Source organism: Apodemus sylvaticus, chromosome 2 (assembly GCF_947179515.1).
Source record: "Apodemus sylvaticus chromosome 2, mApoSyl1.1, whole genome shotgun sequence".
Taxonomy (NCBI): domain Eukaryota; kingdom Metazoa; phylum Chordata; class Mammalia; order Rodentia; family Muridae; genus Apodemus; species Apodemus sylvaticus.
In genome coordinates, this window is record NC_067473.1 from 31,551,174 (window position 1) to 31,623,262 (window position 72,089).

A 72,089-nucleotide genomic window follows, 5' to 3' on the forward strand; every position below is an offset into this window, starting at 1 on the left:
ATTGCAATGAACATTTGCAAGTAAAGAAGTGTGGACAAAAGGGTATACTGTGGGACTCATCGTGACATACTACAGCTTCCACAGCAATAATTTTGTTTTGTTTTGGGGGAGGAGGTTGCAAAGGTAGAGGGTGGGGACAAAGGGATGGAGAGATGAGTTGGATTGAGGTACATGATGAGAAACCCACAAAAATCAATAAAAAAGTAATAAAAATGAAAGAGCCTTATTCTGTCAGGTGGTAGTGGTGGTGTAAACCTTTAATCCCAGCAAAACAGAGGCAGAAGCAGGCAGATTTCTGAGTTTGAGGTGAGCCTGGACTACAGAACAAGTTCAAGGATAGCTATACTTCCGTGTGTAAGGTAATAGATTATTCCATCATCTCTGCTTCCCACGTGAACCTGGGATTCTTCTCTACACGTCTTCCTCCTACTGTCATTTGTGTGTATGTGTGTGGTGTGCACAAGTGCACTCATGAATGTACATTTAATTACATGAACACGAAACTTACATGAACATAATAAGTATGAGAGTCATTTATTTGAACAAGGACGACTTACCAGTGGCTATACCACATCACCAAAGAGTTTAGTTCCCCTGTACAAGGGCTCACTTTGTATAGGCAATGTTCAAGAGTCCCTAAGGAATTCATACATAAGCTCACACCTGCCTGTACAACAGTGTCATGGTATTAGCAACTCAGCGCTGTGTCGTGATTGCTTACAGCACACTGTGGAGGGTCTGTGCTGTCGTTTATCCTAGGAGATGAACATGACATCTGTTCAAGACAGCATACAGGTCTCTTCATGCTGGTACTGTCCGTACCTTTGAGAAGTGCAAAACTTTGCTGAAAAGAGGAACGAATCAGGGTTGCCACCCTGTGGCTTTGTGTGTTATTATCATTTGTCCCCAGGAGTCCAACGCAGTCTTCTAGTGTTTTTAAAAATACTCTGACACTATGTAGGTATGGCTTTTCTTCCCACTGTATTTCAAATTCTAAAGCATTCACTGGCAGAATTTACCAGCCTGGTGGGGGCTTGAAATCAAGTTGGAATTCAGAGTACCTACCTCATTCAATATGTAAATCACAAATGTACATGTGTTCATTATCGACTGGAAAACTAACCTTGTTTAAATTAGTGGACTTGATAAATAATCTATTAACTATTCGAAAAATAAAATAATATTCACATTGAAATGTAAATTGGAATAATTTTTTCTATGATTATATTCTGTATTTCTAATTCTTTGAAATGTCTCATGGTACAGGAAGTTTCTAAACTCCTGGAATCTACGATCACCCTTTCCTGCCCTTCCCTTCCTTATCAGCTGTGGGACACTGGCCATGGAACATAATCCCTGTTGTCCATCATTTTCCTTGTCCATTAGAGGTTGGTGAACTCAACAGGACGCAGGTGCACAACGGCATTGATGGTAAGACTATAGCTTCAGGACAGTCCTTGGCATACGTGAGGATCTGTAACTGCTATGTCTTATTCTGGCGAACCACAATTATAATGCATGAGCCTAGTAGGCTCTCTTGGTAGAAACTGCCATGCTCCCATTTCTCACCTTCCAGTAATCCCTCCCCGGGGTCCGCTCTGCTCTCCTCTACCAGCATGCCTGGGCTCCTAGTGGACACTGAAAGGCAATCCTTTGCTAGGGATGGGGTTCTTCAAGCAAAGCAGCCCAGCAGGGCATCGGAGTTGCTGGGTAGGGTCCGCTGTATGTTTCCTGATCTCTCATTGTGCCAAGTGTTTGGTTGCTGCAACTGCAATTACTCTCTTGCTTCTTTATTAAAAACCAGACAGGTGAGGAGCAGGCTATCAATTTACCTACCTCTCAGCCTGACACAGATGGCCACATCAGTACCTCACCTTGAGACCCTGAAATCTTGTTTTCAAGGCATAGCAGAGCAGAATCCCCTGTATGTTACTTTTGAAGGTGAGTCTAGGTTATACATAGGAAAAAACAATTTGGCAACTAGGGGGTAGTTTGTGGAATTTGGAGGGCTTTTTCCAAAATACTTTTTATACCACACACACACACACACACACACACATACACGGGGTTGGGGGGGGGGAGGACGAACAAAAGTGACATCTGGAAGCTTTGTGTTTCTACCCATGGTTCACCATTTTCTTTCTCTCTCTTGGAGATGGTGATAGAACATCGTCCTGGATCCCAGAGTGCTTATAAAACCCTTAACAACAAGCAGAGCCAAGATGAGCACATGGTTTTAGTGAAAACTATCTCTAACTGCAGAGTGATGCACGGCCACAAAATGCTATTTTTCGGCTGTCATTAAAGAAATGATGCGCTTCCCTGGGAACCTGGAGGGATTCCCTGTTCTTCCTGTTCTTGCCCCTACAGTAGCCCAGAGGAAACTTTTCTTTAGCCTCCCAATGGTAACAATACAATAGAGAGAAAAGACCCTAGAAGCAAACAGCGCGACTATCCTGGGCTAAAGCCCTTACTAGTTAGCACAATGTTCAGCCTGACAGCTCACTTAAGCTCTGTGAACACAGGAAATACTGGTTAGCAGTCCCAGGGTAAGCTACTGCCTCCCCAAGTTAACACTTCAGACAACCCACTGTGTTCTGGGGTTTATGAATGAGGAACACAGCCAGAGCACCATCGTGTCACATCTCTGGCACCGTACCAGGGTTCCAGATCAAAGTCTGAGACTAGGAGCTGGAATCTTCCAGAGGCTCACCCACAAGCATGGGGGTAGCTGTTCATTGTTGGATGAGTGGCCACTGGAGATGCCCATTCTTACAGATGGCCAATGCCTTCCTTCCGTAATAAAAAACAGACACCAAGTCACAAAAGACTCAGCAACACTTGACTTCCACTATATTCTGCTTGCCAACATGATCATAAACATCTGGCTGCCTCAAGGGTGAGAAGGACGACTTCTTACAGAACAGCAAGGTTTGGGGGTGGTGGACCCAAAACACTGGGATGGTTACTTTTAGAAAGTAAAACCTGCTAACTGGGGCTAGAGAGATGGTTCAGTGGTTAAGAGCACTGACTGCTCTTCCAAAGGTTCTGAGTTCAAATCCCAGCAACCACATGGTGGCTCACAACCATCCATAGATACCCTCTTCTAGAGTATCTGAAGACAGCTGTAGTATACTTACATATAATAAATAAATAAATCTTTTAAAAAAATGAGCTAAGGGTAAAGTTTAAAAAAAATCTGCTAATCTTGCAGTTGAGCCTGGGAGAGTTAAGATAACAAATCACTTAGGGCAGTTGAGTGTCTGCTGGGAAGTAAAGACTTCCCTGGAGATGGACAACATGCCCACGGCTCACGTCAGTGTATCCTCAAAGTCAGATTCCGAACCATATGGACCTTCTCCAAGATTCTTCTCCAGACTAAACTAAAACATACAAAAAAAAAAAAAAACCAAACAAACGTTATTAGGGAAAGGACTGATAACGGTGGTCACAGCCAGAATGTCACAAAAATTTCTTTAAAAGGTGGCTCAGTTTGGGACTTATCCCAAAAGCTGTTGCCTGTACCCAGAATGTTCTTCTAGCTGGGTTGCCTTGTCTGGCTTCAGTGGAAGAGAATTCACCTAGCCCTGCAGAGCCTTGTGCCAGGATGGGGGCGGGGGTACCCAGAAGGGTGGAGAAGGGGAGGGAGAAGAGTTATGGGAGGGATGGCCGGGTGGGAGCAGTCAGCAGGATGTAAAGTGCATAATAAATAATAAATAAATAAATAAATAAATAAAAATATGCGTATCCAAATGGCTTTGTCTAGCTCTTTATATTACCCCTGTAATAGAAGCTTTGAAGATTTATGCTAAAGAAGATAATCCACCTACACACATACAGTGATATCTTTTCAGTGAAGGATGTACAAGGACATGCTGACACTTGTTCAAAAACTGAGGGAGGATGTGGGGATTTACCCTCATTTTTTTGTGTGTGTGTGTGTGTCTTTCTAAAATGCCAGAATTTATTAAGTATCAGTAAATTTATTAGGCGCATTCTCATTGGCAGCCATTTGCCAGACAGCCCTATTTCCCTTGATAGCCCTGGCTATAGAAAACATAGGTTCTTTCAGTGTGGTCTTAATTAAAAATTCTCAGGTCGCACATTACACACCCATTGCCAAAATTCCTTCTCTGGGGAATATGTAAACAACACCTCCTCCTCCTCCTTCTAAGGCCTAATGACAACCCAAGGTTTGATCCTACCAGAGTCCATACAGCTTATTAGGCTTAATTATAGAGCAATGGTGACAGAGCATAAGTGTCACAGCACCCACACTGAAGATCTGAATCCAGAGGCCATGATGGCTTCCCTAAGGCTGCATAGATAGAGCAGCCTTCATCCTCTCCATCCTTTCCCAGCTAGAGCCTTTAGCTCTTGTCGAAGGCCCCCAAGGCCACAAATAATTAGAGCAGAATTGCATCCAACTAGTTAGTGTTAGGTCTCAGAAACAAGGAACAGATAGCTAACTGTGGTGCTTATTAACATATCATAAGCAGGCACAGGCCAGTTTTCCCAGCATCACTCAGTAGCTGTGGCTCCTCCCAGTTCTCCTCACTCCATAAACCTGTTACTCTCAGAAGCTGGTCTTCCTGCTTCTCTTTTTTTTTTTTTTTTTAAATTTTTTTTTGTTTTTTTTTTTTATTCGATATAATTTATTTACATTTCAAATGATTTCCCCTTTTCTAGCCCCCCACTCCCTGAAAGTCCCGTAAGCCCCCTTCTCTTCCCCTGTCCTCCCACCCACCCCTTCCCACTTCCTAGAAAACTGGAATACCCAAAACATAATCCACACATCAAATGAGGTACAAGAAGAAAGGAGGAGTGGCCCCTGGTTCTGGAAAGACTCAGTGAAGCAGTATTCGGCAAAACCCTCATTTTTAAGATAAAGTATAAGAATGTTGTTATGGGATGTGGTACCTTAGAGCAGATATTTAGTCAAAGTGAAGTAAAGCTGTTGGGTGTGTAGTCACAAGGTGCTTATGGGCCTGAAATAATGCAAGATAATGAATCCCAGCTAGCAATCCTTAGTTGTAAAAGTGCTTGAAAGTGCTAGCTGCTAATTAGCAGTCCTGTATGAACAGAAAACCAAATGTGGTCAGTATGTAAGCAGTTAGGTCGCATACAAGCTGGCAACCCTACTGGCACTTTCTTCAGACCTTCCTTTAAAGCTGCAGAAGAAAAAGTTAAGTACATGATCATGTATAAGTTGAAATTCCTCACCTTTGCCACCATTTTGGACAACCTTCTGTGTGTTGTGGCCCATGAGTTGAAGGCTTAGTTCTTCAACTAGTGCATGCAATCATTGTCAAGTGACTAGATCATCAATAGATAAATCCATTGATGGATTCATAATTGAGTAGCATTAGTGAGATGGTAGAAACTTTCGAGGGTGAGACCTGGATAGGTCACTGGAGATGTTCTCAAACTCCAGCCTCTTGCTTTCCCACTGCCGTGAGGTGGAGAACTGTGTTCTACTGATTTCCTGCCTCGCCACTGGAAGGGAAATGATGTAGCTAACACTGTGAACCAGCCAATCACGAACTGTAAGCTCTCAGACTGTACCTGGAAGAACACCCTTTCTTAAGCCCTTGGCAGACAGACAAAAGGTACATAGGTTTGGTGCTGCGAAGTTGGCCTATGCATTACTATGTGTGTCAGAGTTCTGAATGAGATCTGAACACCACGAGTCTCAGTCACTAAAGTTAAAATGTGAAGCTTACCCCACGCCTTCAAAATCGGCAATGTGCTTTACGCTACACCCATCTTGCCATGTCCACTACCGTGTAAACATTCTCAAGCAAAGTTAAGGATCCCAATGCAAAGCATTTGCAATGCCACGTAGTGGGGCTGGATGAACCTCAGCAGGAAATAGGAATACAGCCAAATCCAGGTAAGTTTGAATGTTTCAACTACCTATAAATATGAGATAAACATCAGGTCACCCCAGAGTAAGGATTCATCTTCAGTTTCTCAGACACATTTATAGATTATAAGTCATGTCCTATAGCTGGCCTCAATCACTTTTCCCATCAAGCATTTCTTCACTGAGACAGGATAGCCTCAACGTGTAGCCCAGGCCGGCCTTGAAGCGCTGCAGCTTCCTCAGTGCTCAGGGCATCAAAATACTTGATGCCCGCAAGAACTCTTGCACCAAGTACTCCCTTTTCAAAACAATTTAACAGCTAAATTCACATTCCAAGTATGTCAGCATGTCCTGAAGCACTTCAATAAACATTCAAATAAGCATCTTCTGTTTGTAAGTACTATCTCCTACTTCTCCATTCTGTTTGTGAGACACCTGTAGCTTGGACAATTCCTCTGGAATACGTGTCAATATACAATGGTTCAGGGTCCACACCTGGCCTGCCACCTGCTCTTATAAATGAAGCTTTATGGAAAAAGGCTGTGTGATCTAGGTTTCATAGGGTCCAGTTTTGTATCAGTGTTAGCAGTTCCACAGAGACCCTCGAAAGCCTAACAGAGCACCTGACCCTGTATTTAAGAAGTTTGTCCCCTGCTCTACGAGACTTCAGATGGGACATTAGCACAATACAAAAAACCAAACAAGCTAGCAAAACCTTGAATGTCTGTCCTATAAAGCAGAATTGTCACCAGTCTCCACAAGGGACTCACATCCCAGTCTGCCTAGCCAGCTGTTAGGAATGTAGGCAGAACTGAGATGCAAAGATCACATGCTCTCCCCAGACATCTGGCAAAACATCCAGACAGTGGCAATACAGCAAGAGCCAATGGGTCTCTTAGCTACCTCAGATGAGGCTTCACTGGTACCCACAACCAGGAGGCATTTTAGATGTGATACTTTTATTTCTTGACATGCCTAAGTAAGACAGAGTGGCTGATGGTTGAGTTTCATTCGTTCTGATTGTTTTTCGATGTCTCTACCTTCAGAGCTGGAAGAAACATTTACTTTACACACGAGTGTAGAGAGCACCTAAGCTTTGGCAGCTGACTTGTAATGGGTCAGAGTGCGGGCAGAAGGGTCAGTGGCGTTGATCCACTTGGGCATCCAATAATGGGTCAGCCAATCAGCCCGGCCTGGGTAATGGCGTTCAAAGATCTGCCGGTAGTAATAGCCTTCTTTAGTTTTGGGAGTATTGAAGGGAAACTTTTGGGAGGCCGTGGACATCATCTCATCGTCGACCTATAAGATAAAATTAGAACATAAAACATTTTGATGTGGGCTGGAGAGGTGGCTCAGTGGATAAGAGCACTGACTGTTCTTCCAGAGGTCCTGAGTTCAATCCCCAGCAACCACATGGTGGCTCACAACCATCTGTAATGGGATCTAATGCCCTCTTCTGGTGTGTCTGAAGACAGGTACAGTGTACTCATATATATTCATTATATATATAATAAATCTTTTAAAAAAACATTTTGAAATGTATTTGGTCTGATGGAGACCAAAATAAAGTTAAGACATGCTATGAAGTAACACAACCCTTATTCAGCAAAATGCTGAAACAAGCTACAATAAACAGACTTTTTAAAAGCTCTCATGCATATTTCATACTTGGAAGCTCAGTGTTTGACCCATTTCTACCCAGCATGTACTGAGGCATGTGCAAAAGGGTCAGCGATGATTAGGAAGTCTTCCCTCTATCCCTTTTCTTTTGACCATCAATACTACTTTACAGTCTTTCATTTTCCTTAATTATTCTGTAATGCTTATAAAAGACATATTCCTTGCAGGAACCCCGACTCTTCTGTAGACCCAACTATTCAAATTAAATGCAAAGAGATAACCCAGCTCTCTATTAAACTATTATTAGTTTAATAATCCAGAACATATCTTTAAAGACAGACCTGATGTTCAACATAGTCCTGTAAAATCTTGAACCAGGAGTTCTTCACTGAGGTGATCCCATCGCTGAAGGCTTCTTTGGGTCGCCAGAGAATCTCTTTGGGTAGCAGGTTGGAGTCCTCAAAAGTCTCTCTCAGGAGATGTTTTTCTATGCCATTCTAATTGAGCACAGAAGGAGGATCAGTGAAGTCACCAGAGAAATCAATGGTATTTGGGGTTTTTACCCAAGGTTGATTTACCTACTTTTGGAATTCTCATTTCTGGAGGCAGAGATAGGTAATAGGAAGAAAACCGATGATCCAGAAATGGGACTCTGAGTTCGAGACTTGGGGAAAACAGAAGACAGTATGAATCAGAAGGCTGGCACGGCTTCCCAACAACTGCACCAGACTGAGCGATGAAGATTATACAGTCCTGTTCTGGCTGCCTAGGGGCCACGCTGCATATAGTAAAGTCTGTACTCGAAATAAAATCAGCATCTAGGGAGGGAAGCTTTCTATTTTAAACTATTTCTTTCCTCCTGTGCTAATGAAAAAAGTACGTGTTTCTATAAAAGCAGAAAAGTTAATTACAACTATGAGAGACCTGATCATGAGGGTATATGCAAACACATACATGATAAATACAAAAGTTCCAGTGACACTCATCAGGACACACAGACATGTAATAACTATGATTACAGCCAATTCGTAAACCAAATATGGTTCTGTAGAGGAATGGAAAATGTTAAAAGGCAAGTGTTTATTCTGAACAATAAGGGAATTCTAGTCTTCAACAAGCCCAGTTAAACATGGATACTGTGGGCAAGTAGAAATGGCACCAAAGAAACTTATTCTACAATCCTATCAACAAATGAATGAATGAATGAATGAATGAAGATTGCATGTCCCCTCCCAGATGCAGCCACTTAAGTTACTTCCCCTTCTTCCTTGCTGGTTTTACGTGGCTTTTTAAAGTTACCCGTGTGCAGCGGTGGTGCGGTCGGCCCGGAGGACATCAAACAGGTAGAGCTCCTTCAGTAGCCTCTCACTCTCCTCCTCGGCCTTCTCAGGAGAAGGAGCCTACGTAAGAAGCGAAGGTGAGAGACTGGCCTTGACACACACAGACGGCCTGACTTTTCCCTCTTACATATAAAATAAAAAAATGAGTCAGGCAGAAAACTTAAGAGGAGATAAAGGACGTGAGTAAATGACTTCAGAGACCAGCAAGGTCTTATAAGACAGGCCCGTCCACCCTCCAACGCGCTTACTGTGGAAACAAATTAAATGATTGCCTTGGGCAACAGACACAGTGCCTGTAATCCCAGAACTTGGGGAGCAGAGGCCAGTCTGCTCTATATAGTGAGCTTCTGGACAACCAGAGCTACATGCGACCCTGTCTTGGAAAAAAAAAAAAAGCCAATCAATTAATAAATAGACGACAGACAGACAGACAAAAACAAAAGCAATTCTCATGGGTTTTGTTTTGTTTTGGTTTGTTTCTGTTTTTCGAGACAGGGTCTCTCTGTGTAGCCCTGGCTGTCCTGGAACTCACTCTGTAGACCAGACTGGCCTCGAACTCAGAAATCCAACTACCTCTGCCTCCCAAGTGTTGAGATTAAAGGCGTGCGCCACCACCACCCAGCCAATTCTCATGTTTAATTTTAATAATGAAAAGTATCTGGTACTATTAAGCCTCCTTTCTCCCCAAAACAAACAAACAAACAAACAAATAAAAATAGAAAACAGATAGCATCTGCCCTCCAAAAATGTTACAAATCATAAGGACAGAATAGAAAAGAGTCAAGTGATTCTGACTTTTCTTAACTTAGCCTGGCCATCTTTTTGCTTCAGAGTACTTACCTTGTGGAAATATATGTAGCCCTGTGTAAGTTCATCTGACCCCTCTCCGGAGAAGATCACCACGCTGTCTGTGTTCTTCCGAATATACTTGGAAATTAAATACATGCCTTAAATGAAAGAGAGATTAAGGTTGATGTCAGTGCTGTCTTTTGGTGAGCCTCAGAAACAACTACAGGCTAAGTGTCTTGTTGGACTGAGTTACCGTAAATATTAAAGCAGCTTCCAAAAGATCACAAACTTGTAAGCCATTTACATGTAGTTGAACAATAAAATAGCCTAGAATCTACTATAATATTTTACAGTAGGCTCCAAAATTCTTCTTAGAACAAGACTTTCTGCATTAAATGTTTGCTAGATTGAACCACTCAAATACCTGAATACCATGGTGTGTGTACTAACACTAGTATAGAAGAGTAAGGTGTGGGTCTTGCAGTGTTTTGGATGCAGTTTGCTCTCCCAAGGGCTCATGTGTTGGTGGTGTGAGCCATGGTGGAGAAATGGGAGGTGAGAGGTGGAGAATGGGAGGTGAGGTTCCTTGGGGTTCCTTGGGTCCTCAAGCATCTTGCCTTAGAAGGTATTAAGGCAATTCTCAGGATAAATCAAATTATTTCTCCTGAATCAAGTTTTTAAACAGAACCCCTCTCTAGTCTTCGGCTCCCGGTATCACTATGAGATCTCTTCCTCATGGGCGGCTCCTTATGTGCCACGTTGTTGGACTTTTCTGGAGTTTCTCATCTGGGGTTATCCACTACAGTAACAGAAAGCAGACTAACAGAAGTAGCCTACTTTTAATTGTTTTGTTCTTTTCCATTTCCACTCCTCATTTCCAAACCCTGCATTTGATTAAGAAGGCTCTGTACAGTATTATACGATGTCTACTTGGCAGATATCACTCTATACTACCATCTCTCTACACTACCATCTGTCTCCTCCAATCTCATTTTTATCCTTCTTAGGAGAGATGTTCTTCCTAACTCTGCTTCCACCTCATAAAAATTTAACCACAGATGTGTTATATGTGTGAGTATTTAACTATGACGCTTCAGAAGGCCAACTCACTGTAATACTCAAGGTATTTTATTACACTCCAAAGTGAGTTTTTAAAAAGACCCACTCAGCTAGTAAAATTTTGAGGATGAATCTATCTGATTTGTGGTACATTTCTAATCTTAGAATGTGTTTGCCAGATAAAAGTAGAGTTGCTTGCATGACAATAATAGCTAGTAACTGGAAAGGAGTGTGATGGAGTATTTATAATACATCTACACAAGGACTCATTAAGGAAAATGTATTGTAGTATAGACCCATTTCCCCATTTTATTAAGAACAATGCTCCCCCGGGGCTGGAGAGATGGCTCAGTGGTTAAGAGCACCAACTGCTCTTCCCAAGGTCCTGAGTTCAAATCCCAGCAACCACATGGTGGCTCACAACCAACCGGACAAGATCTGGCACCCTTTTCTGGAGTGTCTAAAGACAGCTACAGTGCACTTACAAACAATAAATAAATAAATCTTAAAAAAAAAAAAGAACAATGTTCCTTCAGTATTCATTTAGGATTGGTTTCAGGAACCAATCAGCTACCCACATCTTCAGATTTCCCAACTCCTTATAAAATGATAGTGTTTGCACACAACCTACACACATATGCCAGCTATCTTGTTTTACTGTGCTTAGCTGTATTGTGCCTCAGAGGAAGTTCATTTCTTACAAATTAAAAGTCTGGCAATCCTGCACTAAGCAAATACACTATTATTTTCCATAGCTTAGATGATCAACAGTAATAAGACATTCTTAAATAAAAGTACTTGTTGACAACAGTACACTGTAGTCATAACTTTTAAATGCACTAGGAAGCAAAAACTCACTGCACTGAGACACTTGCTACAGAGATCTGAACCTGTAACACCTATAAGATATCCTTATACCTTAAATCGCCTCTAGACCACATACAATATCTGATACAGTGTAAATGCTTTGTAAGCAGATCCCACACTGCCTTATTTACAATAATGGCAGCAGTAAAGTCTGCCCAGGTCTAGTAATATACATTATTGTTCTCAAGTATTTCCAAGCTTTGGTTGGTGAAACTCAAGGATAATGTTATATATTGTGGCCTAACTATACCATCCAAGATATTTTACACAGAGAAAATGGGAGAAAGGGGCCAAAGTATGTATCCATTCTATGGTCATGCCATATGCCGACTGTCCAGCAGTCTTCCCGCCTCAGCTTCCTGCGTGCTGGAATCCTGGTTATGATGAGTTAGTTTTGAGGTAACAAATAATTCATATGAAGTATAGAAGACAGAACCTAGCATGAATTATAGGCTTAGCAAATGTGATCTGTTATTATTTTTATGAAGCATTCTTTAAGACTATAGGCCAAGATGACCTTGCAAATTCAATGTGATCTCATTATATTCATGAAGCACTTCCTCCAGTTGAAAAGAAAATCAGGCACTCTTAAACAGTCTTAACAATATATTATAGTATTATTAACAATTTAGGAACTTTGCTAGTATTCATATTTAGACAATACTTCTTAAGCTGAAATCATCTTAAATCTTCTGCTGTTTCAGTATTAAAACACTTTTCACTACAATAAAATCCCTTACCTACAGATGCTCGAACTGTCGTGATATCATAAGTTTCCAAGGAAAATATGACTTCGTCCAGGGCCTGAATGCCTTCTTCAGAGTTAAAAAGGACTTCATGATGCTCGCTTCCAATATAATTTGCCACCTGATTGCGAAGAGAACTCCATAAATTTGTTAAAGAACTACTTTAGAAAATCAAACAGGCTAATTTCTCTCAAGATAAACATGGTGCAGAGAAACAAAGCTGAAGACGACTCAAGGTCTCTCCAGACTGCCGTCGCCAGGGCGGTGCAAGCCCCTTCAGTAAGAGGAGATGCAGGTGCAGCCACATGCTAGCTAAAGCATGCCAGGTGCCTCTGCCTGGCCCTCGCTCCCTCTCAATCCCAAGAAGAAAATCTCCTACTGGCTCTCTCCAAATCAAAGCTATGGTCTGACAGTCCAAGGTCTCAATCAGCACACCACTCTTCTATTTTACCTAACCTGCCTCATTTCTCCCTCAGGATAGGCAAACTGTGGTCCCCTTTTGAACATCATCTATCTCCCTTGAGCTATACTGAAATGCCTGATTTTATACCCAGCATGGCATCCCTGTATAAATAGCCTTTTCCTGTCTTCCAGCATATACCTGTTTGCATTGGAATTCTCCTCTAGGCCTTTCTCAGTCATTCTAGGTCTTTACAGAGCAAGACCCCATCTTCCGCACACAGAATTGTGGGTACACTGTCTGTTCTGCCTACAGTTTGTACCGCAATGCTTCGTAAGAAGGTAGCTATTATCCTAGTACCGATTTCTATCCCAGTCTCTTCTCTATGGCTTGTCAGAAAGACCTCAACCAAAATCAACTTGAGAAGGAAAAAGTTTATTGGGTTTGCCTATCCTGAGTCACAGTCCATTGAGGAAAGAGAAAGCAGGGAACTCGAGATGGGAACCGAAGATTCTGGAGGCAGGAGGAGCAAGCCAATAAATAAGCAGTGCCCTCCAAGGTCTCTGCTTCAGTTTCTGCCTCAAGTTCCCATCTTAGGTTCCTTCAGTGGACTACGACCGGGGGATATGTACACCACATAAACCCTTTCCCCATGTTGTTGCTTCCATCATGGCCTTTATCACAGTAACAACACGCACGCTAGGACAACTTCAGCTTGATTTTCATTCTAACAGCAGGACTAAGTTCTGAGTCTATATAATGGGCGGGTGGCACTGTACCTTTCTGGCAGCCAGTAGGTCGGGGCTGTCCTCCATGCCGATAGCAAATGTCTGGAGAGGATACTGAACTTGGGCCTCCTTGAGCTGCTTCAGGAGGGAGGCAGCAACCAAGCTGGAGTCCAGGCCCCCTGCAGCATTAGAACAAACTCGATGCACACATTGGGCAAAGACAATCACACACCTGTTAAACATCTGGATTAGGGTTTGACTTTTAAGAGCTCTGAGCTTTATAAACTGAAATCAGCTTTAGTAAGATTTATATTGAAATGAAATAAAATGTGCATATATATGTATGCACATGTGTGTGTATGTGTTAATACATGCATTTTATTGGCCCCTTACAATGACAACTGTATCTGAAGTGGTTTAAACGATCAATACACAGGACTCTAAGGGATGAGTACCAACCAGCTCTAACCCTAACAAATGCAGCTTGTAAACATGGCTATAGAAAAACAAAGATGGACTCATATAGTAGGCCTTTAACATTCCAAGCTCAGACCAGCTACAAATCATTTCATTTAAACACAAGCAAGACGTACGCTTCTTTAAACTGACTTCACCTGATAAAAGGCAGCCAATCCTCCGGTCCGTCATCAAGCGTTTCTTGATAGCATTGTCAAAAAGGATCCGCAGATTGTTCTTCACGGTCTCTATCTCAAAGCCTAGCAACACAGAGAGTAAATGGACCCGCCGCAGACAAGCTGAGGCTAAGCTAACTGGGATGAGGCAAGCAATCCCCTAAGTCGTCAGGATGGCCCTCCCTCGCTCACGAAGATCCCACCACCTCCGAATCAAAGAGGAAACATCTAAGACCAGGATCATTGGTGTGAATGAACGGCCCTGTGCCATCAGGGATGGGCTGCGGTTCTGGAGTTTGGTCAAGGGCACCAGTCACCTGGGAAGAGTTTCTCCACACTGTCGTAGATGGCATGCAGGGGTTCATCCGTACAGTGATGGTATTTGACCATTTCCACAGACGCAACTTTGCCATTTGGTTTTAAATCCAAAACTTCATAGTGTCCAGGAAGGAAGGGCTCCACTTTTAAGAAGGGAGTGGTGGAGTGTTTCAAGGGAACAAGGCCTACAAACAGAGCACAGCAGGATACACAATTCAGTGCCTCTCTGTAGCCTTTGCAGCGAGCTCGTCGCCTCTAATCCACGCTTCCCTCTTTAAGTGTGAATGCATGTCCACTATACAGAAATGGTGGGAGAGGAGATAACTACCCCACCCCCTCCCATCTCTCCTGAAGAAGCAGGAATGACAGGGAGACAGAGCACAAAACCCCACGGATTTGCAACCGTTTGATGCAATAGGAATGTGATTCCTTTCAAGATAATTTCCAAACAATAGCAAGGTGAAGATTCCAAACTTCGCCTTTGAACTTGTGTGTGTCCAGCTGTCAGATAACATTCTCTGAGAAGATCCTCTCCCACCTGAGCGGCCCTGCTACCTTTATTAAAATTAAAGTCTTCATCAACTCATTCCTTTCCCTAGCTGAAATTTCTGATCATGGACACCTATTTTTTAGTTACCTATAGAAATCCTCAAAGAATAAAACTTTTTAAAGGGAAGGCCTATTTTTCTGTCAGCAAGTAAACAAGATGAGAAATAAATCTGAGAAGAAAGAGGAATGAATCAAAATGCTAACTTCATGATAACTTGCCACGGTAGCATTTTAGGAGAGACCAATGGTTCTCAAGCCTTTACCAAGCAAAGATCCACTATCAGGCACTCAAAAGCCACTACCCACCCCTTAACAGCTGTCATATAATGTGTAGGAGAAAGCCATATAATGTAACTTATATGTAATGTAATGTAGCAGGCAGTGGCTACCCTGACACCACTGTGATCTGACACAAAAGCCAATGTTGTGTAGTTAAACAGCCTATCTACACAGATATTTGTTATAATGTACTATGAGTCTTATAATCGAATTTGTGTACATGGACTTCAAAGGCCAAAGGAATCCAGTGTTCTCGCTAGCTGGCAGAGCTCAAAGACTGCTCACTCCTGTAGAGGATGCGATGCAGCCAACTGAAAGGTCTTAGACAGATCACCATGATGAGATTTGTTTTAAAGACTGGTAACAGGAAGCAGCACTCCAGTGGGGTCACTGAATTTGTGTGGCGGATTCAATAGAATGACCCCTATAGGTCATATCCACTTGGTTTCCAGTGAATAGAACTGTTTGGGAAGGATTAGGAAGTGTGGCCTTCTTAGAGGGACATCACTAGGGATAAGCTTTGAGGTTTGAAAAGCCCACATCATTCCCAGTCATCCCTCTGCCTCATGTTTGTGGATCAAGATGTAAGCTCCCAACCACTGCCTGCTTGCTGCCATGTTCCCCATCATGATCTCATAGACTCTAGCCCTCTGAAACTCTAAGCTCCAAATAAACTCTTGCCTTGGTCATGGCTTCTTATAGTAATATAAAGGTATCTAGGCAGTCTAGAAGAGGACGGGGTTAAGGATGCAGAAAATAAACTGTAGAGAGTAAACTGTTGGTGAGAGTCCAGTTCCATAGCAAGCCATCATTAGGTCTAAAAGTCCAAAGACAGTCCACAGAAGCCGGAGTCCCTGTTGCTGTGTATTCCTTCTGCCGGGTTTCCCTGATGGGGATTTTAGGGATCTGATGCAGAATGCCCTATGCTGTCTGCTGATAGACCACGTGAAGCACCGTTTAATACCCACACTTTTAGTTAGCACGACAAGGATCCCTTACTAGATCAAGATCCCTGTTTCAAGCAAGGTTAAATCTGAGGGCTAAGTGGCAAAGGATTAAAAAAATGGCAAACATACACTACAGGAAACTTGCTATCTAGATAAGAGACAAAAGATGATTACTAAATTTACTGCCAGAATATGCTAAAGTGTTATAATAAGTATAGTAAGTTAAGCTATCTGTTGATATAATAATATACCCAACATAAAAAATGTAAAAGAAATATTATTTTAGCACAAGCATTTGAGTCACTGTGACAAAGTACATGGTCACTTGGCTCTATCTCCATCCAACATACAAAAATACTTTTGCAAGAAGAAGAAACATACTCACCTCCTAGTGGCCAGACAAATCAGGGGCTGCAGAAATACCTAGTAAATGAGGTACCAGCCAAGCACCATGCCGTGCAAACATGAGGACCTGAGTCTAAATTCCCATGACCCATGCAAAACCAGGTAGCAGTATCCTGTGTCTTTAATTCTAGGATAGGTGGGGCAGGATAAAGGAGGAAGGTGGAGCCCTGGAGCTCAGTGACTACCTAGTCTGGCTAAATCAGAAACATGAGTGAGCTCTAAGTGCTAAGAGACTGTGTCACAAATTAAAATGGAGCCAGGCATGGTGGTGCCTATCTTTAATCCCGGTACTCAGGAGGCAGAGGCAAGCGGATCTGTAAGTTCCAGACAGCCAGGGTTACATAGTGAGACTCTGTCTCAGAAAAACTAAATGAAATAAAATTAAGATGTATAATATTAAGTCCCTGGTCTCTACATGTACGTATGAATGAGCACGTGTGTGCACGCACACACACACACACACACACACACACACACAAAAGAGCAAAGGAATGGCTCAGATCTCAAATCCTCTTCATACTGAGTATTCATCTCCAGTCATTTGTAAAATTTTTGACCAACAATTATATGGGGTTTTCAATACTAGCCAGGAAGAAACACAAACTAAAAATAGTTAAACTTCAATATTACCTTTAGCTTCTGAACACACAGCCAGAAATCCATCTTCTGTCAAGGCTTTAAACAAAGGCCTGACTCCATAGGTATCTCTGCCCAGAAATACTTTCTTATTGGCAGTGTCCAGTAAGATAAATGCAAATACCCCATCCAACATACAAATGGTTTTGTCGATACCTCCTTTGTCATAGAGATGGAGGATTATCTCACCATCCACATTGGTCTGATACTCAAATTCAAAACGTTGTTGTAGCTTAAGGAAGGAGAGCAAACAAATGTTAGTATCCTTGTGTAGCCTGATTCAGTATTTGTGTTCTACAATCAGTTCATGTGCTTTGGTTATTAAAAATAATTATGGCATTACCGAAATCTACCTTGTCTCAACTCCACAATTCTGAAAAAATTTTCCCCATAAAAGCTAAAACCTTGGTGATAAAGATTGATCTCGGATAAACAGGATACAATCGTCAGGTGTCAGAGCAGTGATACATGAAGAAATTCAAGTATATATTGCACACCATGGTCTACACTATGTACTTATATACATGAACATTTACATGGGCAATCATCCTTTGTTTCAGAACCCCAGCCTCAAGACAATACTACAGGTAACGTAGTGCTTTTTTTTGAAATGGAATATTATTCACATATATACACATCCTCCTGTCTACTTAAATACTTTCTAGTTTAGAATACTTTATACAATGTTTTAGATGGGATTGTTATGCAATATTGTACAGGGTATAAAGACAATGGTCATGTTCAACATAGACACAATTTTCTCACAAACATTTCCCAACCGTGTTTGCTCTGATCTTTCAAGGTAGAATCTAAGAATATAGATAAGGACATTCCAGCACACTAGGAGAATGGCTTGCTTAGTTACCATGAAGCTAAAAATGTATTGTCAGCACCTGTTGACTTTTGGTTTGGCATGCAGAATCAGCTGAGAGGCTCTTCCAGCTCATTTTCAAAGACCTCCCTTGTAAATATACAGCAAAAGGAAAATCTATTGGCCACTCCTTGCTGACAAATACAAATGAATCCACTACAATGGCAGAGTCTAGACTCAAGCTGCTGATACCCAGAAAAAGGCAACATTCAGACCTTCCTGAACAGTGGAACATCACAGCTACTTCTCGGGGACAAACAAAATGATGCTGGGCTTTATCATCAGTTCATATGCCCCACAGGAACAACCATGAGCCCTCCACTGTCTCTGCCAGCAAAGTAAAAAGGCTCGAGTTGGGCCCAAATTCTGATAGTTTCTACTACACTAGCACACCAGCAATGCTACAATAAAGGTCTCTGATCTCCACATCAGACTTGCAGAGTGTTTCCAATTTTCAAAAGGGAAATAGAACGCATATATAAATATGCATTGGGTCTCTCCATCCAACACGTGGTCCTCTGTGGAAAGCATTCACAGGACTGCTAAAGCATGTGCTTGGACTTCCTCTATGACACTACTGGCTGGCCATTCTTCCAAGCTGAGGACTATCAGAGTCATCCTAGCTTAAGAGGTGGGGTTGAAAATCTACTCCTCTGGACGGAAGCACCCACAGCATTTGAAAATAATGAACTTCACTTCCATTTTCTTTTTTGAGGGTAATTTACTCCGAACGGAGGCGTCCCTTCACTAACAGTTTCCAAGTACTAACTCTAACCCTTGAGAGGATGCTTTTTTACTGCACTCACGTCCTGCCACCTTCCTAAAGCCACACTGGCATCTGATTTGTTCTGGGCCCCTGGTTTATCTGTGTTCGCTCCTGTCACAGCACTGGCCGTGTTGTGTTTGGTTTTATTCCCAAAGCAGGAGATGAAGGACAAACTCTGATGCTGCATTTCTGAAAATACATATACTTAAACATGACCATTCTACTCTTAGACAAGTTTCTAGCCGTCTCATTTGGTTTGGTAGGAACAGCAGAAGGTCTTTGCACATAAAACATCTATATTTTTTTTTGTTTTTTTTTTTCCTAGACAGGGTTTCTCTGTATAGCCCTGGCTGTCCTGGAACTCACTCTGTAGACCAGGCTGGCCTCGAACTCAGAAATCCGCCTGCCTCTGCCTCCCAGAGTGCTGGGATTACAGGTGTGTGCCACCACCACCTGGCAAAACATCTAATTTTTAAAAGACATGTTTTTAAGATACTAACTTTTGAGTTCTTAACAAAATTAACAAGCAGCAACACTGTCCAAGGAAACTAAGGTATTTTCTAACCTCAAATAAGCCAGGGTATTTCCAAACCTCACTTCAGGAAGACAAGACACAGGGTAACACTGGCAGAGCTCAACCTGACACTCTCAGGTACACTGGTCTGACTTAATGAGACCCAAGCCCCTCCGACCTCACTGCTTTCCTTAACTTTCCTCTTCACGGGTTCATCTTCATCTTTGTATACAGCAAGCCTTTAATAAAGATATATTTGCTAAGTGGCTAAAGGCTTTAGATGAGAACCCTACTTTGAAAATGTTCTTATAAGCAAGCAATCTGGCAAATAAAAGCTATTGTTCAGGAATAAGATAAACCCCCTATCAATGAAAGGTAGGCGCAGAAACTCAAAATTTACCATGAAACAGCATGGCCAAATGGCTAAACCTTGACTGAAATCTTCCCTTCAGAAAAACAAAACAAAAACAAAAAAGGCCAAATACATGTGTATAAGCATGAACACACATGCACACTCATATACTCACACACACACATACAGACACACACACAGACACATACACACACATACACATACATACACATATACGCACATACATGCACACTCAAACATACATCACACTCACAAAATACACACACATACACACACACACATACACACACATATGCACACACACACAAAACAAAAAATAAAGGCAAAGCAAAACAAAAACACAGCTAAAATGTGTCTCTAGGGACATTTGGGGAAACTTAAACAAGAACTGGATATTAGATATTATAGATTTGCATTTGGTATTAATGTTACCTAGCAGAACGTTCTAATCTTAAACAACAAATGATTACATGTTTTAGAGGAAACATATTATACCATACTAAAATAATCCAGCCTAAAGGGAATGTGAGACCTGAAGATGAATACAGACAGATATTAACAATTACCAGTTTCCATGCACCTTGCTCTGAAGCACCTAGAAGCTGGGGAAAGAGTTAACAAGTTTGCAAATATAACAAGGGGTAGTATTGGTACAAGCACTCATGAATTAGAGATTTAATCTATTTCCTTATGAAAAATGAGTCAAATAATCCTGGCTTGGAAGGTTCTTATCCTATCTGGCTTCCGGGATCAACAGTTCTGTCCCCTCACCCACTCCTGTTCTCCAGACACCAGAGTAGAGCGGTCCAATTCCAATGCCGCTAAGTCTTCCAATAGGACATGGCCTCCAGCCACCTTTCTACAATTTGGCTCCCACTAAGTGTGAAACTGCAAAAGCTTCCTCAGTGGTCCCATTATATAATGCTGCAAATATCACCTCCTCTCAGCTTTGCAGGGTGGTCCCTCTGAGCCCTCAATTGCTCCTTGGAATGCTCTTAGCAGCAGGTCTTCCTAGCTCCCCCGTGGGTCCCCTAGCCAGAGTGCTATCCCTCCATGGAGAGCACTTCCCTGGCTTGCTGGGTATCAGGTCTCAGGTTAAGTCTCCCTTCCTCAGGGTCATCCCTGTTCAAGCTTCCTGCAAACAGCTCTTCCATATAGACTGCTTCTACATTTGCTTTCACAAAGTTCATTCTATAGTGATTTTCCTGTCTCCTGCTAGCACAGCCAGCATTTTGAAGTACAGACCTGACTGTCCTTTTCACTGCTGTGCCTCCGTCAGCTAACACAGAGCATAACACAGCCCTAATAAATATTAAAATGCATAACAGAAAAAAATGATTTGGCATCTCCATTTTAATCACTTTTTTAAAAATCTAATTCATTTACCTTTCTGTGTCTGTGCTCTGTACAAGACCAGAGCAAAAGAGAGGAGACCATGGAGAAGGGAATACTTTTAAAGTAACAGCGTTAAAAAAAAAAAAGAAAAGAAAAGAAAATGTAACACCAGTTCTGAAGTTTAATTATAGACAGCCATCCTGGCTGCATGCTGCTTACCGCCTTGTGGTTGTAGATTTCACCATTGTAACAGAGCCACAAATAAGGATATTTCCTCACTCTTATTGGCTGCATTCCAAACAGGGGGTCAACCACTGCCAACCGGTGAAAGCCAAAGCAACAGTTGGTGTATCCATTGACATTCTCGAAGCGAAATGCATCTGGACCCCTGTGCGCAATCTTCATCGCACTCAGACACTGCACAGAAAGGCAGTCATCGCTGCCGAAGAGGGCCCAGATGCCACACATGCTACAGGAGGGCTGCGGGCACTCTACGGAGAAAAGCACAGGGTTTCACATTCAGTATAATGTGATTCTTGAAGTTTGCACAACCCCTTCCAAAAGTTGGACACAAACCATCTTTATCTACTGCAATGTTCTATTAGGTTGGCAAGCACATGGGGAATGATTTCCTTTGCTTACAAATATTAAGAAATACAAATGACCTTTATATTCAGCCAGATACATAAGCTTTGCACTTAGCCAAAGCTCACATTTCTCCTGCCTTAGGATTTGGGAGGGGAGGGGTTACGCCCACCACCATCCAGGTCACATCTGCAACATCTGCAGCCCAGTATTGCTCCTAAGAGCAATAGCAGGAGTGGCTGGCTACACGCTAGGTGGGGATCCCAGCCCCAGCTCCTCTCGCTAAGAACCTCGAAACTCCCCCAAAGGTCTGGGAGATTCTCCATGTTAGCACAGCCTCTTCTTAAGCCTCTGCAATTAAAGGCCATCTCTTTATTTGCAGGTCAAATGCAAAGGGAATAAATAGCCGCTCGAAGGCACCCTTATGTAATATTAATACATGTGTATACACACACAATCATATAATACATCCACAGGCATGTCATGTCTGCTAGCTTAACCTCTAAGTGACTTACCTAAATATCACAGAAGAATAACAAAACAATATCTGATATCAGATAGCCTAACAAGCATTTTGAGTTGACTAAGGATGTGAACTATTTGTCATGGCTAGGTACTGTGGTACATAATGCTAGTACTGAGGGGAGAAGCCGGGTAGATCAAGGGTTCAAGGCCATCCTGCGCTGTAGGAGATCTTGTTTCAACAGAAACGTTCAATATCCAGTGTCCTTAATGACAAAAACTCTAAAATATTTATCTCAAAGAAGCTGCATTGGTTAGTTAGAAACAAGCTTGGAGGAGGGAAAACTTAATTAAAGCCCCGTAAGCCAGGAAGCAAAGAATTCCTACAAATCTTTCATTTGAATATCTGAAGTTCAAAATAGTTCGATAAAGAATCTCCAACTAGCAACACTGTTCAAAATGCAAAATGCAAATCTGCAACAAATAGCCACATCATCTGGAACCAACTCCCTAAAAAGTACACATTCTAAGCAACCCTTTGAAAATATTCCCACTGTATCACAGCATTGGAGCACTTGGAGTAAAACCAGACCAAGCAATGAAAAGTGGTATCAAGGAAAGCAACCTGACAAGAAGTGCAAGTTGCCTGTAGCCCCTTCCATGACACCGTCCAAAAAAGATTGGCTTGGTCTGCACATTCAATAAGAAAAATCAAGAGACTGAGGAGGGGCGGCTATTAGTAAACAGTGTTTGATTCAATGCCAATGAAAAGTGGGTTAGCCACACGCACTGGTAAAAGATGTCTCCATCAAATCCTGACCCTCAGAGCTCAGGGAACCCTGAGCTAGAGGAGGCAGAAGGAGTTGCAAAAGTCTAGGGGACTGAGGACATCAGAACAAGGCCTTCTAAATCAACTGAGCAAAGCAGAACTCCGAGGCTGAAGCAGCCAGCACAGGATCTACGTGGGTCTCCACTGTGTCCTCTGCATGGACCACAGCGGTGGTTCTCAACCTCAGGGTCAAATGGCCCTTTCACAGGGCTGTCCAAGACCAGCAGAAAACACATGTACAATGTGACCCAAAACAGTAGCGAAATCGCCGTTATGAAGTAGCAAGGACTATAACTTTACAGTTGGGGTTCACTGCAGTGATCTGTATCACTGTGCCAGCACCAGGAAGGTTGAGAACCATCACGTTATAATTCTCAGTGTCCTTTGTTCTTTGAGTCCTTCTATGGGACTCCTGCCTGAATGTGTGAATGAGTGGCCCTCTGCTCCCCGCACCTTCTCTTGGGGATTTTTTTATTTTTCTGTTGGCTTGTTGTTGTCCAACTTCGATGTGATGTTTCCCCCTTTATCTTACCTTACTATATTTTATCCTATTTTGTTGTTTGTCTCTTAGAAGCCTGCCCTTTTCTAATGAGAGGCAGAAAGGGAGGGGATTCAGAGGGGAGAGGTGGGGAGCAACTGTAAGTAGAGAGAGGGGAAACTGAGTTCAGATTGTATTATATGAGAAAAGAATATGTCTAATAAAAGGAAAAGAAAATTGGGTTAACAAAGCGCTTTGAAAATCGATTATGATCATCAGAAAACCATTTGCCTAGGTCTTAAGGCTCTTCCGTGAACTGAACTGTCTGTTATGCAAAACATATGCCAGGCACTACATTAAGGTGTAAAGAAAAGTTTAAAATTCTTTCCGTCAGGAGTAAGGAAATCCAAACTCCTTTGTAATTGGAATCAGAGGCCCTCCTTGTACCGTATTTTCCTCACTGTTGTCTGTCCCTGCAATTTTCCTCATTTCCTGGTTAACTTCTGCAGCAGTGCTGGCCAGTGAGCCATATGTGTAATTTTAATATCCTAAGAAGGCCAGTTAAGAAGGCGAGAGAAAACATTAAAACTAATTTTAAACTTACCTTAGCACGGCACACCCCAAACATGACAATCAATACAATATCATCAAAATGAATTATAGTTTACACTATTTTTCCTAAATTATTAAAACCGGGCTGGAGGGATAGTTTAGTGGTTAAAGACTATCAAACAAACACCAAAACATCAAGTAACAATCAAAATATCAAGTGTTCGGTTTTCATACTCATCAAAATCGATGACTTTCACTCTTACCACGTCTCAGTTCAGACTAGCCAGCATTTCTAGGGGTGAGTAAGTAAAAGAGCGCATGCTCACCCCCTGGACAGCGCCACTTTTGTACACAGACCATATTACAGTACTGTCATCCATCAACGATAAGAGGTAACTGTTAAAACCAGTAGGCCCCAAGCCAAGAAAACTCAAACCTGCCCGTATATTTTAAAAGTTAGACCAATCTGAAACTAGGCCTGTGAATCGCTATACATAATTAAGAAGAAAAAAAAGCATGCTAATTCCTTTGCCTTTTTCCGTTCTTAGCCGTGGGTCTCCTTAAACAGATTTTTCCCCCGGCGTAGCTTCAAGTAAGGAACTGGAGTGGAGGAAAGGCCTGAGCTGCAAGGTGAGTTGGGGCTCGGTAATCCAGATCCAGACAGGCAGTCAACCACAGAGACACTCGCTCTAGATCTTGGGAGAGCTTCCGTCCTGCTGGAGAAGGAATATCCTGTCCCTGCACTAGCCTGGGGTGCTGGTCTTGTGCAGGCGTCCAGCTGGTCTCAGGCAAAACCCTCGGATGGCTGAAGTTTCCCAGGTTTAGACGTTATACAGTAAAAGAAAATATTTATGGTGTCTAAATGAAGGCCACCTTTGCCTTCTGTCTGGAGCGGCCCTGCTTCTGCGCTGCACTTGGCTGCGGTGAAAGCTTTCCTGGCAGCTCCGTCCTAGGTGCGCAACAATCCCCCGGCGCCCGCCCCGCCCTGCCTCCCGCTGCACCGCAGCATCTGTCCGGAGCCGGACGGAGTGCTCAGCATCCGCACGCCCCGGACACGTGCACGCGCGGACAGCACGTCCTCCAGCCTCCGAGGCGAACCGAGCGCTCCACGCTGAGCACCCAAGTCCGCGCTTACCTGCGCACTAGCGGCCAGGGCCAGAGGAGGTGGAGCGGGGGCAGCGCAGCGACAAGGACAAGACCGGCGGGAGGACCGTACGCTTCCCACCTTACAGTCGCCCGGCTTCTGTAACGCGTGCGGGAAGTTTCATCATATTGCTGGGACCCAACCCGTGCGCAGGGGCGTGTCCCGCAGTGCTGACGAGCGACGCCAGGCGGGGCTGAGGCCGAGGCAAACGTGCACCCTGGGGGCCTAGAGCCAGGATTTGTTCTGCTTCTGTTCCTTCAAGTGCAGTGACATTGCAGCCTGGCTCACTGGGTTACCTACAAGACCAGGCAATTAGAAGTCTCCGTACTTGGATGCTTCTAGGACCAGTTGAGGACAGTGCCCCATCAGTAATAGATCTCCCCCTCCTGAATTGTAGTCTTCAATACTCCCAAATAGTGTCTGATATGTTACTACTTATGTGGATACATAAGTAACAGGAATACCTGGAAGGACACACACACACACACACACACACACACATTAATAATTATTACTGGTGCTCCAGTAAGAAGGACCCCAGGTAATCTCCCTGCAAAGATTGTTTTTATAAAAAACACACTTGAACAAATAGTGTCTACAAAATCATTGTACAATAAAAAGAAATGTTTGTCCTAAGAAACTGTTGTGCCAAGGTTAATTTCTTTGCAAAGTCTACATCAAGCTGAAAACACTAAGTTCAAATAGGTCAGTGGACCTTGAACACCTAAGGACAAATCCTCTTTCAGAGAGCTGTAGGCAGCGGTGGTGCAAGCCTGCCCTGCACTGGAGAGATGAAAGCAGAAAGAACAAGAGTTCAAGGTCGTCCTCTTAAGTAGGGAGTTTGAGGACACATCACACACACACACACACCCCTAAATACAAAGATTCTTTTAAGCACCTCAAAAAAGTCCCTAGCTTGTCTACAAGATTGGTAGTATGCTATTGGTAGTCCCTTTCACAGGGAAAATACACTATGATTTAAAAGAAAAACACAATTTTACAACATTCTCTAATGAATTTGTAGTTACTACACATCAGCACCCAATAAGTTGAAAAATAATGAAACTCTACCGTGGAACATACTAAGATTAGATTTTAGCCAGTGCTTGGAAAGCCCCTGGCCTTGCGGTTCCACAAGGAAAGAATTACATTTGTTCAGCCTTGAGAATATCAAATTTTCAAATATCAAGCCTGTTGAGTTCCTTTATATACAAATTAAATCTTCTTCTTCTCAATAGTTCTTTGAGGGTGGACCCATCTTCAGACTTTTTAACTTATCTTAAATAAGCATACAATCACACAGTGATAGCTAGTCTTTGTTAACTTGAAGCTGTACAGGATTGCAAAGGGATTCTTTTGAGATTAATAGCATCTTGAAACAAAGGTGCATTGTTCTGTTTTCAACCCATTTACATTTCTAAGGTTTTCTGTAGAAGAATGGCATAGGTCGTCCAGACCCAGCCCTCTGGAATTAGTTTATCAGCTTGCCCATCTCCGCTCAAGATGTTGCAGTCCAACGTTAGAAGGACTTACCTAGGTCAGAAATTTACCTTGGATCACAGAAGTGAGACCCCTTTTCCTGTAACTCACAGCAACTATCTGCAAGCCACTAACAGTTTCTCAGAAGAACCTGGTTGCCTTCTGCATTAGCAAGCTACTAGGGCACAGCAGCTAAAGATGAACGCAAGGGTAGATAGAGCCTTTGATTCTGCCTCTTTGGCCAATAGATGTTATATCTACAAGCCCTTTCCTTTGAAACTGAAACACAATTTGAAACGGGACTTCTGGTCTTCATCTGTGCCTTTCCTGCTTCTCTTCCAGTTTCTTCAATCCCAGTTGGCAAACTACACAAAGACAAGGACACTCCCATATTCAAGGAGGTCAACTCCAGCTGTGATGCTTTGTCACTCAAGAATGTGTTGTCTGACCTTTATAAAACAAAAGCTGAAATATTAACCTAGGCAGTATAATCGTTTGTGTTTCCTGTAAGTAGGAACTGTGTATTCTTATAAGCAATTTTTTGGTTATTTGTTTTTTTTTCAAGACAGGGTTTCTCTGTGTAGCCTTGGCTGTCCTGGAACTCACTCTGTAGACCAGGCTGGCCTCGAACTCAGAAATCTGCCTGCCTCTGCCTCCCAAGTGCTGGGATTAAAGCATGTGCCACCACTGCCCAGTGCAAACTTTTTTTATTTAGTTTGAAATTAAAGAAGCACAGAGTGCCTTAGTCTGTTAGAGAGGATTGAGGAGCAAGAAAACACTGAGAAAAATTGGGGGAGGTGGGGGTTGATGTAAATGGTTAGCAATGTACAGGGAATGATCAGTAATCAGAATCAGAGTAATTGGTGCTTTAAAGAGTTAAAGGCAACAGAAAACTGGGCGTGGTTCCGAGGAGGGAGGGCTCAGAGAGCTGGTGACCTGCAGCAGAGATTCCTGTAATGCTTCCTGTCTTTTAGTGAGAGCCTCCTCTAACTACCATGCATCGTTTTTTTGTTTTTTTTGTTTGTTTGGTTGGTTTTGTGTGTGTGTGTGTGTGTGTGTTACATCAGACAGTTAATCTTCTCTTTTTGTCAGGTATGGACACAGTAAATGATCGAAGCAGAAAGATTAACACACCAAATTGATTGGCTAGCCAAGTGTTCCAGTTCCAGGATGTTGACCAGAGCTCCTGAGAAGCAGCTCATGCGGCTGACCAAGTAGAAAGAGGCTTCGAAGGAACTGGCACAGGAACCTGAAAGGGTGTCCTGCTTACAGCTGGAGCCAGTCCATAGACCAGATGAGGAAAGCCCAGGAAGAGGAAGAGATACCCTTTTAATAGAGAAACTAATAGGGAACAGTTCAGAGGGGGGCTGTAGAGAAGGGGTAGCTTGCAAGAGGAGAGGAGGGAAAACGCTACTTTTTCTCTAACACAAGAAGGAAGAAGTGATGTGGTGCAGGTAAATATGGAGGTAGAAGCAAGAAACACAGAAAAAAATCTATATAGTTGGTTTACTGAACCAATGATAATAAATACTACAGGAAAACAGAAAGAGAAGGAAAGAAGGAGAGCTTTACAAGACTTTTTTTTTTAAGGAGAATTTGAACCTAAGAAGCTGACAATGAGGACAAGACAAAGAAAGGCTTTCAAATAATAGACAAGCCAGGTGTGGTCACAACACCAGCACAATCAGGAGGCTCAGTTCAAGATTGCATGCAGCAGTGGACTCAGTTTGAGGGCAGCATGAACTATAGAAGACCTAGAAAGGAAGGAAGGAAGGAAGAAAGAAAGAAAGAAAGAAAGAAAGAAAGAAAGAAAGAAAGAAAGAAAGAAAGAAAGGAAGGAAGGAAGGAAGGAAGGAAGGAAGGAAGGAAGGAAGGAAGGAAGGAAGGAAGGAAGGAAGAAAGAAAGAAAGAAAGAAAGAAAGAAAGAAAGAAAGAAAGAAAGAAAGAAAGAAAGAAAGAAAGAAAGAAAGAAAGAAAGAAAGGAGGGAGGAAGAAGAGAGAGTCAGGCCACAGAGATGATCAGATCAGGGTTTGGAGAACCAGTTGGAAGACAGATAGTTGACCGGGGCAAGCATGCAAGTGTGCTTCCGCAAGCTGAGCACATTTGGTGGAGTCTGCATTTGCTCAAAAATATTCAAGATCCCTCCCAAGGAAAGACTATTTCTATTTATACTATTTCTAGCCTCTTGACATACCATCTGCAGTTGCCAATGATATGGACATAGAAGCAGCAGGTGTCATTATGAGCAGCCCTTGTGTCCTTCACGGTCTCCTCCCTTTCTTCTGACAGTGTTTCAGATAACAGAAGCTCCACTAACCCTGGGACCAGAGGACAGTGATGTGGAAAGAGGCTGCAGTTTCCCTCTCCCATGCAGCTTGAGTATTTGACTTGAGAGTTGTTTGTAACCGTATCGTACGCTAGCCTAACCTAAGAAATAGAATAGCATATTAGGAAGGGAGGAAGCAAAGGCGGGAGTGAGAAATTAATCGAGGCTGAGGAGTCCAGCCGTAGAATTACCACTATGGAAGGATGAAAATCGGAGAGACAGATGGCACGGATGTTTTCATGAGAGATGAATGTGTCATTTTACAGTGTCACATAAGACAAGCTATGGAAGAATACTTAGCCCAGGTCCTTGAACAGAAGAGCAAAACAGATCCTTCTCAAAGCAAAGTGCCCTAAACATTTCCAAGTTGTACCCTGTCCAGTCAAGATGTTTATAGATACTTCTACACTAGGAGGTAGCAGCCTGAAATAAAATGTCCCCAGAAAATTAAGCCCATACAGCGAGGTCTGCAGCTTGTCTTCCTCTCTTCCTCAGACCTTAGCTCTCTCCCTAGTTTACTCCATTGTAGACTTACCAGTCCAGCTCTCAGACACTGGATGGGATTTTCAGATGATCAAAGTTTCGCTTGTGACTAGAAAGCAGATCGGCACCTTTTTTTTTTCTTGTGGAAGTTAAAATTAGTGTCGTCAGGACAGAAAAGTAAGGTTTAGTTTCTTCTCTGACCTACCAAATTGTTTTTTGCATCTAGTATGCTAGAATATCCGATTGTTGTCATGCAAGAGAACACCAGAAACAAGATGTTTCATGTAGATAAGAATAAAGAGGTACTGTAGAGAAAAACAGCACAGAAGAAATAACACAATACTGACATTCCATCATAGAAAAATATCACCCAGCAAAAAAAGCTAATTGGATTTAAACAGTTGGTAAGATGCTAAGAAACATCACTCCGGGTTAGAAAATCAGAGTAGAGTATTTATTGCTGTAGCGTGACAGTCTCAGAAAATACCCCAGCAGTCATCCCCCAGGCTCAGCAGCTGTGGATACCCACCCTGGGGCAGCTCAACCAGCACTACTCTGAGCAATGGTTTGCTGGATTCCAGATCTCAGGACAACTCTACACCAGTTGAAAGATTCACCTCACTCTTAACCCAACTCTGGAGCCAGTATCGTACTTCAAAGTAAGATATGTAACACCCATCATGGAGACAAGTGTTTGAGGAGAGGAACAAATGGCCTTCACTACTGCATCTATACCCCAGAAAGCTAAGAGAAAACATTACTTACAGAGACTGCCTGTTTGGCTTAGAAGAAGGGCCTTCATGACATGGCAGCTGGTGATGACTACACTCGGGCTATCCAGAGCAACAGTGGATCAGCAGTAGCTACTGGTTATTGTGGGTATTAGGGTCACTTTTCCAAGCAATAGTTCTGCTAAGCATCTAAAACCTGCTTGGAAGCTGAGCTCCTAGGTAAGGCAGAGACAGCCTCACTCTCCAGAAACCCTTCATAATGAACATGTCCTCATCATTAGGTCCCAGGCACAGGCAAGATAATACAGCTTTCAAAATTAAAGGAGGCCTTAAGAAATGAAGACAGTCAATGCAGGTGGTTAGCTAAGATGAACGAAGCCTTCCACAGAGCAGTTGAAGGAGCTGGTTTCTAGGATCAGCAAGAGGAGGAGAGACAGCAGGGCCAGGCTACCTGATGAATCACATCAAGCAGAGTGGATGGTGTCTGCACTGGAATGCTAGGGACACAGACCCCAGGTCATCATCTGTGGACGCCATGAGGCAATGTACCACATGGTTTCATGACAAGTCTGGTGGGTGCCTCCCCACCAGGGAGAGAAGCCCTGCTGTATGTGATTCAGTCATGTGTGACCTACCTTCTCTAATAAGGTTTGATATACCCACATGTTCAAGTGCTCCTTGCTTAATTTGATAAGTTGATAAATGCTATTGTATTTATTAAATAAGTAACTTCAGTCTATATCATTATTCATGCTGAACAGATGGTGAATATTTACTTGCTCAAATAAGACAAAGATTTATTCTCTACCAGGGACACACAGCTGTCATACTAGGCTGGAATGTAATGTATCTCCTGTGACTCTGCCAGTCACAGAACCTCTTTCAATCGGGACCAGAGCTGTCATATTAGGCTGAAACCTGGTCAGAACATCCCTCACACATCATTACGGAAGCTTCCTCTTGAAATTGGTGTTAATTAACAAAGAGGGCCACAACTGGACAATGTGCAAAGAGTGACTTTGGAACATTGAGCAATAAATAAGATTTCTTTATCAAACCCTATCCCTTACGGCTAAAGATTGTAAGAGTCAGAGGTGGTAAAGTACTCCTACGAAATAGTGTCTTCCACGCACAGGAGAACTGACACATGTGAACTCCTAGATCCTTTGACAGTACACACAATACCTGCACAGATTTAAACCAGGCAAGGTCTCAGCACTGAGAAGGGGAAATGGGCACAAACTCCCACCCCTAACCAAGAGGTTGGTTGTAATTGGTAGCTGCTGAGAAAGAGAAAATCAGTTTTCTTCAGTGGAGTGACAACGGGCCTATCAGTCATTCTCCAGGACAGGCCTCATGTTCAGCAGTTGTCCGAAAAGATTCCGTGTGTGTGTGTGTGTGTGTGTGTGTGTGTGTGTGTGTGTATGTGTTTGTGTGTGTATATGTGTGTGTGTGAGTGAGTGAGAGAGAGAGAGAGAGAGAGAGAGAGAACAGAGAGTGGTATTTCTTCTTAGATTGTTTTCTTTTTCCTTTGGTTTTGATTTTGTTGCCTTTGTTTTTGAGAGAGAAGGAAGAACAAAGGGGAAACAAAATACTCACAGGAGGAAATACAGAGACAAGGTGTGAAGCAGAGACTGAAAGAAAGGCCATCCAGAGACTGCCCCACCTGGGGATCCATCCCATATACAGACACCAAACCCAAACTCTAGTGGGGATGCTGGCAGGGGCCTGATATAGCTGTCCCCTGAGAGGCTCTTTCAGAGCCTGGCAAATACAGACGGGCATGCTCTCAGCCAACCATTGGACTGAGCATGGATTCTCCAGGAGGAGTTAGAGAAAGGATTGGAGGAGCTGAAGGGGTTTGCAACCCCATAGGAGAAACATCAATGTCAATCAACCAGACCCTCCCCACCCCAGAGCTCCCAGGAACTAAACCACCAACCAAAAAGTACACCTGGAGGGTCCCGTGGCTCCAGATGCAAATGAGGCAGAAGATGGCCTTGTAGGACATCAATGGGAGGAGAGGCCATTGGTCCTATGAAGGGTCCATGCCCCAGTGTAGGGGAATGCCAGGGTGGGGAGGCAGGAGTGGGTGGTCGGGTGGGTAAGCACCCTCACAGAAGCAGGGAGAGGGAGAATGCGATAGGGGGTTTCTGGAGGGGAAACAAGGAAAGGGGATAATATTTGAAATGTAAATAAATAAAATATCCAATAAAAAATAAAAAATAATTTTGCCATTTATTTATTTATTCACTCTAGTTTTCGAATGTAGCCCCCTTCCCACCTCCCAGGCCTGCCCCCACAAATTCCTCCCCATTACCCACTCCCCTTCTCCTCAGAGAAGAGGAAGCCCCTCCTTGGGTATCCCCCTGCCTGGAGACATGAAGTCTGAGAAGGACTAAGTGCATCCTCTCCCACTGAGGCCAGACCAGGCAGTCCAGATAGCAGAAGGGGGTCTAATGACAGGCAGAGTCAGAGACAGCCCCCACTCCAACATTTCGGGGAGCCACATGAAGACCAGGATACACATCTGTTACAAATGTGTAGGGGGCCTAGGTCCAGCCAGAGCATACTCTTTGGTTGGTGGTTCAGTCTCTGTGAGGCCCTGTGGATCCAGGTTACTTGATTCTCTAAGTCTTCTTGTGCTGTCCCTGACCCCTGAAAAGATAATTTTAAAAAAGAGACATAGATGAAGTCTTCCTCAAAATTTGCACTAAAATTGAAAATCATTGCTTTATTGTATAATCGAGTCATTTAGAGAAAAATACAAACCTAAAGCTACCCTTTCATGCAATATGAAGTACATTAGCGCAGACCATCACCTAATCTCCACACCTGGCTTACCATACACAGGAGCGGAACAGCTTCTGGCTAACATTCTGCCCTCTGCCTCCTATCGCCTATTGTGTCCTGGCGGCTTTGATAGCTTGCATTCAGCTTGGCTATCATGGAAGATTAAGTCCACAAAGTCTCCCGTTGTCTTTTGGGAGGATGATAAGAGATACATAAACTGGATCTTTGGTTTTGGTAACTGACACAGTGTTTCCAAAACCCTCAATACTTCCTGACTGCCTAAAAGGTGTGTCTTTGTTCTTCCTAAATCTTTGGAATTTATGCTTATGAAGGACTGGGAAGGTGGTGTTGGCTGCCACCGGAACCAGCTTTGGGATAAGAGGTTGGAATCCTCCTTCCCTCCTCCCACTGCTCCCTGGGAGGAACCTGAACTAGTTCATCAACAAGCAACAGCAGCTAACTTGATCTATCATGTGTATCTAAAGACGCTTCCGTAACATCTACAAAGAATGGTTTTCAGAAGGCTCGTGGGCTCACGAACATACGGAGGAGCCAGAAGGTAGCACAACCAAAGGGAGAGAAACTGCCACACTTCTCCACCTCAGGCCCTAGGCGGCTTTTCCATGTGGTACTTCCTGAGATGGATCTGTTATAATAAAATGGTGATTCTAACTAAAGTGCTTTCCTGAGGTCTGTGGGCTAGTCTAGAGGGTTTCTCAACAGAAAAGACAGTCTTGAAGACCCCTTTCTATAGACAGAAATAACCCTTAAGGTTGGAATCTGAATTGAGAATGCAGTCTTGTGGGAGTAAGGCCTTGACCTGTGGGGGTCTGATGCTAATTGCAGGTTGAAAAATAATAATAATCAGAGCTCTTCCTTTCGTGCATTTGCTCTGTCCTCTTGCTCCTGCTCCCCCACCTCTCCCCATTCCCCTCCCCCCTCTCTCCAGGCGCCCATGGCCGGCCTCTACTCCTCTACCCTCTTTCTGTCTCTTTCTACTATCCTCCCAACTCCCCTCCCATGCACCGAATAAACTCTATTCTATACTAAAAGAGAAAAAAAGTCGGGATTAAATTGAACTGAATTATAAGATGCTGTCATTGGCCAAATTAGAGAATTCATTGGCTGTAAAGAAAAAACAAACAAAAAATAATCCCGTTTAACATCAGAGTTGATGTGAATATCAGCAGTTCTGACTCTTGGGACAGCCCTAGACAGATCAGAGACTGCATGATCTGGAAGCTGTGTGTTCTTGAGCAAGTCCTCAAGAACCTCTCAGTCCCTGCACTGACAAACATACCTGAAAAGAGGACTTTAGTTATCTTGGAATGTTTAGAAGGAAAAAGATTAGCAATTAGTAGAGAAGCTGGAACACACGGAAAGTTTCAAGACATGCTCCCTGCTCCGACGTCTGCATTAACAGATTCAGACCTTTGAGATTCAGGTCTCATCCTGTAGGAGGGAGGTCTAGTGGAACCCTGGGAGCCTCCTTTACCCTTCCAGACCCGAAGCAGTGTACAGAACACACCCAGTGATGCCCAGGTGTGTCTACATTTCTGTTTCAATGTCCTAAGGATGAAAATGATAAAAAAAAAAAAAACCCATAAGAAACTATTTGCTAGTTTGGAAAAAAAATATTTTCCTGGAGTGTGGTTTGATGAATTTCTTCATGTTGAACTGGAGTGTAATAAGTGATTGAAATAAGTCATCTGATAAAGTTTATCATCATAGTCCCCAGGAAAATGAACCCTCTCTTATATTGCCGATCTTATAATATTGGTACAAATGGTATGTTCATTGATTGATGTCAGTTGTAGGCACCCCAGCAGAGAGAGAAGCTCACCAAGATGTTAAGCCTTCATTTTCTGAAGGAGTAGAGGGGTACACACTGCTCAGGAAAGACAGAAACCCAGCTAGCTCACTCTAGTTACTTTACTCAAACATTATACAAGAATAATTAGGGCTGAGAAAGGTTCCAGCTACCTATGTTCTCTTGCCCTTGCTGCCCATGAGAGCAGTCAACATGCAAAAAATCCCTTTTGACCATAGCTAGTCGTAATTAAAAGGAAGAAGTCCAGGTTGGCCAAGAGTTGTTTTAGGAGGGAGGCTGGTGCAGTTGCAATTGTTCAGAATCAGGTAGCGCCAAGCGCAGACTCTCTAGAGAGACAGCATTTCTTGAAGGTTCAAATGATCTGAAAACAATTTCTCAGCATCTACTGATATATAGCAAAGACTTTGTGAAACATTTTACTTAGAGCCAGACACAAAGGCCTTCCTCCATGTATCACTACATGCTAGCTAGCAGTGCCAGCAGTTACGGGGGGAGACCTGTGAGCTTTAATACCCTGATAGGAAGACTCCTTTTTCAGCCTTATCCAAATTCCTTGTAGAAGCTAACAAAGAACCACAGCATTTTTTTCCTTATTTTGAGTTATCAAGAAAGAATTGATTGCTTTCTTGTTTTTGAGATCTTGATGTCTGAATCATGGTATTTTCCTTCCTGCACTTTGTCACCCTTACAATGTTTATTTTATAAAATTAACAGACCCTAGCTCAAAGTTCACAGGCAGAGAAGGGGTCTAGCTGAGAATATTAAAATGAAAAATTTGACATACACATAATCTACATGCAGAAGAGCTCTGAATAAGCATGTCCTTTTTCTATGACAAACTGGACAGACTCACCTAACAATAATTGTTACTTATTGCTTCTGATTTGAGAAAAATAAGTGAAATTCATTTGTAATTTGATAAATGTATTTAAAATTAAAGAATGAATACTGACTCGGTTTCCTTCAGCTTCTACGCACACCTCGGATGCACTCCTTTGCATGCATTCATAGTACTTTTCTCAGCAAAATGAAAAGACCTCTGTGATCTACGGAGGATGTAAATGCTTAAAAGAGTTTTTATTGATCTTTCTAAATTGTTCCCTGAGGTCCTATATTATCTTTAAGATATAAACCTGAATTAGAATTTTTTTTTTCTGTACTGTTTTAACTTGCTGAATTTTAGTGTAGGAACAATCTGTACATTCCAGGAATTTACAAAAGATCAAATGGAAAATTAAAGAGACCAGACCCTATTTTTCCAAACCTGAATTTCAAATACTGAAAAAGAAGCCTTCCTAAACCCTACATTGAAGATATGAACAAAGAGATGACCTTCATGTGAGTTACTGGATAACAACTAATCATGTCTGTACACTGGAGGACGTTACATTTAGACACAGGCAACTTCTTCGCTAAATGGTGCCTCTGTATACAGTGAACATATTCTCATTTTTACTTAAATATCGGGAATAAAAGAAAAAGAAACCAATCTTTAGTATGTAATATTGATATGTTTGTCAATATAACAGAATACTATTATATCAAAATTAGGGTCCAAAAAGCTCATGATGCAGCTCTGTCCTTGGGTGTCCAATAGAAGTAGGGAATCCAATTCAGTATTTTCTAACTCACTGGGCATGGATTCACAGATTAGGGCAAACGTGCTGGGCTTGTTCTTGTTATATTGTGTGTAGGGTGAATGATACTCTCTGATAAGCAACAGTTAGGTGTGTCTTTAAGTGCTGACTAAGATAAAATGTGTTTTAAGATATTTCTTAGGTCATTTTCTTATAACATAGAGCCTTCATCTCCAGAAACTATAACTGCAATTTCTGCAGACCTGAGTTGACAAACTGAAATAACAGTTATCTCCCACTAGCTTCAACATCCACCACCCCTGACCCATACCTCTTGTGACAATTCTAGAAGTCAGTATCCTAGATATACACGTTCCTAGTATTCCTTCAAAATATAAATCTTTCTGTCTAAAACATAGAAATGCATGATGATTTTGCCATATTCTTAGAGTTATTTCTCTTGAAGAAGATTCTACTAGATGTGCAAACTCAACACTACTTTAATGAATTTTCTCTATTGGTAATTTTTGTGGCCATTATCATAAGAAACAATAGATATTAGTCTTTTCTATCGAACACTTTAAGAAATGTGTGCTTAAGACAAATCACTTTACAAACCTTTTTATCCTCTTCATCTTTAGGTAAATGTTTTGCAACTGGTTTTTATGACCAGAAATGCAAACATTGGGTGGTGGTGGAGTATGCCTTTGTTCCCAAGTACTTGAGAGGCAGAAACAGAAGCAAACAGAGTTGTATGAGTTTGAGGCCAACCTGGTCTAAAGAACAAGGTCCAGGACAGTCAGGGTTATACAGAGGAACCCAGTCTTGAAAACAAACAAACAAAAACAACAAAAACCCCCAAACCAACAATAACAATGAAAACAACAACAATAACAACAAAGTAAATGTTTTAATCCTCTCCTATTCAGTATACTAGGGCTTTGCATTCCAAGAACTTAATACCCTAAAGTAGTGTCTCCTTTCTCCTTGGAACAGCATACCCCTCTTTGCTCCCTGGACACCAAGACTTTCTTTTAAAGATTATTAATCGCAAAAGACTCTGAAATGCAGACAGACAGCTGGGCAACAAGGCAGCCAAAAGATCACCAGAAGCCAGAGATCATAGGTGTTCAAACATTCCAGATTTAAATCAGACAACACCTGTGTTAATGATTGTACTAATTAGGTTCCTGGACACTGTCAGTACTTAGGAAGCAAGGGACTTTTTTCTCTTCCATACAACATTATCTGGCATTTCTCCCAAAATGCATGTGTCCTAACCCCACCCACTGTGATGATGGTTACTTAAAGATAACACAGAATTACAATAAACACATCTGCACTTTAAAAAATATCCATAGAATGTATATATACGGTGCTGGCATGTATTAAGAAAGCAGTTGTGTTGTTACACTCATCTCTGTTAAATGCAGGTTAGAACCCAATTTTATTATTGGTGACGTTGAACAATAATTCAGGTCTCCTGAAAACTGCACTTGTAATAATTAATTAAAGGTAATAAAATTGGAAAGATTACGTTAGATGAAGACAAGTAAGGTATTTAGCACTGCTCTTCCTGCTTGTAATGATATTTGCTAAGTACCATTAGTATGACTATTATGTTTGTCATTTGAATATGCTTTATTTATCTGTACTTTTCCTTATCTACGTCTGATATATACATATATCATATAACATACACACATATATATGTATACATACACACACACACACACACACACACACACATATATATATATATATATCATATGTATATCATATATATACATCATATATATATATATATATATATATATATATATGATGTATATATATGATGCATTTACAGCTTTACAGTTCTCTCCTCTACAAAATGAACAGCAGGGGTTCAGGGAACTTGCATTTGTTGTTCAGGGCTAGCAGCAGCACAGCACTTAACCAGTGTAACTGAGTGAATAAATGACATGCTCTTAGCACCATCATTATTACATTCAGGGAGTAAAGTCAGTTGTCCTGAGTGCGCAAGCAAACAGAGTTGAAAACGGACGAAATTAGAAACTCAAACAGAAGAGGAGCAGCAGCTTGCCTGGAGATCTCAGAGGACACCTTTTGGAAATTGGTCCTCACCCTTCTAACTTGTTTTTGGGTCAGAGTCTCTGTCTTGTTTTTGACACAGTGTATGCCAGGCTGACTAGCTCTAGAATCTCCTGGCAATTCTCCTGTCTCTGCCTCCTACCTCACCACATGGATTGCAGATACATAGTTTTTACAGATGCGTACAGGTCATAGATCTGGCTTTCTGTGCGGGTTCTGTGGTTGAACTAAGGTTCTTGGGCTTCAGAGGAAAGAGCTTTTACTCAGTGAGCTAGGTCTCTGACTGGAGGGAAAACTTTCTACATTCTTAATTTTACAAATGATGTTACCAAATTAAACTGACTAGTGATGTTTTAACAACAACAACAACCAAAAAAGAACACAAGCAACCTTTAACTAAATTTTGCTTCGTGGGTTAGCTGCTTCTTCTTCCTTTAAAAATGTTCAGATCCTCTATGGAGGGAAAATTTTAATATTTTTTCTTTGCTTGTTTTTATTTTGTTTTGTTTTTTGTGACAGGGCTTCTCTGTGTAGCCCTAGCTGTCCTCGAACTCACTCTGTAGACCAGGCTGGCCTTGAACTCAGAAATCTGCCTGCCTCTGCCTCCCAAGTGCTGGGATTAAAGGCATGCGCCACCACCGCCCAGCTGAGAATTTTAATTTTTTTAAGGATGTTGTATGAGAGAGCAGAGAGAGAGAGAGAGAGAGAAGAAGAAGAAGGAAGAAAGGAAGAAAAGAAGGAAAGATTCCTGTATGCGAAGGTACAATAAAATGTTGCCTTCTAATTTCTAAATGATAAACTGTATTTAACAAAAATGCAGGTTTTGATTTTACTAAATTCCACACTGAGTATTACTAACTTCGAGTTCCTAGTGCCATGGGATTGCTAAATCTGTTGGCCTGTTTTCTGCCAAATCCACTGACATTTTCCTCAACTCTTTAGCCAACCAGTGGTCAGTGACCATGAATCTATCTAGATCACTCCTGGTGTTGTGATCATAAAAAAGAGAAAGAAGTGAGAGAATATGTTCTACGGCAGTGTGGGAGAAGGGGGTGCCTCAGTGGGTCCCACCCCTAGGGACCAGACACACTCTATAGTATAGAATAGAGTTTATTCATGGCATGGGGAGGGGAGTTAAGGGGGTAGTGGCAGTAGAGGCAGAGAAAGGCAGAGAGAGGGAGAGAGTAGAGAAGCAGAGGCCGGCCATGACCATATGTAGAGAGGGGGAAGAGAAGGAGAGCCCTAGAGGGGGCAAGAGAGAGGCTAGGAGAGTGTGAGTATAAGAGATGCAAGAGATGTAAGAGAGGGAGGAGGGGCAAGAAGCTCCCTTTATAGTGGGCCAGGCCTACCTGGCTGTTGCCAGGTAACGGTGGGGAGGGGGCATACCTGACTGTTGCCAGGTAACTGCAGGGTGAAGATTAGACAGAATCCTAACACCTGGGACTTCAGAATTCTGGAAATTTCTATGGTGTTAGGAATAGCACATTATCATCACATCATTTGTTTGTCAGTCCATCCACAAGTCTAGTAACATCCCCTCTAGCAAGCTAAGCCCTAAACAGGAAAGAGGTCATATATCAAGGAGTTGCACAGACTGAGGGCAAGGAAGTTAAATATATAGAATGATAGTTTACACTAAGGTTATATAGTCAAAGAGGCTGAGAAGAGGAACTCCATGAAAGCTAAGAATTTCCCATTCAGACTCCAAGGGTAAAATACAAGGAAAATCTTCAGGAATATCAACCATATTCCAGGAGTTGACAACATAAAATAAACTTCACACAGGGTTTTTGTTTGTTTCATTTGGTATTTTTTGTTTTACTGATTTTTTTCTTTGTTTGATTTTCATTTTGTTTTGTTGTTGTTGCTTGCTTGCTTGCTTTGTTTTTCGTTTGTTTGTTTTTGAGAGACAGAACATGAGGTTGGGTGGGTAGATATGGGAGGAGTTAGGGGAGAGAAAAACCATCATCAAAATACTCAGAATTTCCTAGGATGCAGTTAAAGAAGTTGGAAGACTTTCCTGTTCAAGGAATCAAATCGCTTCCTCTGAGAAATGCGTTGAGTATGTCACAATGGAGAGACACGGGTAGAAGGTACTGGTCCACATGTTCGAGAAGGATCTGACTTGGGACAAGTTAAAGGGAGGACAGGCTGAGGTCACACAGAAGCTGGAAACCATTCCCACCTAATAGTACAATCAATAAAGAGACAAAAGCCTTGGCAGTCAGGAGCAGAAGTGAAACCGCACATGGCTGCTCAGTGCAGATTTGTTTGTTAGAGATTGAGACAAAGGGAAAGTATACAACATGAGAAAACAGATTCTATGAAAGAACTATTCATACACTGTAACTTAAGCTTGGTACTGGGGAGGCGTGTGAACCAATGTTTTGACAGAATTAGAAAATATGGAGTAGTGAGGAAAGTATATTAATAGTGATTCACAGAATCATACCCAGAACTCAAACAGTGTATAAACGCAAAGAGTGTTTTATTCTGCAGAAATCCAGCATGGTGGAGTCTCCCATTACTAGAATAAAGAGACACCCGAGTGAGCTTGCAGGCCTGATTTAAAGCACCTTAGGGAGTTCCGGGGTAGGTGACCTCTGTCTTAATCTGTCGGCTCATTAGCAGGGTGTGGGGGCTGGAAATTTGTTGGGAGGTCTGAAAACTGTTGCTGAGGAAGTAGCTGAGGAGGTCTGGAACCTGCTGCTGACCCTCTGTCCTTGCCTCAGGCCGGGAGGCAGGGCAGCTTCTGAGGCCTGGACTTCCCTGGAATTGCCCAGTTCTTGGAAACAGAGCTAGATCTAGGCCTAGTCTTCTTAACTGCCAATTTGAAGTCTGTCACGGAATCAGCCTAGCCTTCTTAGAGAATATTGGAACCGATAAGGTAGTAAGTATGTAAAAACAAAAGACTATGGTAGAAATTTCAGTAATAATATTTGGAGCATTAACAAAGTACATGCTAAGGTCTTATTTCAATGATTCAAAGAAAGCTTTTTTCCAAATTGAATTTCTGTATGGTGGGAAAGTTCTGGGCCAGGAAGTTCCCAGATCTCATTTGTCCTGTACTGAAGGACCCTGGCATGCAGACATCTGCTCATGCCTGAGGTTTGTTAAATGTTCCTATCAACACTTTGATTTTAATAATGACCCCCTTGCTAAGGGGAGCCCATGCATCCCCTCCACATCTGCCCTCTAAGAAAAGGGAGCTTACACTTCTCCCAACACAGCAGGGGTTTGGATCTGTCAATAGGAGGCAGCTTATGTGATCTCCAAAGTCACACCTACTTTCCAGGAGGCTGGAAGCATTGTTAGCTAAGGTGCCATTGCATTCTAGAAGCAGTGTCTTGGAAATCTAGTAAGTGCTGCTGGCTTTACTCAGGAGGAAATCTAACACTAATTTGTCAAATGTCAGTTTTCCTGGCTGCAGCAGAAGACCTGAAGCATCTACTTTATATAGAAGAAAGGTTTATTGAGCTCAGTTTGGGAGATTCAAGGGACTGAATGAGACTGAATAAGAGAATGCAGTTGCTTAGTTCTGGCCAAGGCCTTCCTGACAGTAGTTCATTATGGTGTGTGTGTGGGGGGGGGGGGTGGGGGTGTGTGTGTAAGAGCTTACATTGTTAAATAATAAAAAGTCAGAGAGAGAGAGAGAGAGAGAGAAACTGAGGCCCCACAGTCTCTCCTCAGATTTAGCCCCAGTGATCTAAGGACATCCCAATAGGCCTTGCCTATTAAATATTGCGCTGTCTCTAGCACTACCTGTGCTGGCTAATTTATGTTAACTAGACATAAGGAATGGTTATCTGAGAGTAGGAAATTTCAATTAAGGGAGTGACTCCATAACATCAGGCTCAAAGCAGATAAACTGGTAGGGCATTTTCTTAATTAGTGATTGATTTGGGTGATGGTGAGGAGCCCATCGTGGGTGGCGCCATCCCCTGGGCTTGTGGTCCTGGATGGTATAAGAACATAGGATGAACACAGCATGAGGAGCAAGCCAATAAGCAGCCCCCTCCATGGCCTCTGCAACAGCTCCTGCTCCAGGTTCCTGCCCTGCTTGAGTTCCTGTCCTGACTTTCTTTACTCTCCAACTCTCTTTTGGTCATGGTGTTTTGTAGGAGTAATAGTAACCCAAACTAAGACAGTACCAGATGACCAAACATTGCACCCAAAGCACCACCCAAGAACCAAGGCTTTGATCACAATGGGCCCTTAGAGAACCCAACTAAGCCATTAACCAAGAAAGCAAAGACAATCTGTGGGGAAGCCAGCACCAAGCTTGTTGTTTTCTGTGGGTCACGCAGTCAGGGCTCAGGTCTTTTGAACAAACAAAGACAGCAAGGTCAGAATTTACAAAGAATTCCGAGTGTGATCTAAGGCAGGTTCCTAGAAAGGGAGGGGTTACCTATGGTTGGGCAAGAATCACGAGGTAGAGCTAGGATTGGTGGAAACACCACAGTGAAGATTTGAGGCAAGAGATTAAAATGATCTTAGATGCAAGCAGCCTTTAGCTGCTTTCTAAACATGAGCGGTGCTACTTCCCTATGGTTGCTGTGACAGCACAGCACAAACTGTGACTTACATGCAGAAAGAAAACAAACCGATTAAACTTATTAGATCAGATATTCCTAATATTGAGGAAATCAGTAGGACTCCATTGCTTTGGAGGCCGGAGGGGAAATACCATTTCTTTGTATTCCCCAGCTTCTAGAGATGGCCTGTATCCCAGCCTCACAGCCATTATTACCTAATTCTGCTTCTGCCAACTTGTCTCCTCAAAGGCTTCTGCTTTCTGCTCACAGTGACCCTAAGAATTGCCAGGGCCCACCCATACAGTCCCGAGATAGTCTGTCCATTTCAAGATCTTTAACTTATGTATATCTAATCAAGGTTTCTTTTGCCGTAAAAGCCGTGGTGCTCACTAAGCAGAGGAAGAGTACAAAGTATGACACCCAACTGTGGCACTTTTACATGAGGTTTAGTTTGAGCTGAAGGCCACTAAAAAGAAGGGGACAGGAGGAGCTGCCCTCCCCCTCTGTGCCATATAGCAGGTTATAAATTTTTTTCCCCAGGGCACACACTTCTAATATGAGGAAAGGGATACCATGCTACCACCAAAGATATAAAAGAAGTTACTGAGGGTGAACCGTGGCAGGACAGAAAGGCCGGGAAAATCTGGAGAGAGAAAAGGAACCCTGTATTCAGGATCTGATTGAAGCCTGTCTCCCGCACCCAACACCAAGAACCCCAGCCCAGTTCTAAACAGCTTTAGGCCTTTTCTCCTTTCACAGCTGTAAACCTGAAGTTTCTAGAAAGTTTACTCCAACTCCCATTTACAGAAAAGGATAGAGACTAACCCCTCAGGTAATTCTGGTGGCTTCTGGCTTTTCCTCTATCAGACTGCAATTCCATCTGAACCATCTCTGAGCCTCCAGCTAACTTGCAGATCTCTTACAGAAAGGGAAAGAGGAGGAGGGGTGAATTCACATTGTAACTGAAGAGCCACCAAAATACTGTACCTGGTCAATGCTAAGACAATGAATTGATTACTGTTCCTTGAGGAATCCGGATTTCAGTCCTGTATTAAAACACCTTAAATAAAATGTCCAGCTCAACTTCCCTGCTACAGCGAGTCCTAAAATGACATTCACTGTTGAACCTTGAACTGTTGAAGCCCCTAAATGTCTAGGGGAACCCTTAGGGCTGATCAGGGTGGTGCTATGAGTCTGTGTGTCTGTCTTATCACTGTTGACATGTAAACCTTTGTTTTCTATGGCTTCTCCATTATCTAACCTTTCCACACGTTGTCTGTGGAAATCCACAGTGCTTTCTTCCATCTTCTCTTGCTACTTTGAGGGAGAACTCTTGGAAAAAAAAACCTGTCTGCAGAGACTGACTGACTAACTTCAGCCCTGTGGGGGTGGGAGGTGGGGATTGGAATGTTACAGGTCCAATGGCTCCTTAGTTTATCTTAGGCTAGCTTTAGTCACAGCTCCTAGCAGCCGTGCCTTGCCCACCTCTGTGTCAGAATGAACATCCTGTGACTAATGGGTGAAAACCTTGAGAATCTTTTAACGTAGTAGGGCCCCTCGCTTGCACTAACTCAAAAGAATGTCATCGGATAGCATCTGATGACTTGTAGAAAAGATGGCCTCCAGTCTTCCTGTAACTGCCTCTCTAATCTACCCCTCCGTGTATTTCGAACTTGTCTCCATGTATGATTTACTTTGTTCTGTAAATCTATAAATGTTTGTGAAACTGCTTCCACTTTGAAACAAGTAATTTGGGGTGTCTTAAATCTGCATTCCTGGCCTTGGTCACTCAAAATGGCGTCAGAGTAAACCCTCTTAGTCCATTTAAGGTGAAGACTGTAGTTGTTGCACCAACAGTTATGATGTCACAGCATTCTAACAATGATCCACTTTTCACTAGAGGAATTACTTAAATGGGAGACAGCTGTGTGTGTGGACCCACTGAGGCCAAGCTGTTTGGTGCTATTTCCTCTGGCAGATTGTTGGTGAGGCTCTAGGTCTTCCTTAGTTTGGTTGACAATCCATTTTCACAAAATTATAAATTATAAGTGTGACCCAAAGAAATTCCTGTATTCTACTGAATGCCTTGCAAGCGACTGTGCAATAAAATTACTGTCCACCAGGTGGCAGTCATGGTACAGTAGATAGCAAAGACTGGAGTTGATGGGGAGTTGCTCAAAGTTTAAACAGAGTTGCCATCTGACCCAGTAATTCCATCCTTAGATTTATACCCAGGTGAACCGAAAACACATGTCTATACAAAAACTTGTACATGAAGCTTGTGACTATTAATGGTAGTCAAAAAAAATGGAAAGTGCCCAGTGTCCAGACACTGAGAAAACCATAAGCAAAATATGATATACATATACAAAGGGCTGAACATAGCCACAAAAATAACAAAGTGCAGATCATGAACAACGAAAACATTATACTAAGCAGGAGCCAGACACAAGAGGCTCAGGTTGTGTTAGTCTATGTATACGAACTCTGTAGACACAGTAACCGAAACAGAAAGCTGGTTATTGATTGCAAAACGCTGGGCAGAGAGCATAGGAAATCATTTTCTTCTTTGGGTGATGAAAAATGTTCTAAAGTTAGTTAATTATTCCATACCTTTGGGAAAATGCTAAACCTATAACACTGTACAGTTTAAACAGTAAATGTTATGTGTGAAATATGACATAGGGAGCACAGGACTTAACAAAACAGTCATAAAGCCACTGTTGAAATGGGGGTGAGGTGGGGGGTTTCCCTTAAAATTAAGAAAATGCCACCACCAACGTGTCTCTGTAGCACACAATGTGAGGGGAATACTGGATTGAGCACTGGCAAACCACTGTACGACAGACACATAATGACTGTGCTGGCTGGTTTTGTGTCAACACAAGTCAGAGGAAATGTCTCATGCTAGCTATAAGGCATTTTCTCAAGTAGTGATCAGTGGGGGAGGGCCCCATTGTGATGGGTGTTAGCCCTGGGCTAGTGGTCCTTGATTTTATAAGAAAGCAGACTGAGCAAGTTGTGAGTAGCAGGCCAGTAAGCAGAACCTCTATGGCCTCTGCATTAGTTCCTGCCTGCAGGTTCTGCCTGACTGAGTTCCTGTCCTGACTTCCTCCAATGACAGTCCCCATGTAAGCCGAATAAACCCTTTTCATACCAACTTGCTTTTTGGTCATGGTGTCTTTGTTGCAGCAATTCAAACCCTAACTAAAACAATGACCAAAGGTTGCAAGTTACAGTTGGCTTCTGCTTCGTTTCCACAGCACAACTCAGCGAGAGATGGTCCACAAATCTTATCACACAATCACCCAGAAATTAAGAATTTACATTTTAAGGGTTGGAGAAGTGAGAGAATTGGATGAAAGTCAAATTTTAGCATCTACAAATAAAAGTTTATTGGAACACAGCTGTGCCCATTTTGTGTGAGAATGACAGGTGTTCTAGCTTGTTTCTCTGTTGCCATGGTAACATGCCAACATAGTGGGGACGTGGCTCACAGGCTACGTTCCATCTCTGAGGGAAGCCAAGGAAAGAACTCGAAGTACTGCTTACCACCTCGTTTTCTTGGCTTGCTCAGTTACCTTCCCCATGCAGCACAGACCCTGGGGTGGCATTGCCCACAGTGAGCTCAACCCTCACATATCAAGTACCAATTAAGAAAATGCTCCACAGCACGTGCCCAAGCCAGTCTGATGGAAGTAATTCCTCAGTTGAGGTTCTCTCTTTTCAGGTGTGTCAAGGTAACAACCAAGATTAGCCATCGCAGGAGAGATTGCATGTCTACATCACGGTTATTCACTCTTCGTATATCTGCTCTCCACATACTGATGCTCTGGTGGTAAGACTTCTGAAGCCACGGAAGTTTTCAGAAAGATTTCAGAGGCAAGCCTGTGATAGCTGTAGGTAGTTTTAAGTAAATGAATGCATTTCATAAAATGTGGACCTGGTTGTGGGACCCACCCCTTTCTCTCCCCACTCTTTTTCTTTGCCATAATGTAGAAGACAGACCTTGGTATACCATGTGTTCCTGACATGATGTGATATACCAGAAATCCAAAGCAAGCAGGCCAACTTAACATGAACAGAAATCTCTAAGACCCTGAGTAAGCCAAAAAACAAAAAAACCTAAACCAAAATTGACTAAAGTAAGAAAAAAGAACAAAACAAAAAATAAAACAAACAAACAAAAAAACCCTTTCATCTTTTAATTTTGGTTTTCTCCAACATATGTTACAGTCATGCAGAGCTGGTTAACACGCTGATATATAATTGGAGCACTCATATCTGTGGTATCTGGAATTAATACATAGAAACATCATGTAGAGATGACATGAACACAGACAAGTAAATTTTGGGGCAGTGGTTCACTGCCTAGCTATGCTGCAACCCTTTAATATAGTTCCTCATGTTGTGACCCCCGACTATAAAATTATTGTCATGGCTACTTCATAACTGTAATTTTGCTACTATTACGAATCATAATGTAATGTAAATATTTTTGGAGACAGGTTTGTCAAAGGGGTTGTGACCCACAGTTTGAGAACAGCCTATTGAGGGGGACAAGGGAGCCTGACAGGAATGTGAGGGGGATAAAAGGCAGAACTGCACATACGGGGGACATTTTCAATGTATATTATATACTTGTGTACAAATGTGGCTTATGTAACCCTGCACGGTAATTTTTCAAAAGAATCCTTAAAAAATACTTGTGATAGCTACCAGTGCGCCTCACTGTATTGGCATCTTTCCTGCTTCCTTTGAACACATAAGCCCAATCATCCACACTATGGTAACACTCCCCTTGCTGCTCAATTAAGATTATAATGTTTCTGTGTTTCTTACTGATTTCAATAAGCACAGAGGCCTGGGGTAGGTGTCCTTCCTGCTGCTTGCTCATATCATATCTGGTTTTTTTCTTCTTCTCCTCCTCCTCCTCTTCCTCTTCCCCCTCCTCCTCCTCTTCTTCCTCTTCTTCCTTTTCCTCTTCTTCTTCCTCCTCCTCTTCCTCCTCTTCTTCCTCTTCTCCCTCCTCTTCCTCTTCCTCCTCCTCTTCCTCCTCTTCTCCCTCCTCTTCCTATTCCTCCTCTTCTTCCTCCTTTTTCTCCTCCTCTTCCTCCTCCTTTTTCTCCTCCTCTTCCTCCCCCACCTCTTGTCTTTATTATTATTGCTTTTGTTGATGATTTTATAAAACAGGTTCTCACTATGTACTCCTGGCTGTCCCGGAACTCACTAGGTAGGCCAGGCTGCCCTCTAACTCACAGAGATCCTTCTGCCTCTGCCTCCCAAGTCCTGGCATCAAAGGTGTATTCTGATCCCAGAACTACCTACAGCTATTACAGGCTTGCCTCAGAAATCTTTCTGGAAACTTCCATGGCTTCAGAAGTCTTACCACCAGAGTCTGGTACCCCAAGCTCTACAGTTTCTCTTCAGCCTGGGTTAGCAGACAGTATTTATTCTTCTCTTTCATATCCTTCAGACCTTTAAGTATGCAAGGTCTGGCCCTGAGCTGTGACTCTTGGGACCTGAACTGCCTCAGAAGACCCTGAGGGCCTAAAGCCCTGGCTTCCCACTTGGGCTGCTTGCTCTTCATGGCCTCTTGTTTGTCCTTTCCCTGTCCTGTCTGGCTTCTCCTGTGCATGCCAGTGTTTCCTAAAATCCTCAGATATGTTGTTTCAGCTCTGTGTCTCAATTCCCATTTGGGGGAAGAGTTTAAACTAAAGTAAAACACCAAAACTCAAATCACAACCACTGTAGACATTCAAGTTTAATCAGCTTGCATGAAGGTGTTTCTAGGAACATACAAAATCCCCAGAAATGGCAGCTTTCTCAGCAAGTGTCTAGATGAACTCTTCTAGACGCTAAAAATGAATGTGTTCTCCTCCCAGCAGAAGTCAGGGAGAAACGCCTGCAATGGGATTCAGACTAAACGTCTCCGTCTATTTCCTTTACGGTAATGGTCACCTGCTAACTGAAGTTCTTACTCTATTGCCTTAGATTTAGAGCCCCTTATAAGAAGCTTACTGGCTATTGTCTGGATGTGTGTCACTCTTTAATGCTTATATAAACCTTGAATGTATAACTATTGGGTATGGTACATATATAAAACATGTTTATAGAGAATCCCACTCACTATTATCCATTTCTATTCCTTCCTCCACAAAACAATCAGTCGAAGGAAGCTGCAACCTCTTATCTTCCTTATTCTGCTATGGTCTCAATCTCTAATACATCTTCTAATCACGGGGTATCTGCAGCCATGTTGTCTCTGTCATTCTTCCGCCGCTAGTGGGGGCATCTCTGGATCGCTGTGCCTCCTGACAGCATCATTTGTCTCCTGTCTGACCCTCTGCTACTGGAAAGTCCCTGCACCACCCAGCTCGCTAAGACACAGCCAAAGTCATCCTCCAGCAGTTCCTGTCAATTGAACTCTGTCTTCTTGCTGTGAAACCTCTTCTGACTTCACTTGCCTACAGAATGAATCTCAGTCTTCTTGGTGTTAAACTCTTAAGCCCTTAACAAATGGTCTAGCTTCCTTTACAGCTAGCTATGCCTCTCACACGCGTGATTATTTTCAGATAGCTCTCCATCTGCTGTGATAAAGGAAACATAAGCTCATTTCAGTGCTTTACTACATTCAGACTGGCTTAATTGAAATATTTTCCAATTATTGGAATACATTTAAAAAGCATAGCTATTATCACGTGGACTGAAAATTCTTAGTGTTAAAAAATATTCCCATGCTGGACTGTAGTGATATATACCTTTTATCCCAGCACTTAGGAGGCAGAGGCAGGTGTATCTCTAGGAGGTCAAGGCCAGCCTGGTCTACAGAGCAAGTTCTAGGACAGTCAGGGCTACACAAAGAAACCTTGTCTTGAAAAACCACACACACACATACACACACACACACACACACACACATGCACATGCACTTGTGCGCGCATACTCATATCCTCATGTTTCATACCATAACATCATATATTTATGTGGAAAAAGCACTTAATGAGATACTGGAATCTACCTTCTTAACAGGCTTAAAGATTACAAAACAGTATTGTTATCAACAGGAGCAGCACTGTGCAGGAAGGCTCTAGAGTTTATGGATATTGTATAACTCGTTTTATAAACACTGACTTATTGTTTCTCATTGTCATTTGTCCTCAACCCTAACGACCATCACTTTGTCCTTTGCTTCTCTGAGTTTAGATATCCTGGATATCTCATGTAAGTGTGACTGTGCAGTATTTGCTCTTCAATACCTGGTCTATGTCATTTAGCATAACATCCTTATATATTTAGTAAGTTTCTTCCAATGTTAGTACTTATTCTTGCTAATTAACTTTTTAAGCACACACATTCCAAGAGCATAGGCTTTGAGAGTGATAGGAGAGAAGATAGTTTGGTTTTATATTAGAGTTAGCATATATGTCTACAGTATGACAGTATGTGGGAATAGTAGAGACTAGCCATGGCTTATATATATTAGATAAGATGTCACATTTTTCTCAATAATTCAAGTAACGCTACTCTTGTTTCTTTGGTAGGTTTCAGTAGGGAACTGAAGTCAAATCACTGGAATACTATAGAATTCAGTCATATCAACTGAAATACAATAGAATTTAGTCACATCAACTGTAATGCAATAGAATCGACAGTATATAGTTTAGATTTTCACCACATCTCAGATTAACGACCAAGGACAGAAAAAGCTGTGGACACTTGTGAAGCTTCTGGTCTTTCTGAAACATCTGTAAGATTTAGTCTTGCATTGGACAGTTTCACACTCTAGGATCAGAATGCAATGATTGAAGAGGGTGACTGGATTGGGATCAAACTTTAGAATACACTGAGGAACTGTGTGACACTGACCAAATCATTTCTCTAAGACTTAGGTTCTGTGTAATCTGAATTTATTTGCAATGTGATGACTTTGTGTGAAAATAAATTGTTCTGGCACCACTGCATTTTCTTGTTATCATTATTGTTAGAAGTAGCATGCTCCAAAAATTCCTTAGATGCTTTAAGGCCTCAAACTCTGTCCAGAAGGAACCTACAAGCTTCCTGGACAACTTCACCTATTCATAGGCATGAGACCCAAAACAATTATGCAGGTTCCCTGTCACATGATGGAATGCTCATGCATGAAATAACTGTAAATGGAAAGGGGGTTCTGAAGGTTGTTAAGAACGACCAAAGTCAGAAAAGAAGACGGCAAATACTCGAAGCCATGCCATGCATATACCTCAGGGAAGGAATTTTTCTCTGGAAACACTCAATAAATTCAGACTCAAAGGAAGAAGACAATTGATCCAAAGCTGGAGACTGGTGCATTTGCATGGAGAAATGGGAGGACAAAAAAAAAAAGAAAAGAAAGGACTCTCAAAGGAGAGTTATTGGAGTTGGACAGGTACTGGTTAGTCTTTTGTCCATATGACACAAGCCAGTGTCATCTGGGAAGAGGGAACCTCATCTGATACAAAAATGCCTCCATCAGATTGGGTTGTAGGGCATCGTCTTTATTAATGATTGATGTGGGATGTCTCTGCCCACTGTGGGTATTGCTATCCCTGGGATAGTGAGCCTGGGTTGTATAAAAAAGCAGGCCAAGTAAGCAATGGGAAACAAGCCAGTAACCAACATTCGTCCACGGCCTGTGCATCAGTTCCCACCGCTAGGTTCCTGCACTGACCTCCTTTCCTTATGGAAGATGGTGGAAGTTTAGAAATTAAATGGCTTTGAGGAAAGGATGCACTTAGGGTCGCAGTGTTTGTGGGCATTAGGGGACAGCTTTGGATGTCAGTTCTCTCCTTCGCTTGAACTCAGGACATCAGCTTGGAGGCAAGTGCCTTCACCTGCTAAGCTATTTCTTAGGGATTTTTTTTTTAAAGAACATCAAATAAAATAACAGCTTCAGTGGAACCTTTATTAACATCGAGTATCAAGAGTCAGTGATAAGTAACCAGGTAAGTGTAAGAGCCAAAGTGGACCTGTGAGCTCCACCTGCCCAAGGACAAGGTAACTTCCTGGAATACTGGGAGTTGTCGTTCTTATAAAACAAAGCACATGAGAAATATGGTGGTCCTGTGATTTTTGCCCTTAAAAAGCCCCTACAACATATGATTCATTATCACTTTCTGGGATTCCAGACCACAGTCCAGCCTGGTCAATATTTAACTAAAGCTTGCTTCAATTTTGGCTCAACAATGTAAACTTGTCTTTTTCTCTATAATCTTGGGATTAACATTTAGACTCTCCCCTCTACCCCCACCCCAGGAGATAAGAAAGACCATACCACCACAAATTCTGGAGCTAGGCTTTTCACTCTGGGACTGATGAACCACCCCTAGAGGTCTGTACGTCGGAATATTAATCCAAAGCTCTGGGGATATCCCCCAATCCGCAGTGAACAGCCATTCAAAAAAACAAACAAAAAAGATAGGAAGCATTTTTTGTGGTTTTTTTTGGTCTTTTTGTTTTGTTTTGTTTTGTTTTGTTTGTTTATTTGTTTGTTTGTTTTCGAGACAGGGTTTCTCTGTGTAGCCTTGACTGTCCTGGAACTCACTTTGTAGACCAGGCTGGCATCAAACTCAGAAATCCACCTGCCTCTGCCTCCCAAGTGCTGGGATTAAAGGCGTGCGCCACCACTGCCCAACTGATAGGAAACATTTTTAATAAGTCATAGGAGACTTTTAAATGTCGAATGGCACTTAGAAAAGTGAATTCTGGTTCCTGAGTAATATAAGGGGCAGGGATCTGACAATATCTATGCAATTCCCTACTCTCTACCTCACACACACACTACTCAGGGCAAAGGAAGATGTCACACAGGCCACTGGTTATTTCTGGGGAGGTTAGCCAGAGTCACTAGTTGTTTTGTTTTGTGCTGTGTTGTGTTGTGTTGTGTTGTTTTTCTTCTAAGAACACTCTAGTGACACCAGGGCCCAATACAGTCCAGCATAATGGAAAGGCCTAGCAGGGCTCCAATGCCTGGACTGCACAACAAAGTCGATGATGTCCCAGAACACTGGGAGCCAAACCTAAGAGTTCAGAGAGGCTCAGTGCAGAGGCATCAGGCAGTCCAGGGGTTGTGCAAGTAGGCAACTGAAACAGCTTCCTATTTCTTGACCAAGAGTACTTGATCAAACTGGTGGACCTCTGAAGCAGAGGATACAAATTGTTAAATATTCTTCTATCATGTTTTCCATTGCCATTTTGACACCGTGTCTTGTCTTGTGGCTGTACCTATCCGTATGGAGTCTGACTTGGAGCAACTGGATAAATGAATGGCAGGACTGATATACTGTTCAAAGGTCACTCCATAAATGGCAGTGCTTTGGGGGTATGAACTATGCTGTGTCTATGCACAGTGGACCCAGAATGCAATGCCTAGGGCTGAGCTTGGGGCCTGATGGGCAGCTTTTAAAACCTAAGGTCAGAGATCAGCAGCCAGCACCACTGCAGAGTTGGGTGTCTAACTCCAGATCCATGAGCTGAAGCCGCATGCTTTGGAGGCTCATGAGATAACCCAGCCACTGCTCTTACAGACCCCAGCCATGTCAGAAGGTTCCATTGCTTCTACCAACACCTGCCTCTGGAATTACAACCCTGGAAGAGGTAGGGAGAGTGCTGTATTTTATGTGTATGGCTGGGTCTGTGACTTCTGATGTGCCTGTAAGTTTTGTTGTGAGCATGGAGCTGTGCATCAGGCTCAGTTGAATGGATGTTGACCGTCAGGTTCTGACTGGTCTTGCTCGTTGTGTTATTTCTTCTCTTGCTAAGCTTTATCTCTGAGCTTTTCTGACACTGGATCGAAAGTGATAGGGATTCAAATGTCATTTGGGTGTGGAAAACATTAAAATATTGTTTTATTCTATTCTACTTTATTGAAAAGCTGGTGATGGAATTGGGATAGAATCTCTATGCCTGGGTCAGGGGCTATGGAACAGAAGGAAAGGAAGGAGGAGTGAGAGGGTGAGGAAGAGGAAGAGAGGGCAGAACAGCTAAGGATGGGGATTATAAGTTTATTAGGTATGGTTAAATATTTGTAATACTTATAACAAAAAGTTAAGTATCAACTCCATGTTAGGAGTTGATAGTTAAAAGTCTGTGCATAGGTAATATTAAAGGAACCATACAGTATTTAAAGCAACACATGGCCTGCCTGGGTAATATTAAAGGAACCGTACAGTATTTAAAGCACCACATGGCCTGCCACAACCTCAGGCAGTCACGTAGCTGGCAGCTTTCTTTGCTAAGGGTGGAGAGGAATGTTCTACCGCTTCACCTGGTATGGGCAAAGAAAGAAAACAACACAGATCTCTGAGGTACTTTGGATTGGGATGAATTTTTGTCTGATAATTCCTTTCCTGTCTTGAAAACAAGGTTTATGAAAGATAGGATTTAAAGTCAAGCTTGTTTAATGGGGTTTTAAAGCTGCACCTCCATGTGTTCATATACAACGGTATACCTTGCTAGTAGCCAAACTGTGTAACATAAGAATAACCCAGAGTGTAATGGTTTAAAAGACGTGAAAGGGTCATTGAGTCTGATGAACTCTATAAGCAAGGCTTTATGCCGCCAAGGCTAAGCCCAGAGAATGACCTTGGCTAAACCCCAGAGGAAGCCCAGATATTGAACCCTGGATTGGTTATACTGCTGAAGCTAGGTTTTGCCCTGTGCAGATTATGATTATACACTGTGTCTTCACTCTTGAAACACTATAGGTATTTTATTTTGATATTGCAGAAGCACACAGTGGCAAAATTTTAAACTTCTTTGAAAGGAAATGTTGGAGTTTTACATAAAATTTTAAATAAAAATACCTGGAAATTGTTTGAGGAACAGCTTTTAAAGATATTTAAGTTTATAAGACTGTGGGGTATTTTAAATGTGTAAGGTATTTTATTGTAACATCTTTATTAATATGTGATCTTGATAAAAAGATAAATAAAAGGCAACAATTTAGAGCCCTAGCTAGAGCACCCAGGAATGAATGCCAAAGACTGAGGTTTTCCTATCTTTTAAAGCAGCTAGACAATGACCTAAGCACCCTGACAAAAGGTGTCTCCTTACCTAAGGTCTACTTGGGCTAACAGATGCTGACTTATAAAGATACGTCTAACCCCCTTGTTTTTGCTAATGTTGTTAAACTGTAGAGATTTTAGTAAACAAAGTCATACATGAAACTGTTGTATTCTATAATGGTGCACTATGTAAGGACCAAGAAAATAAAGTTGCCAATTTCATGAAGAGAAATTTAATTCAGACATTGTTACTGTTATTTTTATTATAGATTGTTAAAGATGATTAATCATTAATATGTTCAGAACTATACTTGTAGATATGCTAAGTACTAATATAGTTCCGTGTTCCATCTTGCTGCCGGCACCACGAAATAGGAGTGCGATACTTTCTATCCTCACCATGAGTATGCGGATGGGGAGTATGTGGTAGAACGCAGCCTAAAATGAGGGTCCCAGCCTAGGTGAGTAACAGCCCAGGCTGAGGCTGAGGAAGCAGGGGTTCCCAAATTCCCTGGTGTCTAGTTGTTGGGAATCACATGGAATCAGGAATGAGACCTCCCCCTTCCCCCACACAGACCTGCAATGAGGGGAGGAGGGGGCAAACTTCCAGACATCTAGTCACCTCTGGGAAGCTCAATGAGTTGGGAACAGACTGGGACTGAGGGCCAGCAAGGAGCCTGTGGCCAAGGGGAGGGGAGACTCTGCCTTAGCTCACGGGTGATTATACATGTCCGGAGGGCCGAGGGGCCTTTTGTGGGAGACTTAGGCAACATGGCTCTGTATGACGAAGGCTTTTCCCCATAGTTGTTCTTGATGAGAGAGAAAGTCCTTGCTTATCCAATCTGTTTATTCACTGTTTATTGTGAAAAATGGATGCATACAACTTACTAAGGGCAGACCAGACATTAAATACCTTTTCCCAGGAAGGGAAGCTTAGTGGATAAACCCTCAGAGGCCAGCCCATCTAGATACCTCATTGGCATGAAGAATTATCCTATGTGACTACTACTCACGATCTTCATGTGGGGTGTCGTGGTCATGAGTTCCAGGATAGGACCCTGGTTGGAAGTAGATGAAACTCCTACTGTTCCTGAGAAGATATACCGGGGATTTCTGAATCTGCTCAACCTTCCCAGTTTTTGTCTGGTAACATGGTTCCACTTGTCCCACATACTAATGAAATTAATTACAGGAAAAAGCTTTATTTAGCCTCTTGTATGTATTTTCAAGGTATAGCCTAAAGCAACTAACAACTGCAACGACAACAAAACAAAAAACAAACAAAAAATGAGCAAGGGCTGTTTAACGCAGATATACTTACTAGATAATGGTTCTTAAACTTGTCAGATATCTGCTGAATATGGCATTTAAGATGTTTAAACTTGGGGACTAGAGAGATGGCTCAGCGATTAAGAGCACAGACTGCTCTTTCAGAGATCCCAGGTTTTGTCTGGAAACCCAGGAACCACATAGTAGTTCACAAACATCTGTATTGGAATGTGATTCCCACTTAAGACTTGCATTAAGAGAGTACACCCATATACATAAAATACATAAAAAAAAAACTTTTTTTTAAGAAAAAAGATGTTTAAGCTCACTCTGAGCTTCTAGCAGTGAACCTACCACCACCACAAGGTCTCAGAAGATGACAGGCATTTCAAGGACTCCGTCTGGATTGTGGAAACACTATCAATAGGGCAAGACTGCCCCAATGCCTCATCTGCTGCCTTGAACCACCCCCCAACTGTGGACAAACAGGATGCTGGAAAGCTGATTGCCCCACTTGGCCAAGACAAAGAAAGGTCAGCCACCTGCCCATGTTCTTCCTCCACAAAAAAAGCCTCTCTCATCTTCTGGGCCTGATAGCCAAAGACCGATATTGTCCTGATATCTCTGTCTCCAAACAAAGCCATGGAGACCACAGGAGCCTGGGATTGCCATCTAGGGAATAGATGGTAATTGTCATTGTAATTGATGCGCGGGCCATTTGGGTTATACTTCTTGCTATACTCGTCCTTCTCAAATCTCCGATGGCATTGATGGTGAGGCTAACTGTAGCTGTGTCAGCTTGGCAGCAGCAGGCAATCGACTCCTTCCTTCAAGGCTGCAGCCACCTTGTTAGTTCACATAAAGCTACTTGGACTTCTGTTAAGAAAATACAGACGGGTTTGCCTTGTTAATAGGTTTCATATTAAAGAATAAACAGGTTTCAGGTGTAACTTTTCTCTAAAGGAATATATCTTGAAATGACTGTTCTTATAATAACTACTCATGCCCCTGATAAATGATTAGGTAGAAGGAAACTATTCTAAGATACATAAAGGTCAGAAGATATGAAGACTTAAGTTCTGATGGTATAAAAATGATTTTAGATATATAGCAATGGAAAATGTTTTAGATTTCTACCTTTTCTATGCTATTCTTATACCAAGATTTAAAAGGTTTGGGTTTTATCATTGATCAGTGGAGTTCTGATAAGCTGGTAGAGCACTGACAACTTACTATTCAGTCACAAGTTAAAGATTTTAAATTTCCTTTGATTATCTAATTGTAGATTTAAAAGTGTTTCTCGTTGATTTAAAAACATGCATCTGGCTCTCTGAGGAAAAAAATGTTCCTGCTTTAAATCCAAAGCTATAGATATTGCTAGGACTCAAAGGTCTGAGTCTACTACAGTTATTTTACAATGTGGATTTCGGTACAGATTAATATTATATCTAGAATTTTTATCTTCTTTTGTTAACTAAAAATCTATGTAAGCTTCGGGGAGTCAAAGAAGTCATAAGACTTGGATCCACCTGCCAAATGGACTCCAGATAAGTACAACCTAATTTTCCCTTCCTGTTTATTCCTGAGAATGGGAGCTCTCCCCTGGTCTTGAGACTCCTCCCCGTCCCCAATTACTAGGATTATGGAGCTTAAAACTCCAAATATAAGATTTTTCTTTAAGTTATTAAACTTTAACTTCTGTCCCTAGTTAATATCTTTCTCTGCAGATTTCCACTTGGCTGATAGACACCGTCCAGGGATGACTAGCAGACTGCAAACCCCTGAGCTCTGCCGGACTTGCTGAAAGCTGGTGTAAACTAGTCCAGCCTATCTGATCGCTCCCTGTCTCTTCAGCTGGGCCAGCTAACTAGATGTTCCTGATGAACACCCCATTGCCCAAGCTTTGACTAGCCTTTCAGCCTTCCTAGGCCATGACAAGGACACCCAAGTTTCAAATGGGGTAGGTACAGAAGAGAACACATCATCCCTTGTCTCCAAACAGACTGAAATGCTATGTTAAAAGGAAAAAGGAAACTTCCTGGCACAGGGTACAAAATAGCTACATGTAATGCCAATTGGCACATCTGGAAAATGAGCCCACATTTATCAACAGGTAGAGTCATTAACTGAAATAATTCTACACTATAATAGGCCACTTGGTCTGCTTTATGCAGAATAAAATGTTATTATATGGCTTTAAAGGAAATGTATTGTTTTTACACAAGCAATATTCAAGATCATAACCTGGCTACACTAAAAGACATTACAATAAGGGGACCTGTGATGAAATAAATGGCTGGTTTCCATTTCCAGGCTCCTCCTAGATAGTAACTCTGATGTCAGCCTCCACGGGTTCTTTGGCCCTCTTGCTTCTGCTAATTATCATTGCCTCTTGCATCACTGATGATAATTCCTATCTGACTGAGTACCATGAAGCTGATGGCTATTAGATCCCAATACAAATAAGTACCCATGGCAGAGTCAAGGATTTGACTCAGGATACAGCTCAAGTAGGGAATGTAAGAACCAAAGTCATCAACATGTAAGCCCCACTTGCCCAAGGACAAAGTACCTTCCTAAAATGCTGGGAATTGTAGTTGTTGGAAAATAAGAAAGCTACTTGGGAAATATGGTGGCCCCATAGTTTTACCCTTGCACAATCCCTTTAACATGTGAGTTATTACAACTCTGGGATTCCAGAGAGTGGACCTGACCAGAGTCCATCCAGGCAAGTAATTAAAGCTTGCTTCAAATTAGGCTCAAAAGTATGGAATTGGTCTTTCTTCGATGGATCTCAGGATTAACATATGGTAGTACAAACCTGTAAACTCAGCCCCCAGGAGGCTCAGGCCACAGCATCAGTGATTTAAGTCCAGTCTGGGCTACAAAATGAGTTTCAGATAACTTGAGGACAGAGTGAGTCACTGTCTCAAAAATTCAAATAAAAAGCAATGATGAGAATCCTTTGTGCCTACCCCTCTGAGAAGTTAAGAAGTTCCTGGACATTAGCCAAAACTCACCTGTCTTAAAATGAAAGGCCCTGAAAGACATAGACACGGATGAGCCCTGATGCTTTCTGAAGATGGTAACTTCATCCATTTCTTATTCATTTCAGTGTTTCTAATACCAAACTCAGGGTGTGGCCTGGCAATCTCATAGCATTTACTGTCCCTTGTCTCTTTACAAAGTCTGGCCCACCTTGACACCAGAGGGCACCCGTATCATGGCATGTCTATTCACCAAAGCAAGTTTAGCATCACAGAAGGCCTCACTTTTTCACCTCCATGCTTTTAGGACACAAGAATCCATACACCCTGTTTATTCTTCGTGTTTTGTGAGCAGAAGCATTGACAGATCTAAGTATCTGTCAATAATGACTTTATGGGAATAGTCTTAGATGATAGTGTTTCCCTGTACCAAAGTGAGGCTTCATTTACTGATTATGATGGAAGATGCATGTTCTTTTGACTCAAGGTTCTTCTCTGTAACCTTATCTGGTTATGGCATGGGTGTCATGTCCACCTAACACTTTTCAATTGCCCTGTGGAGTTAAGGTCTCAAACTCATTGCAAAAATATACCATAGCTACTGCTATTACTACAATTAAACTCTTTCTCTCTCTGATTGAAGAGCTCATGGCTTCTGCCAACATCTATAAAACTGTCAAGCTGACTTGTTAGTTCACAAGTAGGAGGAGAATCCAAGACCCTTCAGAGTTCTTGAAAAGTGTGATTAGCAATAAAGATAGCTTTTTATATCCTTGAAGCAGATATTTTATATAATGGGTTTCCCTAATGACTTCACTCAGAGCTCTACCAACTAAGACGGACCTATAAATAGCAATAATAACCATTTATATAGTGTATGAAACTGCTTAGTGATCCATTAAAATCCCCCCGGGATGCCTTCCAGCAGCTGTGGGCATGAATCTGCCAGTGTCTGGGAGCTTTCTGATCACTGTTCAACCAGTGAGCTTCTTCAAAACATTGTTTAGGACACTGGGGAGTCCTGGAGGTTGCCTGAAGTTTACATTTCTTTAATGACTGGGTGATGTTGAGATAGAGGCGTTCTGCTCCATTCCTTAAAGGTGGGACAGATGTAGGCTTGGATTAAATTATGCTTCAGAATACCATGTGAGTCCAATCGAGGCTGAGACTCCTTCACACTGTTAACCAGGCTATAGCTTCTTTCCTTTTGATCCTGTATCTTATCAACATTTGATAACTGTTTTGTCTGGGTCTGCTTCTAGAAGAAGATAGCCTGTGATCCTCAGCCCTGGCTATAATTAGAATAAAATGGAAAACCTTAAATAAAAAAAAAAGTTATGGCAGCTTTGTACCCTCAGGCAATTAAAGGAGAATCTCATCAGTGGCTAGAATACACATGGTTTAAACTACCTGAATCTGTTTAATCCTCAGTACTGACTTGGGCCTTAGATGTGACCATTAGCTACATTCAGAGAATTCAAACAGGCCTTAGTAGAAATCTTACTATAAAATTTACTAGACCAGAAAGTCTTTAAAGTTTGGAAGATTTGTATTATATGTAATCATTTTGTACCCTGAGCCAGGGAGTTTCCTTTTAACATAGCATTTCAGTCTGTTTGGGGACAAGGGATGATGTGTTCTCTTCTGTACCTACCCCATTTGAAACTTGGGTGTCCTTGTCATGGCCTAGGAAGGCCAAAAGGCTAGTCAAAGCTGGGGCAATGGGGTGTTTATCAGGAACATCTAGTTAGCTGGCCCAGCTGAAGAGATAGGGAGCGATCAGATAGGCTGGACTAGTTTACACCAGTTTTCAGCAAGTCCGGCAGAGCTCAGGGGTTTGCACATTCTCAGAGAGATGGGGATCTTGGGTATCTGGGGATAATAGCCCGGGCCATGAAAAAAACCTGTCAGCCTTCTCTAGGGAAAGTTGAGCACAACTGTCAAGCAAAAGTCAGCTACTAGATTCTTCCTGCCTCTGTGATATGCCACCACTATTTCTGCATGCCTCCAAATGCAGCTAATATTTTTCTTTAGAATTGAATTATATATATATATATATATAATTATAAATTATATATATATATCTAAATAATACAAAATTTTATTATCCACTCACCTGTTGATGGACAACTAGGTTGGTTTCAATTCTATAGTGAATTAAGCACCAACAAAAGAAATCTAGAGCTAGTCCAGCGGAAGGGCCATCAGCAGTGGAACCAAGGCGACAGGGTCCTGGCAGGCCCTGCACCCGCTACCCCTGACCATCGCTGGCCAGCTGGGCTGCAAGCGGCGGCGGCAGCAGCGGTGGATTTACAGCACCTTTCACCACTCTGAAGCCACATCAGAACTCTGCCTCCCACCAGTCAGGTACAAGAGACTCTTCGCCATCCTGGCTCTCAGATGCTAGAGAGAACTGACAGCCCCAAGGTACGCAGATTTAGCCTGAGGCCAACATCGCAGGGGTCTAAGCCTGACAGGTGTTGGCCTGCACACAGGTCCTGGGCTGTTCGGGAGTGGGGGAGGCATCAGTGTGCCAACCTGGCCAGGAGGTTTTTTACCTGGCAGTCTGTCCCTGCATGCACTTGCCATTTTGGCTACTGGATGCCAGAGAGTTCTAGCAGGCAAAGCAGACTAACAGTCATAGCCCGAGGCTAACAGCAGAGTCTAAGACCAACAGGCATTGGATTGTACCCAGGCCCTGGGTTGTCCAGTGGGCCATCTGTGTGCCAACCCGGCCTGGAGGTTGTTAGCCGGGCAAACTCTCCCGGCACTTTCAGGGACTGCATGCACTCCGCCATCTTGTCTACCAGACAGAACCAGTTAACAGCCATAGCCCAAGGCAAACATTGCTCAGGCCTAAGCCTGCCAGGCTTTTGCCTAGACTCAGGGCCTGAGCAGCTAGGCTAGCCTTGTATGCACCAACCCAGTTGGGGGAGCAGCTGCCTGGCAGTGATCAGCACTCTGCTGATTCCTGCAGAAAAGGTCCCGGCAGCATACACCATCAGCACTCCCTGAAGGAGCAAATGGGCACCATCTGGTTCACAGACACAATCTGGGACAAGGCACACTAGGGCTCCAAGAGCACCCAAGAGGAAAGCAGCACAACAGCAATCTGTGACAGGGGAAACCCAGCCATCCAGTGTTGCAGAAATAGCCCTACAGCCTCACAGGAGGCTCAAACATCAGCCAGAGACAAAACCAACTAACTTCAAAGATAACAAGATGGCAAAGGGCAAACATAGGAACACTACTAACAGAAATCTAGGCAATATGGCAGCATCTGAACCAAACTCTCCAACATCAGCAAGTCCTGGATACACCAACACTCCAGAAAAACAAGATTTGGATTTAAAATCACTGGTCATGGTGCTGCTAGAAGAACACAAAAAGGGCCTAAATGAATCTCTTGAAGAAATACAGGGGAACATGAATAAGCTAGAAACTCGTATAATGGAAACACAAAAATCACTTAAAGAAATACAGGAGAATAAGGCTCAAGAGATAGAAGCCAATAAAGAAGAACTGCAAAAAAGACTTAAAGAAATGCAGGAGAAAGTGAGTCAAATGGCAGAAGTCATGAAAGAGGAAACACAAACATCTCTTAAAGAATTAAAGGAAAACACAAACAAACAAATGAAGGAGCTGAGCAAAACCATCCTGGATCTAAAAACAGAAGTAGAAAAAAACTAAGAAATCACAAAGGGAGACAACTTTGGAGATAGAAAACCTTGGGAAGAAATCAGGGGACATAGATGCAAATATCAACAACAGAATACAAGAGATGGAAGAAAGAATCCCAGATGCCTAAGATACCATAGAAACCATTGACTCAACAGTCAAAGAAAATGCAAAATGCAAAAAGCTTGTAATCCAAAACATCCAGGAAATCCAGGATACAATGAGAAGACCAAACCTAAGGATTAGAGGCATAGATGAGAGTGAAGATTTACAACTGAAAGGGACAGCAAATATCTTCAACAAAATTATGGAAGAAAACTTTCCTAACTTAAAGAGAGAGATACCCATGAATATACAAAAAGCCTACAGAACTCCAAACAGACTGGACCTGAGCAGAAATACCTCCCGTCACATAATAATCAAAACCCCAAATGTACTAAACAAAGAAAGAATATTGAAGGCAGTAAGAGAAAAAGGCCAAGTAACATAAAGGAAGACCTATCAGAATCACACCAGACTTCTCACCAGAGACCATAAAAGCTAGACGATCCTGGGCAGATCTCATGTTGACTCTAAGAGAACACAAATGTCAGCCAAGACTACTATACCCAGCCAAACTTTCAATCACCATAGATGGAGAAACCAAGATATTCCAGGACAAAGCCAAATTTACACAATATCTTTCCACAAACCCAGCTCTACAAAGAATAATAGGAAGAAAACTCCAATACAAAGAGGGAAACTACACCCTGGAATAAGCAAGACAGTAACCTTCTTTCATCAAACCCAAAAGAAGATAACCACTCAAATATAAAAATAACATCAAAAATGACAGGAAGTAATATCACTATTCCTTAATATCTCTTAACATCAATGAACTCAATTGCCCAATAAAAAGACATAGACTAACAGACTGGATAAGGAAACAGGACCCTACATTTTGCTGCATACAGGAAACACACCTCAATGTCAAAGACAAAAACTACCTTAGAGTAAAAGGCTGGAAGACAATTTTACAAGCCAATGATCTCAGGAAACGAGCCGGAGTAGCCATTCTAATATCAGATAAAATTCACTTTCAACCTAAAGTCATCAAAAGAGACATGGAAGGACACTTCTTGCAGGTCAAAGGAAAAATCCACCAAGAAGAACTTTGAATTCTGAACATCTATGTGCCAAATACAAGGGCACCCTCATTTGTAAAAGAAACTTTACTAAAGCTCAAAGCACACATTGCACCTAACACAATAATTGTGGGTGACTTCAACACTCCACTCTCCTCAATGGACCGATCATAAAAACAGAAACTAAGCAGGGACACAGTAAAACTAATTGAAGCTTTGGACCAATTGGATTTGACTGATATTCATAGAACATTTCACCCTAAAGCAAAAGAATACATATTTTTCTCAGCACCTCATGGTACCTTTTCCAAAATCGGCCATATAATTGGTCACAAGACAGACCTCAACAAATATAAGAAGAACAAACTAATCCCATGGCTCCTATCAGAACACCATGGAATAAGAGTAGTCTTCAATATCAACAAAAACAACAGAAAGCCCACATACACTTGGAGGCTGAATAATACTTAATGGCACCTTGGCCAAAGAAGAAATAAAGAAAGAAATCAGAGACTTTTTAGAATTTAATGAAAATGAAGGCAAAACATACCCAAATCTTTGGAACACAATGAAAGCAGTGCTAAGAAGAAAACTAATAGCCCTGAGTGCCTCCAAAAAGAAAATGGAGAGTGCATACACTAGCAGCTTAATGGCACACGTGAAAGCTCAGGAACAAAAAGAAGCTATTTCACCCAGGAGGAGAAGAAGACAGGAAATCATCAAACTCAGGGCTGAAATCAATCAAGTGGAAAAAAAGAGAACCATACAAAGAATCAACGAATCCAGGAGCTGGTTCTTTGAGAAAATCAACAAGATAGATAAACCCTTAGCCAGACTGACCAAAGGGCACAGGGAAAGTATTCAAATTAACAAAATTAGAAATGAAAAGGGGGATATAACAACAGAAACTGAGGAAATTCAAAGAATCATCAGATCCTACTACAAAGGCCTATACTCAACACAACTGGAGAATCTGGAGGAAATGGAAAATTTCCTTGACAGATACCAAATACCAAAATTAAATCAGGACAAAAATAGATCATCTAAACAGTTCCATAACCCCTAAAGAAATAGAAGGGGTCATAGAAAGTCTTCTAACCAAAAAAAAGCACAGGACCAGATGGTTTCAGTGCAGAATTCTATCAGACCTTCAAAGAAGACCTAACACCAATACTCTTCAAACTATTCCACAAAATAGAAACAGAAGGAACACTACCCAACTCCTTCTACAAAGCCACAATTACGCTGATACCAAAACCACACAAATATCCAACAAAGAAAGAGACCTTCAGACCAATTTCCCTTATGAACATCGATGCAAAAATATTCAATAAAATTCTTGCCAACCGAATCCAAGAACACATCAAAACGATCATCCACCATGATCAAGTAGGCTTTATCCCAGGGATGCAGGATTGGTTCAATATACGGAAATCCATCAATTCAATCCACTACATAAACAAACTCAAAGAAAAAAACCATATGGTCATTTCATTGGATGCTGAAAAAGCATTTGACAAAATTCAGCATCCTTTCATGCTTAAAGTCTTGGAAAGAACAGGAATTCAAGGCCCATAGCTAAACATAGTAAAAGCAATATACAGCAAACTGGTAGCCAGCATCAAACTAAATGGAGAGAAACTTGAAGCAATCCCACTAAAATCAGGGACTAGACAGGGCTGCCCCCTTTCTCCTTATCTTTTCAATATTGTACTTGAGGTACTAGCTCGGGCAATTAGACAACATAAGGAGGTCAAAGGGATACAAATTGGAAAAGAAAAAGTCAAACTATCATTATTTGCAGATGATATGATAGTCTACCTAAGTGACCCAAAAAACTCCACTAGGGAACTCCTACAGCTGATAAACAGCTTCAGCAAAGTGGCAGGTTATAAAATCAACTCAAGCAATTCAGTAGCCTTCCTATACTCAAAGGATAAGCAGGCTGAGAAAGAAATTAGGGAAATGACCCCCTTCACAATAGCCACAAACAGTATAAAGTACCTTGGGGTGACTCTTACCAAACATGTGAAAGATCTGTATGACAAGAACTTCAAGACTCTGAAGAAGGAAATGGAAGAAGACCTCAAAAAATGGAAAAACCTCCCATGCTCTTGGATCGGCAGGATTAATATAGTTAAAATGGCCATTTTGCCAAAAGCAATACACAGATTCAATGCAATACCCATCAGAATCCCAACTCGGTTCTTCATAGAGTTAGAAAGAGCAATCCTCAAATTCATCTGGAATAACAAAAAAACCCAGGATAGCTAAAACTCTTCTCAACAACAAAAGAAATTCTGGGGGTATCAGTATCCCTGACCTCAAGCAATACTACAGAGCAATAGTGTTAAAAATGGCATGGTATTGGTACAGTGATAGGCAGGCAGATCATTGGAACAGGATTGAAGATCCAGAAATGAACCCACACACCTATGGCCACTTGATTCTCGACAAAGGGGCTGAAAATATCTAATGGAAAAAGATAGCCTTTTCAACAAATGGTGCTGGTTCAACTGGAGGTCAGCATGCAGAAGAGTGCAAATTGATCCATCCTTATCTCCTTGTACTAAGCTCAACTCCAAATGGATCAAGGACCTCCACATAAAGCCAGACACTCTGAAGCTAATAGAAAAAAAACTGGGGAAGACCCTTGACAACATGGGTTCAGGGGAAAATTTTCTGAACAGATCAACCAATAGTGTATGCTCTAAGATCAAGAGTTGACAAATGGGAACTCATAAAATTACAAAGTTTCTGTAAGGCAAAGGACACCATCAAAAGGACAAATCGGCAACCAACAAATTGGGAAAAGATCTTCACCAACCCTACATCAGATAGAGGGCTAATATCCAATATATACAAAGAACTCAAGAAGTTAGACCCCAGAAAACCAAATAACCCTATTAAAAAATGGGGTACAGAGCTAAACAAGGAATTTTCACCTGAAGAACTTCGGATGGCTGAGAAGCATCTTAAAAAATACTCATGTTCATTAGTAAGCAAATCAACCCTGAGATTGGATAAGAATAAATGGCTAAGATTAAAAATTCAGGAGACAGCAGGTGTTGGCGAGGATGTGGAGAAAGAGGAACACTCCTCCACTGCTGGTGGGGTTGCAAACTGGTACAACCACTCTGGAAATCAGTCTGACAGTTCCTCAGAAAACTAGGCACGTTATAAACTGGATCCTGCTATACCACTCCTGGGCATATACCCAGAGGATTCCCCAGCATGTAATAAGGATATATGCTCCACTATGTTCACAGCAGCCCTATTTATAATAGCCAGAAACTGGAAGGAACCCAGGTATCCCTCAATGGAAGAATGGATACAAAAAAATGTGGTATATATAAACAATGGAATACTATTCAGCCATTAGAAACAATGAATTCATGAAATTCTTAGACAAATGGATGGAGCTGGAGAACATCATACTAAGTGAGGTAACCTACTCTCAAAAGATCAATCATGGTATGCACTTACTAATAAGTGGATATTAACCTAGAATATTGGAATACCCAAAACATAATCCACACATCAAAAGAGGTACAAGAAGAACGGAGGAGTGGCCCCTGGTTCTGGAAAGACTCAGTGTAGAAGTTTAGGGCAAAACCAGAACAGGGAAGTGGGAAGGGGTGGATGGGAGAACAAGGGGGAAGGAAGGGAGCTTATGTGACTTTCAGGAGTGGGGGGCCTGAAAAGGGGAAATTATTTGAAATATAAATAAAAATATATTGAATAAAAAAAAGAAAAAATGAAATCTAAAGAAAAATGTAATCACAAGATTTGTAGGAAAATGAATAGACAGAATATATAACGTTAAGTGTGGTCACATATCTCAAAGAGAAAAGAAACATATATGTGGTATCCATCCAATAATATAAGCATATATGTAAACATGTATACATACATGTACAGTAGAACATGAAAAAAGAGAACAAGAGAAACAAAATGTTAGGGCACAAGGAAGACTGAAGATAGGTAACTAAATGAACATGAGTTATGAAAGAAGATATAAAGTCATTTTCTAGTCCTCTGTCATGTTTTCATGCTTGTAGGAGATCAATGAATAAAAACATATTTGTCAGTGTAAGCATAAAATCCAAAGTGAATCTTCACAGCTGCTGTTTTGAGTGAGCACCTAACCATATAGAAGTTCATTGAGTTGTATAATCTTTGAGTCTGGTTAATTTCAGTATTTGGGACTTTTCTATTTGAAACATTTTTATGTTTTGAACTTTAAAATTAAAAAGAAACTAATAAACGATAGGCCATCTCTGCCAACAAAATGAGTCAATTCAAGCCAAATTAAAGTATTTAAAGGTAGGTTTCTTGGGGGCTTTTATCCCATAGTTCATCTGATCCAGGGAATGAGACCAGGAAAGTCGCCATGCAGAGTGGGGCACAGGGGAGGAGGAAGAGAAAGAGAATACACAGAGAGGGAGGAAGGAAGGACGGAAGGGAGAGAAGTACAGAGAGTGTGAGTGTGAGAGGAAGAGAGAGAGGTACAGAGAGGGGGGGGGAGAAAGGGAGGGAGGAGAAAGAGAGAAAGAAAATATAGGTAAGATCCTCTTGGTGAGAAAAAACCCAGCCCCTGGGCTGAAAAGTCAGAGTAGAGGAGGACAGGGTGTGCCAGCCCTGCTGTGCAGCAGGGACTGACTGATCAGTGCTGGGAGAACCCAGACCAGGTCCATGTTATATGTTAAATAGGCACTCAGCCTTTTGCCCAGGTGACATTGTTAGCCCTTGCATTCGCCAAAAGGAAGCCATGTATGTGACAGCCTTCTAGGATGATTGTAGGGTTATAAGGCCCTTGTGGTTGCTTGCAGAGGCCCTGGAATGCAGCAGGAACTTTAATATGCCACTCCCACTATTAAAGGGCACTCCCACTACTGAACTTAAGCTAAACTGTAACCTCCAGCCATCATCATGTCTTACACCTGGATACCCTCTAGGATATCCCGTCCTATCCTCGAGACCTGGAAACCAGCATAATACTTCTACTGTTTGCATAGTTTTCCAACAAACCTAATGAAGAGAAATGAGAAAAAAAAAAGATTTGAAAATATGTTTTTGATGGCTCTGTTTCTAACTCTTTGATGTGTGAACGGTACTAGCATGCCAGATTCTGTGACAGTGACTCAAAAAAATTAATTCCTCAACCAAGAGTCTACAAAACTGAATTCACTCCCAGGTTTCTCAGCTTTGCCCACACATCAGAGAAGCAAGCTTGTCATTTTATAAAACACTGCTAGACTTGACCTCCAACCAAGATTCCATATCTGGTAGATGACACATTCATAAGCTCCCTTGAAGACTGTGATGGCCAATTTTGTGTGGTGACCACTCTGACCTGATGTCTGAGACGAAAAGCTCCAAGTTGTAGAGAGGATGTGATGGGAAATAGTTATAACTTGCGTGGGAGTTGGGGGTGCGTTCCCACAACCCCCCATGGTGTGTGCTTGTCTGGGTAGCTGCTGCCCAGGGCAGCTTCCACATTTTAATGGACTCATCAGGACTTTCAAAACCTGAGACCCTGCATGGCTATACAGGGGGTGGAGAAGGTAATGAGGCCAGGGTGAAGTAAGATAAAGGACAGAGCAGCAGGGAGAGGGTGTGAACAAAGCCAGAGGCATGTGTCTGGCTGCCAGGAAGGAGATAGGAATGGAATAGCAGGATTGAGAGAGAACAATGAGACCAAGCCCAGCTGGTCAGAGCTCGGTTCACTGCAGCACAAATGATACTGTTTCTGCTTTTGTTTATATATCCTTTAGAGAAAACGACGACCTAGAATAGCTTTCATTTCCTATGCACGATCTTCTCTCTCTGTCTGACATTATTCATCTTTATGTCTTTTCCCCGTTCTCTGAGACAGGAGGACATAGCACCTGATACAGATCTGGTGCTTCATGAATTGGTGTTAAACACACCAGTGCAGACAGCCCTTAACAGACAGCAATATATACTCCTGAAGTCCATCTAGTGTATCTCCAGGTAGAATGCATCTCTCCATTTATTTTCTGGGTCTGAAGTACTTAGAAAACTGGATCCAGCTTTTTCAGCCTAACCTGCCCATACTCCTTGAGATAAGTCAGAGTCTCCCATCAGGCAGGAAGTTCTTGCAGTAAAGAATTTACTTTATCTGAAGCTCTTAACACATCTCTGGCATGATGTAGGCATCTGAATATTTATTACACCTAAACCATTTTTTTTTAAACCTCAGTATTACCTGCCTGGTGTCTGGTGTCTGATTTCCTCATTGATATGAAATGAAATCAGTTCTGGAAAGGGAAAAGGCATTAAGTGGGGTACTGGCCTCAGAACCTTTTTTAATATTGATGAGCCAGCCTGCCTCCATCTTAGGCTTAAAAGCCATCTTATAGTAAAAGCAAACTAGGTTTATTCCTATTTAGTATTGAACCCTGTTTCTCAAGGGTTGGGCTGGGCTCCACCTGTAACCTTAACTACAAGTGGTTCTGTAGGTTCTGTTTCAGGAAATGGCACCATGTTCGTTTCAAAAAGTAGTAGTGACCTACCTTTGTTAAAAAAGGTCCTTATGACTACCTGTTGTTATGACCTTGTTATGTTCTGTAACCTTGCCTATACCTGCCAAATCCCCCATTTGGAAACCCCCTACCCCTGAACTATAAAAGCCCTTGTCTTCCCCCTGTCCAATGCTAATCTCTTGAATCCTGCCTTTAGGGAGAGACAACCCATGTACATGAATTTCTTCAAAAGCTTACTTTAATTAATTGCTTGCTTAAATTAATTTGACCATGATGATTTGGCTTGGTGGCCTTTCTTCTTGCATCTTTGGGACTGACAATATAATTACAAGTAACTTATGAGATTCCTCTGAGTTTCCAAATTTGTCAACCATGTGACCTATCAGCTTTATAGATGGATCTAGTCCTAGAGATTGAAGTGCTACACACACAGGAGAAATTCGGAAATATGGCCCTAGAGAAAAGCAAGTTGACTTGGACAAATCCCTTGTATATTACCAGGTTTCTGACACATTTCGCCACAACGTTTATTTGTCCACATTTGGGAAACAAGGTAAACACATGAGTAAGCATCAAAGCTTTGATTTGTTTAAGATCAGGTGACTAACAAGATTCTGCTTGGGGCTCGAGCCCACATCTGCCTGAATCCACCTTCCCTCCTCTGTACGCATTGCTTCCTTTGGACCAATCAGAGGAAGCTGTGATCATGGTGCTGCCTGACGATTTGGGTTGGGGCTTCATTAAACAGAAAAAAAAAAGCTTCATGTCCTTGCTCTTCCAAGTTAAAACAAAATCCAGTTTCCATAGCATGTCTTTTTCATAATCCTCTTATTGAAGTCTATTATAAAAGCTAGAAATGTTTTTAAAAATACTTTAAGTCACTGAGATTAATGTATATATATATATATATATATATATATATATATATATATATGTGTGTGTGTGTGTGTGTGTGTGTGTGTGTGTGTGTACATGTATATGCACATGTATATGTATATGTTATTCTACATAAACTTTGGGGCTAGTAGCCTTCCTATTATATAACCCTCTATCCTTCCTCTCTTTAATACTGAATTTTACCAAATTTATTCTCCTTTGTACACCATTGACTTTGGAATCCATAGCCTCTAATAGCTTTGGCTAAGAAAGTGACTTCAAGTGACTAAACACTGAAATAGGAAAAATAATTAAAATTTAATTTGCTTGATCATATTCATATTATGAGAATGTTTTTACATCCAAACAAAAAGATTGAACCCTGAATAAATGTTGTATACTTTTAAAGTAACTGTTATGGTTTGAATCTGAAATATCTCCCTACAGGGTCATAGATTGAGGTCTTAGTTTTGGTCTAATGATGAGCTTTGGGAATGTAACCAGACTCATTAATCTTATCAATGGGCTGAGTACTCCTTTGATAGTGTCTTAAATAGGGTTTCTAGTGCTGTGATGAAACACCATAACTAAAAGCAAATTGGGGAGGAAAGTGTTTGTTCTGATATACTTCTACATCTCTATTCATCACCTAAGGAAGTCAGTACAGGAACTCAAGCAGGGCA

The 72,089-nt window shown here is 42.0% G+C and overlaps 1 protein-coding gene across 1 annotated transcript; it reads right to left on the reverse strand.

The window, feature by feature from the left end:
• Positions 1 to 6,808: 6,808 nt before the first annotated feature.
• Asns (asparagine synthetase (glutamine-hydrolyzing)) lies at positions 6,809 to 25,231 on the reverse strand. Its single transcript, XM_052173225.1, has 12 exons — positions 25,082 to 25,231; positions 21,260 to 21,531; positions 17,176 to 17,413; positions 14,365 to 14,550; positions 14,030 to 14,131; positions 13,467 to 13,594; positions 12,282 to 12,408; positions 9,667 to 9,773; positions 8,786 to 8,886; positions 8,069 to 8,150; positions 7,828 to 7,983; positions 6,809 to 7,165 (listed from the first exon to the last, which is right to left on the reverse strand). The coding sequence occupies exons 2-12, from the start codon at positions 21,506 to 21,508 to the stop codon at positions 6,956 to 6,958; spliced, it is 1,686 nt and encodes a 561-aa protein (XP_052029185.1). The 5' UTR covers positions 21,509 to 21,531; positions 25,082 to 25,231; the 3' UTR covers positions 6,809 to 6,955.
• Positions 25,232 to 72,089: the final 46,858 nt, after the last annotated feature.

Coding starts and splice junctions, on each gene's coding strand:
- Asns (XM_052173225.1), bottom strand. CDS start 21,508: ATGTGTGGCATCTGGGCCCTCTTCGGCAGCGATGACTGCCTTTCTGTG. Junction 14,551..17,175: donor TGTGTGTTCAGAAGCTAAAG/GTAATATTGAAG, acceptor CTCTGTTTGTAG/GCCTTGTTCCCTTGAAACAC. Junction 8,151..8,785: donor CGCACCACCGCTGCACACGG/GTAACTTTAAAA, acceptor GTTTTCCCCAAG/TCTCGAACTCAGAGTCCCAT.